Here is a 72089-nt window from a genome sequence, read left to right on the forward strand (position 1 = left end):
AAGGAAGGGAACGTACGGGCACCAGGAATAAGAAGGAGGAAAACAAAGGAATCAAAAAAGAGCACGGAGCGGATTCCGACAACACACATCTAACTACTCCAAGCAGTAGCGTTGAGATGCACGGGATTGCGGGGCGTGGCTGTTTTCTAGGAAGTCGAACGTAACGCGCAAGGGCTGGTGTGCAGTGTTTCGAAACTGTCGGCTATGTTGGAAGGATCACGGAGTTCATACCGTGGTGCATCATGGACCATGAAGTCCAGAATGGACGAATTTGGCGGTTCATAACACATAAGCCTTCAAACGGTTGGTGTGAAAGACTCTGGGAGCCTCCTTAAGATTGCCTAAGTCCACCAGATAGTTCACCTCTCCAAGTTTACCCACAACCTTGAAGGGTCCTATACATTTGTCCTGCAAGTCCCTCTGCCTTGTGGGGACCATAACAAGAACAAGCTGGTCTTGAGTAAACTCAACCGGTTAGCCTTCTGGTCATGCCAATGTTTGACCAGAACTTGACCAGTCTTCAAGTTATCACTTGTCTCTGCCATTTGTGTCTGACATTCTCCTCCGGAGATCTATCACATAGTCAGTCACTCTGACTGGCCTGGGAAAAGGAGCACTCTCCAACCCCTCCTTAATCAGGGCCAATGGACCTCTGACTGGATGGCCATGGGGAAGTTCGAAGGGACTGTAACCTACTCCCTCCTGAGGGACTTCTCTATATGCAAAGAGAAGGCATGGCAGTAGAAGGTCCCACTTTCTTTTAAGGGGTTTTTCTAAAGCACCTATCATGCTCTTCATAGTTCTGTTGATCCTCTCTACCAACCCATTGGTTTGGAGATGGCAGGCAGTTGAGAACTTGTAAGTGACTCCACAGGTTTTCCACATGGCTTGCATGTAATGGGACATAAAATGTGATCCCCTGTCAGATATCACCTCCTTAGGAAAACCTACTCTGGTAAAAATTCCAAGTAGGGCCTTAGCCACAGCCTGAGTCGTAACAGTCCTCATAGGTATTGCTTCAGGATACCTAGTGGCATGATCCACTACAACCAGGATAGGATAAACCTGTTGCCTGAAGATGTGGAAGGGTTAAGAGGACCAACAATGTCAATCCCAACCCTCTCAAAAGGAACTTCCACCACTGGGAGAGCCACCTGGGGTGCCACATGCTTGACTCCACTCTTGTCAGAGGTTTGGCAAGTGTGGCAGCTCCTGCAGAATGTGTCCACTTCTGAACCCATCTTAGGCCAGTAGAAGTAAAGAGAGAGCCTTTCCTTGGTCTTCTTAAAACTTAAGTGACCATCCAAAGGTATTTCATGGGCTAACTGCAGAAACTGGAGTCGGTTCACTGGAGGTACTACAAGACATTTGCAGTCTCCAGGGGTTGACTCCCACTGAGCTGAGAAGCTGCCTGTAGGTGAAGACCTTCAAGAGTAGGACACTCTCTTTGTCCTCTGGTGGAATCTTCCCTGTTGAGTCCACCTTCTGCCAGTAAAGACTGCAGCTCAGGATGGTCAACAGGGTCAAGATCTCCTACCAAGGTAGGCTCCTCTTCTAGATCTGATTCCTCAGTATCTCGTTTGACCACACAGGGTTGAACCTCACACTCAGCCTCAGCTGGTGTGGGATTCAAAGGGTGTGACTTTGGACAATTTCGGAGATGTCCTTCTGGGCACAGGAGTGCTTGCTGGTTTCTTGCTGGCAGACTTAGGTTTCCCTTTTGTCTTTTCTTGCCCTGCAATGGCAGTAAGTAAGTCCTGTGGACTTGGGGTGATAGCTTCCTCTATCATGTCCCCAGGAGAACCTCTTAAGGTTCTCTCCCTTGCAGACCTTGTGAGCTCCTGCTTCCTTCTGCTAGGGGGCCTGGGGATACTAGACACAACTCCAAGGGTTTTAAGGTCATTACCCAACAGGACCCTCCCAGGTATGTTATTCTGCACACTTACAGGTATCCTGCCAGTCATGTCATTACACTAGATGAGAGCTGGTAACTGGGGAACCATTTGCACAGGGCCTCTAGCTAGCTTGGTTAGGTGTTTGGGTGCCTTAGCAACATCCTCTACCTTGAAAAAACATTTGTCAACCACAGTTATGCTGGCTCCAGTGTCTCTGATGGCAGGGGTCTCCTGACCATTCACAAGAACACTATCTTGGTAATACTCTTTTGAATTATCTGGGATTGAGTTATAGACATCTAAGTTCTGTTGTTCACAAAGACCCAAGGACACTAAAGAAACACTAGCTGAGACTCTCATGGGCTCATCAGCTAGTAGCTGAAAGTTTCCACTTGTCATAGGTACTTCATCCACCTGGGAGAAGGCTAAGGAGACAGTGTTGATCCCTGAAGGTTTACCCTTACACTTGGGATCTCCTTTCACATGGCCAGGCAATCCACAAACAAAGCATTTACCAAATGCTCTCTGGAATGGGGGCTTGCTCTGACCTCCATCTGGTGTGGAACCAGGTGGTACACTAGCCTGATTCGGTTTACCTTGTGGCTTACCTTGGTTATGTTTGTGGCCCTCTTTTGGATTGGAATTATTGGAATTCTCCTTGTTGTCTTTCTTGGACTGCTTTCCCTCTTCCTTCTTCTGAGCTGCCCCAGAATCCTTGCGAGTAGCCCTCTTTGCAACCCACAGGTCAGAAGCCTTGGCTAACTTCTTAGGATCTATCTCCTTTGAATCAGCCAAGTGCTGTCTAAGCTCAGGACAGCAGGCATCAAAAATAGACTCCAACATTAGAAGATTCCTCAAACCTTCATAAGTGTTCACTTTGTAACCCTTAACCCAACCATCTAAGTTTTTCAAACAGTGACACACCCAGATAGGCCAAGGGGTCCCATCATGCTTTTTGAGGGTTCTAAACCTCTTAAGATACTGGGAAGGGGTCTTCCCAAACCTAGCTATTAATGCTATTTTCACACACTCATAATCCTGCTTATCCTCCTCCCCCAACTCCATTACAGCATCACTTGCAACCGGGGGAAGCTTAGAGAAAAGCCAAGGAATCAACTGATTCCCTGAGATACCTTGAATCCCATGATTGTACTCAAACAGTGCTAACCAATCCAAAACATCAAGTTTAGTCTCATACATACCAATCATTTCCTTTGGCATACGGGGTCTCTTAGGGCTGGAAGACCTAGAAGACTCTGGGAGAGAAGCATTTTCTAGAGACAGTTTCTTCATTTCTAGTTCATGATTCAGCTCCATTTCTCTGAGCCTTAACTATTGATGTTTCATGGCAGTTTGTGCATCAATACGTTTCACTTCTAATTCAAGTCTCATTTTCTCAAGTGCAATAAATTCAGGAGTAAGTGTAGGACCTGTGGGGGTCCCTGTGGACAGAGGTTGTGCATTCTGAGCAGGCAAAGGAGTTGTAGGGTTTCCTAGCAAGGACTCATCTACTTCTTCTAAATTATCACTCTCAGAATCAGAAACATCAAAGTCCACATTGGCTGGAGTGGTAGGCCCTTCTGACCCCCTCTCCAGACTCTTTCCCATTAACTTTGCAACCAGTTCACACTTTTTTTCTTTACCAGAGATATTCCTATCTCTACACATGGTTCTAAGAACCTAAGCAGTATAGAGTAAAAGACTCTCTTCAGTGTAGTTTTCCATACTTGACATGATTTCTCAGTTAAATAGATGTAGTGGTGTTAGCCTTGTGGTTAGTTGAACCCAGTACACACAATTAAGACTACAGGTGGCAATACAGGTTTTACCTTTGGTACAAGCCTGCACTACTAAGTTATAGTGGTAGCAGTAGCAGAGCAGCCAGGCTTATCTCAAGAGTATATGAGCAGTAGCAGAGATTACATAAAGGGACCACAATTACTGTGACTCAAGCAAACACTGACTCAAGGTTTCAGGTAAAAAATATAAGTACAATTATTCTTAAACCATCAGTTATAAACACAACACCTCTATTAAACTTTAAACAAAACCACACGTTAAATATACTACCACTAACCAATTCACTTTGTACAGTAAGTCTCAAGGTAAGTACCCTGTGTTTGAATGAACCGGTGTTATGAACAAAACACGATACCGCGGATACGGTTGCGATCACTTTTTGACAGTTCGTTGTTAGGGAGAATTCTCTGTTTAGGCTGAATTTCCTAACCTAGTGAGTGTCCCCCAGCAGCTTTGCTGGATTTCTGGAGTCTGTTTTTTTCTCCTGCCAAGAGTGAGTCTCTTTTCTTCCCACTCTTGGACATGATTTGAGGGGTTCCTTTGACTGTTAATGTGTTTTTGTCAGCGGACTTCCGTGGTGATGCGTTGATATCCCCACTTCCCTCCTCTACCTTCTCACCTGTTGGGCTCGGATCCTCCTCCACTGGGGAGAGAGATCGGTGGGCTCGGTAATCCTTTTCTTTTTTTCTTTGATGCTTGAGTCTCGTGCAAGAGGAAGCCACAGTTAGGAGCTGATTAAATTGCCCTGGCCGTGACCCCCTCCCCAGAGGGACAGAGAGGGGAAGAAAAGCCAGTAAAGGCAAAAAAAACCCCACTGATGATAAAGGCCCGGCAGGTCTCCTGATGGTAAGTGAGCCCATAGAATGTCTTGGTGACAGACCCAAACTGGAAGAGGCAATCCAGTGGACTGTAGGAGAAACTCCAAAAACAGAGCAGAGGAAAAGAACTGCAGGGACAGTCAGAGGAAGAGAGGGAATCCTGAGAGCTTCAGAGAAAACTAGCTGGGAAACAAAAAGGCAGAAATAGGAAGGAGGAAAAAGGACCAAAACAAAAAGAAAAATATGGAGGAGAGAAACAAGAGATTGCTCAGCGGAGCAAACACACAGCGTATCGCAAGACCGCGGCAGCAACGGAGCACAGCTGACCCGAGAGCGGTTGCAACGCGTAGAGCCGGAAGAGGGGCGTGGCTAAATAACGCTACGTGCACTCGGATGGAGAAGACTAGACCGCCGAGTGCACGTAGTAGTTGAACGTGACAGGAATCAAGAAGTGCACAAATGCACTCGGGGCCACAGACGCCAGCCAGAAACGTGTCACGTGACAGTATGCCCCCCTCCAAGGTGCAACCCCCCTGGCTTACCCGGATGTAACCGATGAAACTTCCTAAGGAGGACTGGGGCATGGATGTGCGAGATGGGTTCCCAGGAATCCTCCGCATGGGAGAATCCTTTCCAATGCACCAGGTATTCCAGGCGCCCTTTGCGGTACCTAGAATCCAGTAACTGGGAAACCTCATATTCTGGAATGTCAGGGGAGTGAGAGAGAATTGGTAAAGGTTGAGCCCTGCGAGATGGTTCGGCGCTTTTTAGAAGCGAGGCATGAAACACTGGGTGAATTTGTCTTAGAATGTGAGGTAACTTCAACCGAAAAGTCACCGAATTGATTTTAGCAGTGATAGAATAGGGTCCAATGTACCTAGGTGAGAACTTAGAAGGGTGAGACCATCTCGGAAGGTATTTAGTGGAGAGCCATACCTTCGAGCCCACCTGCCAATCAGGGACTGCCTGCCGATGTCGGTCGCCCTGCCTTTTATAGGCCTTAAGACTGTCCATTAGGTTCAACCTTGCCTTCTCTTGTGCGTACTTTATTCGAGACAGTATATCTTCCACTGCTGGGAGTGCAGGTTGAAAACAAGTGAGAGGAATAATGGCTCTGGGATGAAACCCATAGGAAGAGAAAAAAGGTGACATCCCTGTCGCTGAATGACTCGCGTTGTTATAGGTGAATTCTGCTTTTGGCAACAGGTCCACCCAGTTATCCTGCTCCAGATTAGTGTAGCTGCGTAGGTACTGTTCCAGGGTGGCGCTTAAACGCTCTGTTTGCCCATTGGTGTGGGGGTGATACCCAGATGACAATGCCCGTTGAATGTTAAGAGCTGCGCAAAGCGATTTCAAAAATTTGGACACATACTGACTTCCTCTATCAGACACAATTTTGTCCGGGAGACCATGAAGCCTGAAAATATCCTTAATGAACACCAATGCCATGCCATCGGCAGTCGGAAGACCTGGGAGCGGAGAGAAATGAGCCATCTTGGTGAGTGAATCCATAGTCACCATTATACAGGTGCATCCTTGTGAGGGTGGCAAGTCCACAATGAAATCTGTAGATATAGTACTCCATGGACGAACCGGGATGGTATCCTGTTGCAACAATCCAATAGGGCTTTTTGTGCTGTATTTGCTTTGATTACAGACTCCACAAGTCTTGACGTAACGCTTGACGTCTTTGGGCAAATCGGCCAATAGAATGCTCTTCTTACCAAATCCAGGGTACTGGCTTGTCCTCTATGGCCTGCCGTCTTGTGGTCATGGCACCAAGACAGGATATCTTCTTGAAGAGCCCTGGAGGGGACCCATATCTACCGATTCCTAAGAAACAGACCGTTCTTCATAGTCACGCCTCGTGGTGTCGGGTGAGCGACAGCTGCTTCTTTGATCCGCTGAAAAAAGGAGGAGATAGTGGCTATAATTCGATTTCTTGGAAACAGTCGTTCAGGGGAAGAAGAGGTCTCATGAGAGATAAGCGTCTTTCTAGACAGAGCATCTGCCAAGGCGTTCTGGCTTCCAGGGATGTAAGTGATATGAAAATCATATTGAGAAAAAAATGTGCCCACCGTGCTTGCCTGGAATTGATACACTCCACAGACTGCAGAACTTGAAGATTTTTGTGGTCCGTCCGAATAACAAAAGGATGACGGCTCCCCTGCAGAAGATGTATCCAGACCTCACAAGCCTTCTTTGTGGCTAAGAGTTCTTTTTCAATAACAGAATAGTTTTGTTGACTTCAAGTAAGAGTCTTTGTCAAATAGGCCACTGGGTGTTCTTTATGCTCATGTTCTTGCAGTAGTACGGCTCCAATAGCTGCTGCTGAGGCGTCTGTTTCTAGGATAAAAGGCTTGTTTGTATCTGGCTGGCGTAGGATAGGAGCACTACAAAAACATTCCTTTAAGAAGAAAAAGCTTTCTGCAGCCTGCGTGCTCCAAAAGAAGGGTATTGATGATTTCTTTAACAAACTGGTGATGGGCAAAACAATGTTAGAGAAGCCCGGTATAAATCGCCTATAGAAATTTGCCAGTCCCAAAAATCATTGCACTTCTTTGATAGAGGTAGGAACTGGCCGTTGAAGAATGGCATCTACCTTCCTTTGATCCATTTGAATGCCTTGAGAAGACAAAACGAACCCTAAGTAGGGAACTGAAGAAACACCAAAAATGCACTTTTCCCGTTTGGCTAGTAATTTATGCTCTCTAAGGCGCTTTAGTACTTCAGTAAGATGAAGCAGATGTTCTGACATGGTCCGAGAAAAAAACAGTATATCGTCAAGATACACGACCACTGACAAGAATAACAGATCAGAAAATATTTGGTCGATGAATCGTTGGAAGATGGCAGGAGCGTTCACCAGGCCGAATGGCATCACATGATACTCATATAGTCCAAAAGGTGTCCTAAATGCGGTCTTCCATTCGTATCCAGAACGTATTCTGAGAAAATGATAAGCATTACGGAGATCCAGTTTGGAAAAAACTGATGCGCCCTGGACGGTTTCCAAAATGTCGGGGATAAGTGGCATAGGATACCTATCCTTTAGAGTGACCTTGTTTAATCCTCGGTAGTCGATGCAAGGCCTGAGGTCTTTGGAATCTTGTTTGGGGATAAAAAACAATGGGGCCCCTGCAGGAGACTTTGAAGGCCTAATGAGACCATTGCATAAGTTGCCATCCAAATATTTACGTAGTGCTTCTTTTTCCGTCTTGGACAAGGCAAACATCCTGCCAAATGGTACTAGGGCATTGGGAACCAATTCTATGGCACAGTCCTCGGGTCTGTGAGGTGGCAATGCCATCGGAACAGCCTCTGCAAATACTGTAGAGTACTCGTCCAATACTTTGTCAAGAGAATGAACTCCAATGGCCGTTTTGAGAGAGGTGGATATGATCTTAACCTCCTGGTAATGTGTTTCTTGGAAACAATGGGCTTGGCAGTAGTTAGAGTTGAAATGCAGACAATTAGACTTCCAATCCACACTGGGATTGTGTTGACGCAACCAGGTGATTCCTAATATCAGCGGGAAGTGAGCCGCTCGAATTATGTCAAAAGTTATGACTTCTGAATGTTGGAGAATAGTGAGCGGCAAAGGTTCAGTGGTCTGGAGAATGGGTCCTGAACACAGGGGCTTACCGTCCACTCCCTCAACCTTTTGGCCGTGTGTTCGGTTGATACGTTTTGCTCCGACTTTGTCAACCCAGAGAGTATCAGCAAAGTTTCCTGCGGACCCACAGTCCAGGAGTGCCAAGGTCTCTACCTGGTTGCCCTGAATGGTACATTTTACTGAAAGGACCATAAAACGAGAGTCTTCGGAAGGATCCGAGAAGTCGATTGACATGGTAACATAGGCACTAGAAAACTGCCCTCAATAGCCCGTCCCTTCTAGGATCGAGGGTTCATGTTTTCCGCCGGCTTTTGGGGTAGTTCAGTGCAATTCCGAATTGTGTGTCGATCTGAGGCACAATAAGCGCATAAATCTTGTTCCCTTCTTCTTCTTCTTTCTTCAGGGGTCAATGATCGCAGAGTGGTGCCGATCTGCATGGGTTCATCGTGTTGTTTGAATGTAGGTGAAGGAGGAGAGGAGGTTCTTGCAAGCGGGGTATGTGTCTTACGTCTCTCCTGACGCCTTTCTAGCATCCTAAATTCCATGTGAAGAGCGGCGGTCATTAGTTCCTGCAAGGAAGCAGGGCGATGGAAATGAGCCAATTCATCTTTTAGTTCCTCTCGGAGACCGCGACGGAACAGAAGGGAATAGTTTCTTACCTGTAACTCCATTTCTCCAGCATTGGTATCTTTCATGGATTCACATGCTTAGAATATTCCCCGTCGACAGACTGGGAACCCTCGGTAAGCTTATAAAGCCTTTTCCTATAAGAAAACTTTCGACACTTTAGTGGCCTATCTCCGTCGTTTTGGGCCGCACACGCACGCACGCCCTACCAAGACGTAGCGGTATAAATGCCCCGCCCCCACGGCGCCTTCCAGATTTCGACCCCTCCAAGTGAAACGGGGTGAAACCAGAAAAAATGCGAAGATTGCATTTCGGGGAGGCCAGAGGGCGCATGTGAATCCATGAAAGATACCAATGCTGGAGAAATGGGAGTTACAGGTAAGAAACTATTCCCTTCTCCAGCATTGGATCTTTCATGGATTCACATGCTTAGAATAGAATGCACAGCAGTGAACGTGAAACAATGAAGGAGGTGTAACTGCAATCGAGCAATCATCCCATTCTGCCAAAGAAAACGAACCATGATTACATAAGATTCAAAATTAACCACCTGTCACCGTACTGTATACCACAATATACATAAGTCAAAACAGGATACATAAAGCATGCATTGGAACCACATACGCATGTTCGTGCATATAATTAAGAGCATATACGTATCTCTCTCTCTCTCTCTCTCTCTCTCTATATATATATATATATATATATATATATATATATATATATATATATATATATATATATATATATCTGCATGTATAAACACATATCCAACCACCATAGAACCCTCTCGAAGAGAAAGGGCTTACCTTATTGAAAGAGATACCGCAAGACTGCTCGACCCATTTGAACTTCGTCCGCATGCTGTTGTTCTAAGCAGTAGTGGCGGGTGAATGTATGGGGCACCGACCATGCTACTGCTCTGCAAATGTCTGCCAGCGGGATCCCCGCCCATAATGCCGTTGACGACGAGGTCGCTCTGGTCGAATGGGCTCTCGGACGCCCTTGTAGCGGCTATCCCGCTTTCGAGTGACAGAAAGCAATCTTCAACGAGACCCATCGAGCCAGACCTTGTTTCGAAATTGCTTTCCCCTTTGCTGAAGGGCCATACGCAACGAAGAGCTGCTGTGTCGATCGAAGTTGCTGGGTACGATGCAGGTAGAATTTTAGAGCCCTCTTGACATCGAGGGTATCCAGAACCTTTTCCGCTGCCGACGATGGCGTTGCAAAGAAGGTGGGTAGGACCATGGTAGAGTGTTTATGAAAAATCGTAGGAGCTTTCGGGATGAAACAAGGACTCATCGACAAGATCACCTTGTCCTTGAAGAATCTGAGATATGGAGGGTCTATGACCAATGCCTGTAACTCTGAGATTCGTCTAGCCAACGTTATGGCTATCAGAAAAGCCACTTTCCAAGATAGAAACTTCATGGACGCCGTGGCCATTGGCTCAAAAGGTGATTTCATCAAACCTGCAAGTACCAAGTTAAGGCTCCACGTTGGTGGAAAACGCTTAACCGGGGGAAACGTCCGAAACAAACCTCTCATGAAATGTTTAACTAATCTGTCACTAAACAAAGGCGTAGAGTTCCTCCTTCTTGTGAACCTAGAGATGGCCGCCAGGTGAACCTTTAGAGATGAAAAAGACAAGCCACTCCTCGCCAAATGCAACAGATACGGGAGGATCTGTTCCGGAGTAACTCTCAGAGGTTCCACTTCCGCCTGCCCTTGGCACCACACACAGAATCTTTTCCACTTACACCTGTAAGACTTGTTGGTGGACGGGGCCCGCGCAGCCTGTAATATTTTTCGACAGTCCGATGGAATGGTCAAGGCCCCAAACTCCGAAAAGTCAGGAGCCAAGCCGTGAGGTTGAGACTGTTCAGGTCGTGATGCCACACCGTTCCTTCGTTCCGGGACAAGAGGTTGGGCTCTTTTGGGAACGTTATCGGGTGGTCCGCTGACAGATGAAGGAGGTCGGAAAACCATGGTTGCCTCAGCTAACATGGCACTATCAGGATGACTCGGCACCTGTACCTGCGTATGCACTGCAGAGTCCTCCGTATCAGGGGAAACGGAGGGAAGGCATAGAGGAACTTGTCGGTCCACGGGAAGGAATAAGCTTCTCCCACTGAATTTTCCTGTGGCCATCTGCTGGCGTACATTTTGCACTTTTTGTTTGCCTTCATGGCAAAGAGGTCCAGCGTCGGTTGTCCCCATTTCTGGAAGACCTTCGCCAAATAATCGTTGTTTATTTCCCACTCGTGAATCTGGTCCATCTGTCTGCTGAGCAAGTCCGCTTGCTCGTTTTTCACTCCTGGCAGATGATGGGCTATGATGGATACATCATGCTTCAGCGCCCAGTGCCACACCTTCTGCGCCTCGATGGAGAGGGTCCTGGACTGCGTACCGCCCTTTTTTCATAAATAAAACTTTGTCGTGGTATTGTCCGTCAGAACTCTCACTGTGGATCCCCTGATGTGAGGCAGGAACGCTCTCAGGGCCCAGTGGACTGCTCTCAATTCCAGAATGTTGATGTGTAGGAGAGATTCTTTCTGAGACCAGCGGCCTTGTGTCTGCAGAGTGCCCATATACGCTCCCCAGCCGGTTAGAGACGCGCCCGTCACCACTGTGAACTGGAATTCCGGTTCCTGTAGAGGCACTCCCTTGGAAATATTCTGACGATTCCTCCACCACCGTAGGGTCGACATGAGGTTGACGTCGTCGACGGTCAACTTGTCTGACCAAAGGCCCTGAGACTGCGTCCAACGATCTGCCAAAAACTGTTGAACTGGCCTCATGAAAAGGCGACAGTTGGGCACTAGATGAATGCAGGACGCCATAGCTCCCAGGATTGACGTATATTTTCTCACCGACAACCTGGAATGATCTTCAGCTGGCCTGCCAAACGACTGAGCCTGGTGATCCTGTCGATGGGATGGTTTGACTAATCCCAGCTGGGTGTCGAACTGGGCACCCAGAAACAGCAAGCTTCTGGACGGCGTTAATGAGGATTTGTCGAAGTTTATCGCAAACCCCAATCGTTCCAATAGGTTCAATGTGTCCTGTAGACTGTCGTGCGTCGACGACGGGGAAGATCCCCTCACCAACCAGTCGTCGAGATACGGGTATACATGGTGGCCCTGCCTCCTCAGCCAGGCTGCCACCGGAGCCAGGCATTTGGTGAACGTTCTGGGGGAAGATTTTAGTCCAAAAGGGAGAACTGTGAACTGGTAGTGATTGTGTTCTACCACAAACCTGAGGTGTTTCTTGTGTCGCGGACACATCGGTATGTGAAAGTACGCGTCCTGCAGGTCCAGAGACGCCAGAAAATCCCCTTTTTGAACTGACCTGATTACCTCTTGGAGCGTGAGCATCTTGAACTTTATGTTCTTCAACGACTTGTTCAGTTCTCGCAGATCTAGGATGGGACACCATTTTCCATTCAGCTTTTTCACCACAAAGTACCGGGAGTAAACCCCTTGGCCCCTTTGCGACGACGGGACCTGTTCTATAGCCCCTTTTTGTAGCATAAGTGCTACTTCCTGCAGCAACACGCTCAGATGGAATGAGCTACACGCACCGGTGGAATATGCAGAGGGTTACTTTTGAACTGCAGGGAATGTCCGTATTCTACGGTGTCCAACACCCATTGATCTGTGGTTAGCAGCTCCCATTCCTTGATGTAACATGATACTCTGCCCCCCAGAACGTTCCGATGCCTGTCATTGCTGACTCTTAGTTTGCTTATCCCTCGTCGACGACGAGAAACCTGCCCTTTTCTTAGGGGCTTGGTAGTCCCGGCGCTGTCTAGCTGCTTGTGAAGCTCGTCTGTATCCTTGAGAGGAATATGTTGATCTACCGAAGGAACGGTCCCTGGAAGAGAACCTGGAGTTCCCCGAAGCACCTCTGAAGGGACGAAAAGACCGGGAACCCCGACCACTCTGGAGAGCTCCCAAAGAAGGCGCAGAGTCCGAGCCCTCCTTCATGCCCTTCAGGGCTTCGTCGACCTTGGAGGTCCCCTTCGAAAGGCATATCCAGTACCTTGTACTGCACCTCGGGTCGGAAGTTGGTGCATTTCAACCACGCCTGTCGTCGAAGGACCACACCGTTTTTGGTATGTGTGTTACACAGCATCCTCAGTGCAGTAACACAGGGGTGTCATAGTGACCCCCCAGTATAGACTCCATACCCTGGGAGGGGCTACTGTCTCCCAGGGGATGTAAAGTCACCATTGGCTTTACTAGTCCCAAATTATGAACAGAAACCAGTACAAACCATCATATTGTGGACGTACTGGTCGGGGCAATTCGATTGCCCCGGGGTCTGTTAGTCGAGGGGGCACGTCTCTGTCCCCCCTGATCGAGTTTTGGCTGGTGGCAGTGGATACTACTTTTTATAATTGACAGCGAATATATCTCTATGCGATTTTGCCATTGTTCGAGGCTACCAATTTTAATTATTTAATTCTCATAGCCTCGAACATACCGCCGGTTTATTTATTTAATATTAATTTGCCGGTTGGTATTTTTTGCCAGGACTCGATTCTAAAATGGCGTTTGTGTTCTCTTCTGTGACTCCAACCCAAGTCGAGCCCTTTGTTCCACGTTTTGGCAGGCTTCTCCACAGAAGCCTCCAAAAGTGGTGCCACTCTGTCTGGGTACCACAGGGAGTGTGGGAGGGGGTTTAGGCATCCTGGACTGAGTTACCTTGGTAACTCAAGTCGCTCTCTTGTGTGATTGGCCCAAGTGGTGAGCCAGCCGGCTCACCACTTAGCATGTTTGATTGACAGCTAGGCTGAGTGAATGTGGGTGTGCTGCATAAAAGCAGGGCTTTTGGGACTGGAACTTCAGAAGTCGCCACAGTACCTGAGAATCCGATGAGGGAGAAGCTGAGCCGACCTGCTACGATGACACCACCTGTGGAGCCCTGCGGAACCGACTCACCACTTCCCGATGACAGAGAAGATCTCCCGGCTGGAGAGTCTTCTTCCCCTGACTGGTAGGCACAACCACTCCCTCCTTCCCTGCAGCTCTCTGGCCGGCCTCCCTTGGCCCCCTTCCTGCCCCTACATGCACCTCTCCTTCCCTCATCTCTGACTGTCTGTCTGCTATCCAGGAATGGTGTGCCGCCAATGACCTCTGCCTTAACGCCAGTAAGACTGAGATTCTACTCATCGGCGCACCCACTCCCTCCTTCCCTGCAGCTCTCTGGCCGGCCTCCCTTGGCCCCCTTCCTGCCCCTACATGCAAGGCTAAAAACCTCGGGGTCATCTTCGACTCCACACTCTCCTTCTCTCCTCATATATCTGATGTCTCTAAGAAATCACACTACCAGCTGCACCTCCTCAGAGGTATTCTTCCCTTCCTCTCCTTCCCCCAGAAGCTCACTGTCTCCCGAGCCCTGGTTCTCTCTAGGCTGGACTACTGTAACAGCCTCTATCTTAATCTCCCTGCCTCCACTCTCCGCCCTCTGCAACTTATCCAGAACAGAACTGCGAGACTTGTCCTTGGCCTCAAGCCCAGGGACCGTATCTCTCCAGGACTGAAATCTCTTCACTGGCTCCCAGTGGCTGCGAGGATTAAGTTCAAAACCCTCTGCATTGTCCACAAGGCCTTCTGGGGCTTGGGGCCTCAATACCTTCAACTCTCTCTTCCTAAATATCTTCCTTCACGAGCCCTTCGCTCATCCATCTCTAACTCCCTCATGGTCAGCCGCTTCTCGAAGCAACGCGCTGGGGGTAGATCTCTCTCCGCAGCAGGGGCCTCCCTCTGGAACAGCCTGCCTGCCTCCCTGAAACTTGAGGAGAACCATCTCCGGTTCCGGAAGCACCTCAAAACCTTCCTCTTCGCTTCTGCCTTCTCTCTCCCTCTCCCCTGCTAAACCTGCTTAACTCCCCACTGAATTCTGTACTTAACCTGCATCTGGGCCACTCTCAGCGACCTCGGTCCAGGGCCCAGCCACTCTCCACTTGCACTGCCCCCCTGGCTCCCCCTGCACTGTGGGACTGTCACTGTATCCCTACAGCCCCCTGCTCAGCACTTGCTCTGCACTTACCTCGCACTTGCCACTAGTTGGCCCTTTTTATTTATTATTATCGTTATTATTTCACTACGCCACTTACCTTGTACTGCACTTTTCCCCCCACCTCCTCCCCCTGCACTTTCTCCTTTTCCCCTTACCTCTGCACTTGCGCGATCTGAATGACACCTGGCCTAGTAGGATCGCTTGTCCGTCTTCCCCTTGTTTCCCTCCCTCCCTGCCTCGTCGCGCCTTGAAACACTTGTGTATAGGCGCGTTACAAATACCATATCATATCATATCATAACCAGTTTACCTTCTTTTTCTCGCATCCCAGGACGTTTTGTGGTCGAATTGCCCGTGCCAAGCACCCCGGCAACGGATAGCCACTTACCACTGTACCGCAAATAAAAGGACTGCTCCTTTTAACTGAGAACTCCGCGGCTGGTTTCTTCTGCATCCGCTGCCAGGAACAACTGCCCCCGCTGGAGTATTCTCACCACTTCAAGGTACCGTGTCCGCCAGGCCTCCCTTTCTAAAGATTGCTACAAGGTAATAATAATCCCTTAACCTTCTGGACTGTGCTGGCCGCCTTGACCATCTAACTGGTCCCTTTCTTTTGGTCCAACTCTTTCTGAACCTTTTCGAGACTTTTGTGCACTTTTCAACCGTGTGACCTTGGACACATTTCGTTCTGATCCTCTTAAAGTGGATCCGGATTTCTGACTCTTACTTCATGGTTTTATTCTGCCTTCCTCTCTTGATGTGTTCTTGTGAAAGTGTTGGGATCTGTTTCAATTTATACTCTGCCTTTCTCTCCCTTTTTAACCGAATTATTAGAGCGCCATCTGCGTTAAGCGCTCACCGCTGTCTGAAAATAAGTGGTGCTTTACATAAGACTTGTCTAATATTCTTTGAAGGGAGTGTATATCTTTTAGTGACCGTGTTTTTGAACTGCTTAATATTAGTGATTGTGTGTTTTATTAGATGTGGTTTTAAATAAATAATTATATCTCTTTTACACCAAGCTCTGGTCAGTGTTTGCTTGTTCTACTGTGTTCTTTTTTACCTATTGTGAATACTCTGTATACTGCCTAACTCTTCTTGAGGGAAGTCTGACTGCTCAGCCACAGCAACCAAGTGAATCTGTGTGGTACAGACTGCTACCAAGTGGGTTTACTGCCACACACCTATAGTCTTAAATGTCTTAAATATTTTGCAGTGGTCCCAGAGGAAACTGCACAGGTTTCTGCCTAACATTTGGTCTACTAGATAAACGCGTATCCGTGACATGAAATGCTACCAAAGTAAAAACACACTTAGCACCTGAGATACCCAGAGGGTGTTGGAGGCAAAAATCACAGACAATATTTAGGTTAGGCAGACAGTCTCGAGAAACACTCAGAAACAGGAGTTTAAAAGTCAAAGGGTCGGAGCCAGGTTTAGATGACATCAGAGGCCTGTGCCGAAGATCACACCGTTAGACAGTTCACGATTCCGTATAGCCCAAGAGTACTTGAATATTGTCAATGTTCGGAAGCAAAAGTTATAATAAGGAGGGAAGACACAAGGACGAGCCTTGGAGATGAAGAAAAGGGGTTCACCCAGTTTCCTTGAGTAGAACACAGTACCTTATTTCCACGATGCAGCTGGAGCCCTGGCAGTTGTTCCTGTTGGTTTCCTGCAGACCCACGATTTCTGGAGCTTCGATGTGAAGAAGGACGTCTAAAGGGGGTCTGCACCACACAGGGAGGAAGCCGGCCACAGCGACAACGAAAAGGTGTGCTCCTTAAAAACAGGAGAGGCTCAGCAGGGGGCTATCCGGATCACTATAGCAGTGTGCAGCAATTTCGACCACGGCAGAGATCTCTGGCTAAGAAGATGAGCTTGTTATCCCCACCAGGCTCAAGGGAAGAAGACTCCGGACTGGATCTTCTCTTAGTCGTCGAAGGGTAGATAGCTCAGGACTGCAGCAGGGCTTCACCGGCACGGGGTAGTTGCAGCAGCCGTCGTTCTCTCCGCTTCTCTTCGGTTCCTTGTAGTTCCAGAGGTGACTCTGACTTCTAGCCCAAGAGACCTGCCTTTTATGCCCAAAAACCCCCATTCACACAGCCTGGCTGTCAATCACGCAGCAGGGTGGTTGTCAAGGCAGGACAACCACCTCAGCCAATCATGGCAAAGTGCGACTTGGGTTTCTAGGATAGCCTGTGCAGGGGGTGACTACACCCATGTAGCCCAAGGTGTACCATCATGCTTTTTGAGGGTCCTAAACCTCTTAAACTATTGCGAAGGTGTTTTCCCAAATCTAGCTATCAAAGCTGGCTTCACATTTTTATACTCCTATCTTTCAAGTTCCCCCACCTCCATTACAGCATCAGTTGCAACTTAAGGTAGCCTAGTCAAAAGCCAAGGAATCAACTGATTCCCTGTGAATGTTACGAATATATTAGTAACTTATCTTAAATGAATACTAATTAATGTAAATAAACTATGAATTTCACTAGCCTGGACAGACAGCAGTGACCTGGATGGCATTTTGTTTTATGGATGAATATGAGAATTCCCCCACAAGCTCTGCCGCCCTCTGCCTGGGTATAATAACCAGGAGAAGAGGGGACAGCACTCCCAGGGAAACCCTCTAAGGGGAAAAACCCTGTGCAGCAGTGAGGAAAGTCAGATGTCTCTGTCTTCGGGAGCGGGAGTTCTGCTGGAGTTTGTCTTCAGTAGCAGAGTGACGACTTCCGCTGGGAACGCGCTCTGCGAATGAGAAAGGACAGGTAAGAAGAGTTTTGAGAAAGCGAGCAGGACGGTACCCCAGAAAGAAATGCCACCCACCTATGATCAGCTCCTGAGGGTTTAATGTAGATCTATAAGACTTTCTACCTCCTGTGGCTCTGATGGCTACGAGAAGAGGAAATTGTTCCTAAACAAGGGGTGAGATGGTTAGTCTAATAGTGTCAGGTAATAGAAGAGTCACATAAGGAAGAATGCTCAGTACCGTAAGGGTGGAATCGTGTTGAAGAATGATCTTTGTGAGAAGATCATAAGCAGAATAATAGTACGAGCCGGAAACAAATGTTCCGAAGAGAAACGTGGAAGAATCTCACAGGGCGGAGGCAGAGAACTTCCGGAGCCTGGAACAGTCGAATCTGAAGCCCATAAAAGAAGAGAGGTTAGAAGGAAGGTAAGAGGCAGGAACAATATATATCCCTATATGGCGATAACTTACGAAGCGTCTGGACTAGGAGTAGCGGCGCACTGAACCAGAACTCTCGAGCCCATATATGCGGTCACATGACCTGCCGGCAATGTCGGGAATGAACGTGTAGAAACTGAACCGTTGCTCAAGGAATAACAAGAAAGTCCGACGGCCATCTTGGAAGGTCTAATGAATACAGAATGGCACAACCGGCCGCAATGCCAAAAAGACCAACGTTTGTAACACAATGTAACAGTATGCCCCCTCCATAAAGGCGGGGAACCCGGTTTCCCGGGATGAAGCTGGTAAAGCCTACGCCCCAAACGAGGCGCATGAACCCCCGAAGCCGGCTCCCAGGACCTGTCTGCCAGAGCGAAACCCTTCCAATCAATCAGGAATTGAAGCCGGCCCCTGTGGTAGCGGGAGTCACAGATGCCGACTACTTCAAATTCTGGCCCTGTTGCCGTGGAGACAGGAGGAGGGTGAACCACAGTGGATTGTTGAAAACGATTGGGCACTCCCATCTTGATCTGGGAGAGATGAAACACTGGATGAATCAGAGACCATGACAGAGGCAGCAAGAGTCTGACAGCTGCAGCACCTACAAGAGATAACACCCTGAAGGGCCCAAAAAACGGGGAGACAACTTAGAGGGAACCAAGTGGCGAGGAAGAAATCGAGAAGACCACCATACACAGTCCCCAACAGCAATCGTCTGTGCAGACCTTCGATGACGGTCAGCAGCGATCTTGGGCCGATCTTGAGCAGACTGAAGAGCCAGTCGGGCGACACAATGACCTAATTGGATGTCCGCAAGGAGACGGTCAACCCCAGGGAAACGGGAGGAAGGTGCTGCTATAGTAGGAACAAAGGCTGGGTGGTATCCATAGGTGCAGTAGAAAGGGCTAGTCTTTAAGGCAGAATGAATGGCATTATTATAAGCGAATTCTGCCAATGGCAGGAGTTCAACCCAGTTATCTTGTGCAGCAGATATGAAACAGCGCAAATAGCATTCTAATGTCTGATTTAAGCACTCAGTTTGTCCATTAGTCTGTGGATGGTACCCAGAGCTCAGTGCTCTTCCGATTCCCAAAAAGGCGCACATCTTCTGCCAAAAGAGAGAGGTGTACTGGGGGCCCCTGTCAGACACGATTGAGAAGATGTCCGAAATGAAGACTCGAGCCATCTGATCTGCATTGGGGAGTTTGGGCAAAGGCGTAAAATGGGCCATTTTCGTGAAATAGTCTATTGTTACCATTATAGTAGTTTGATGAGTGGAAGGAGGGAGATCAACTATAAAATCCGTGAAAATCAACTGCTAGGGTCTTTCAGGAATAGGCATACGGGTGAGTAGTCCCAAAGGAGGTTGGCAAGGTGTTTTGGATTGTAGACATGTAACACAGGCCGAAACATAGTCTTGCACGTCAGTGTGAAAACCCAGCCACCAGAAATGACGCTTGACATGTTCTAAAGTAGAATGATATCCCCGATGACCTGCAGCTCTGGAATCATGACACATATAAAGCACCTCATTCTGGAGGGCAGCAGAAGGCACGAGCACTTGTTCATCATGAAAGAAAAATCTGCGGTCTCTCGTGAGATGGTAAGTACGTCCAAGGTCTTTGCAAAACTGTTGAGCGGTGGCTTGCTTAATTGTCTGAAGAAAATCAGTTAGAACCGATATGAATTGAGCATTGGGAAACAAACTTTCAGGTCTGAATTTAGCTGAAGGGTGATCCTTCCAGGAGAGAGCATCTACTCTGAGAGTCTGGCTTCCAGGTAGAAAGGTGAACAGAATTCGATACGGGAGAAAGAAATGCGCCCAACGCACCTGGAAGCTGTTGGTGGTTTGCGCATGTTGAAGAACTTTCAAGTTCTGATGATCAGTACGGACTTCAACAGGGTAAGGAGACCCCAACAACAAACATCTCCATTCTTCAAAAGATTTTTTAATGGCAAGCAATTCTTTTTCGAGGACCGAATAGTTTACCTCAGAGGGATTAAAGGTCTTGGATAAATAGGCAACAGATGATTCCACACCTTGATTGGATTTTTGCAGGAGAACAGCCCCCAAGGCATAGCGTGAAGCGTTGGTTTCTAATATAAATTGCTTGGACTGGTTATGGGTGGACAGAATTGGGGCTGACGTAAACAAACTTTTCTAAGTATTAAAGGCCTCTTCAGCTTTCGAATCCCAATAAAAAGGAATCTCCTTTTTTAATAATCTGGTGATGGGGAGAATGATGTCTAAAAAACATGGTATGAATTTGCGGTAAAAGTTGGCAAAGCCAAGGAATCGTTGTATCTCCTTAACATTCGATGGAGATGGCCATTCCAAAACCGCTGAGACTTTCATTGGGTCCATAGACACACCTTGAGCTGATAGAACGAAACCTAGATAATTAACTTGAGTTTTATGGGGTTCGCATGTTTCAGCCTTGCAATACAGATGATTGGATTGAAGGCGGTCCAGGACTAGGGCTACATGACGGATTGTGATGCTGGAAATGCATCGGAGGAACAGGGTCTCTGTATCCTTATCCTTTACTGCCTTTTATCGTGTGTTCTGGCGTGTTTTCCGCACAGGAGTTCATGTGGGACTCCTGGTGGTGCAGCTCTCTCTTTTGGATTGGTGAGCAGATCCATGGGATACCCTTAATGCACCCATGGGTAGGGATACAAGCCTGTGCCCCTAGTGCATGTTTTTGGGCACATGTGTGTGGCCCACAGAGCAGGGTATGGGCTGGTGGCAGCTCCATGCTGAATTTGAAAGGTTCTCTGAGTATCCCCCATTTTGGGATACCCAGACCCTGCCATTGGAATAAGTTGATTCCTGATAGGAAACAAGATGGCCCCCATGGCCTCTTGCTTTCTATTGCCTGTTACCTTGTGTTCCCAAAGTCCTGGGAAGCCCTGACTCTGTCCCTTCCCCCTGACCGGCTGTTGGGTGGAAGTTCCATATATGGTGTTGTTGTGAAGTACCGGCCAGACTGGCTGGAGCCTTCCCAGTTGTGGGTACACCCTGTGGGCGGGACCTGGGTGAATGGAGTGTGTGACGAATACGCATTCTGTGTTGTGGGTGTCTAGTATCTGGTGTTTTGACACAATGACTGAGACAGCCCTGCCTGAAACTGGTACGAATGCAGTGTGGAGTGTTGAATGGCTGGGTACTTGTCTCAATACACATAACTTGTTGTGAGTGTCTGGAGAGAAGTGAATGGCCTGAATGCACTATGCACCTGATTGGCTGCCTGCCTGCATAAATGCCCTTCTGACGGATTGGTTGCCTGAGTGTGACCCAGCAGAATGAATGGGAGACCAACTAGTATATCTGGGGGCCCTCTCACTACTAGAATTCGTGTTCAGAAGCTGAAGAGTAAGTGGAGTGAAACTGAAGCTTAACCTTGAAGCCCTGCTGGGAGAGAAGAATTGCTGTTGCTCTCCTTCACAATCTGAAAGCTGCTGTGTCTCCAAGAACTGATCCAGAGAGGACCTGTTAAGGCGCCCTCTTCCCGAGCTACGAGGGACCATCGTGCACCAGCTGATCTTTGCCAAAGCTCCCTGGTAGAAAGGCCTACGACAGGCTGACGACCGGAGACGGGGACTGCCGCGGAATCCCAAAGAGAAGCACCTGGACTGCTGTCCGACACTGTCGACGACCGCCGTCGTCGACTGGAGCCGCTGTGCTCCCGTTTGCCTAAGAACTCAAAGCATTTGATTCCATCTACTGGGAGTAGCTCTTAGCAGTACTCAGGGAATTTGGCTTTGGAGAAAAATTCATCAGATGGGTCAAGGTCTTGTATACTAAACCTAAGGCAATAGTGAAATCCGGACGGCTTATCTCTGCAGCATGGGACATCCAAAGGGGCACTCGGCAGGGTTGCCCACTCTCCCCCATGCTTTACATTCTTGGGCTGGAGCCCATTGCCACCTATTTCAGGAAGCAATTATTTGATGCTGGCATTCGACTAGACGGAACTGACCACATAATATCTTTATATGCGGACGATGTCCTCCTCTACATTAGAGACCCCACCTGAAAGTCCCGACCATGATGGACGTCCTCAACAATTTTGCCAAAGTATCAGGCATACAATTTAGCAGAAGTAAATCCTGCCTCTTCCCCTAGGTGGCCTCAGGAACGTACACTTCGATGACCTACCATCACTGAATGTGACCTGGCACCCCACCATATTTCGCTACTTAGGAGTCATCAAAATGATTGTGCTCCCCAGATTTCTCTATGGGTTTCAAAATGTGTTTTACTATATGAAGGCTTCCTTTTTTCCGACTACTGGAGAAACTGCTCAAGGATTTCTTATGGGGGAAAGGCAGACATAAACTAGCATTATCCACGTTAGTCCTCCCATACTGCCGGGGCGGCATCCAGCTCCCCGACCTCGAGAGGTACTATTTGGCAGCCCAGCTTAGCTTCGTACCAAGGTGGTTAGCCGACGAAGTTACCCCTGAAACGGACCTGCTGCAACACTCAATTACCCCAATCCGACTGAACGAATTCATTTGGACTCACCGGCATCTTATAGGTAAGACCCCCTTTTTGGCTACCTTGGGCAGGCAGATATGGCACAGAGCAAAGTCGCTCCTCCACCTGCAGAATGCATATACCCCAGATATCCCACTCCTCTCCGACTTTGTGCCAAGACACGGTTGATCTAGCAACCATTAGATATTGGGAACGGCTAAGAGTATACACCTGGGGGCACTTGTATAGCGAGGGCTCCATTCGTGACTTTTCCTCCTTGCAAGTGGAAGATGGTGTCCCCGCTGGCCAATTCCTTTGGTATCTGAAAATCCGGAAACTAGCGCCAAGTGGGACGTGTGGCCTGAGGAGCCCGATGTTAGGGAGAATTCTCTGTAAAGGCTAATTTCCCAAACCTAGTGAGTCCCCCAGCAGCTTTGCTGGATTTTTGGGGTTTATTTTTTTTCTCCTGCTAAGAGTGAGACTCTTTTTCTCCAACTCTTAGACATGATTTGAGGTGTTCCCATGACTTTGCATGTGTTCTATGGGCTATGGGGTCCTTTACCCCATAGGCTTTCATGTGTTTTTGATATATGAGTTACACAGCACCCTCCGTGCAGTAACCCAGGGGTGTCGTAGCGACCCCCAAACATAGACTCCATACCCTGGGACTGACTACTGTCTCCCAGGGCATGTAAAGTCACCATTGGCTTTACTAGTCTTAAATTGGAACAGAACCAGTACAAACCATCATATTGTGGATGTACTGGTCGGGGCAATTCGATTGCCCCGCGGTCTGTTGTTCGAGGGGACACTGTCCAGTCCCCCCCCGACCGAGTTTTGGCTGGTGCCAATGGATACTACTTTTTATATCGACCCCGAATATATTCCTATGGGATTTTCTCATTGTTCGAGGCTACCACTTTTTAATAAAGCCTCGAACATACCACCGGTTTATTAAATTAATATAAATTCACCGGTTGGTATTTTTTGCCGAAACTTGGTTCCAAAATGGCGTTTGTGTTCGCTTCTGTGACTCCAACCCACGTCGAGCCCTTTGTTCCACTTTTTGGCGGGCTTCTCCACAGAAGCCTCCAAAAGTGGTGCCACTCTGTCTGGGTACCACAGGGGGTGTGGGAGGGGGTTTAGGCACCCTGGACTGAGTTCCCTCGGCAACTCAAGTCGAACTCTTGTGTGATTGGCCCATGTGGTGAGCCGCCCGGCTCACCACTTAGCATGTTTGAGTGACAGCTAGGCTGAATGAATGGGGGTTTTCTGCATAAAAGCAGGGCTTTGGGGACTGGAACTTCAGAAGTCGCCACAGGACCTAAAGAATCCGAGGAGGGAGAAGCCGAGCCGACCTGCAACGACAACACCACCGGTGGAGCCCTGCTGAATCGTCTCACCACTTTTCCCGACGACAGAGGAGATCTCCAGTCCGGAGAGTCTTCTTCCTTTGACTGGTGGGGATAACCAGTTTGCCCGTCTTTTCGCCTTCCTGGCCATCTCGTGGCCGCCTTGCCTGTGCCAAGCACCCTGGCAACTGGAACACCACGGTTTACCACTACCGCGAAGAAAAGGGTAGTACCTTGTAACCGGAGAACTCCGCGGCTGGTTTCTTCCCTGGCAGTGCAACAACCTTCATCTTTCCTCCACGTCGAGACCTCCCCTTCCTCTGGACGAAAACACCGACTTGCAACCGCTGCCAGGAACAACTGCCCCCACTGGAGTGTTCTTCCCATTACAGGTACTGTGTCCCGCCTGGCTTCCCTTGCGACAGATCGTTCGGGGTGACAGTAAATCCTCGACTTTCTAATCTGGGTTAGCCTGGGGCCTGTTAATAACTTTTCCTGACTTGATCTCAATCTTTTATGAACTATCTTCAAATACTCTTTGGGCATAACCCCACTGTGTGATCCTGGACACATTTCGCTTGCTCTCTCTAAGAGTGGGCCTGACATTTGAACTTTCTTGCTCTCCAGTAGACTCTGCCTAGCCTGCCTCACTGTGGTTCTTTGAAAAGTATTGAAATTGTGTGCTTTCATAACTTTGCCTTTTCCCTCCCTTTTTCTATAACTTATTAGAGTGCCATCTTATGTTAAGTGCTCACCTCTGTCTGAAAATAAGTGGTGTTTCTCATTAAGACTTGTCTAATAAGTAATCAGGGTTGTGTATATATATATATATATATATAATAGTGACTGCGTGCTGAATTTACTCTTACACCAAAGCTCTGGTCAGTGTTTGCTTGTGCTACTGTATCTCTGTACCTATTGTGTATACTCTGTATACTGCCTAACTCATCTTGAGAGAAGTCAGACTGCTCAGCCACAGCTACCAGGTAAATCTGGATGGTACAGACTGCTACCAATTGGGTTTACTGCCAACCACCTGTAGACCTAAATCTTTTGCAGTGGTCCCTAAGGGAACTCCACAGGTTTCTGCCTAACACCCAAAGCTAACCCCTTTGTGACACTTCTATATAACTTGGGCGGGGAGCAGCGACTAGTGTCTCAAATACATCGACACCTTGCAGATAAACCTAACCCCCGCAGTCCTGACCTAAGACTCAAATGGGACAGTGATCTGGGCTACGTGTTGTCAGATGGAGAATGGGAAAGGGCACTGGCGTTCCCCAAGGAGGTTTACAGGAACTCCAGATTCAGATTGATTCAGCTCAATGTACTGTACCGCTCGTACCTAACTCTGCATAGAATATCACAGATTTATGAGCAACCCCAACATAACTGCCCTTGGTGCAACAGAGATAATGCTGACCTCATGCATATGTTTTGGGAGTGCACTAAGGCCTGACAACTCTGGGCCACGGTCGAGCAGACCTGCAGGAGGGCAGGCATGACTAGATATGACTGGACTCCCGGAGAGTGCCTTTTGGGTACTTATCCCAGATTGGCTAAATTGAACCATACAGTGAAGCTTATGGATTTGGCCTGCATCCTCACCAAAAGAACTATTGCCATGGCTTGGAAGCGACCTGATGGACCACGTTTCCTTGTATGGCGCAACGAGCTAGAACGCTGGGTCGGGGCAGAGACTTCGGCCTGGGAAGAAGGCATTGCCAATTCCCCTGAGGATGCGAGCTTGGCCCTTGAAGTTTGGAAGGCACTCACGTGGGAACTACTCCACCCTCCTAATGACGACAAACCCCCTTGAACAAATCTCCCCTCGGGTTCGCCAACCTATCCATTGCTGAACTTTATATACACTATAGCCTTGGGGCGCTTGGGCCCCCCCTCTTCCTCTTCAAGGCCTCCCTCCTTTCTTTCCCACCTACCTCCTTACCTCCCCGCCTCTACCCTTTCAGAGAAGTAGATTGCAGGACAATTGGAGACATTTGTTGTTTTTGTTGAAGGTTTATATAATTGTGTTTCTTTCCTTTGTTTATTGAAATACCGGCATACTCAGACAATGTATTTTGTAATGCAGTGGGCGCCTTTTGCCACACTGCTGTTGTACTCATCACAAATGCCAATAAAGAAATTTAAAAATAAAATAAATAGAGAGCAGGAGTACAGACACCCCCCTCCGGTCTTTACACTGGTGGCAGCGGTGGGATGCGTATGGTTTTAAGAATCAGTGTATAACCGTGCCACTTACGAAGGATATCTACACTTTGTTAAATTAAGGTTTAGTTGTGTACAAAATAACTGCATTACAAGCAATGGAATCTATTGCGAATGGTAAATTGACTCGGATGAATTTAGAGGCTCTCCAGAGTGCTTGTGAAGCCAGGGTGTTTGTGGATAAGTCTAGGGCTGAGCAGATAGCTGCCCTCGTGGACTACCAGACTGATTGTGAAGCTTTTGAAGGGGGGGATGCAACCAATGAGGACTCTATCCCAGGGGTTGTCGCGGAATCTGTTTCTGGGAATGCCACCAATCCTGCTGCCTCGGTTCCAAACCCCAGCAATTCCTTGGAGCTTGAGTTATTAAGGATGAATACTGCAAGTTGGAAATACATGCTGAGCTTAAGAAAGAGGAGCTGGCACAGCAAGTGGAACTCAAAAATAGGGATCTTGAACTGAAAGACAAGGACACTGAATGTCAGAGAATCCAGCTAGAGAAAGCTAGAGTGGAGACTTCAGCTAAACCAGTTGAGAGTGTCAGGTCCCCAGCAACCAAGTTTATGAAAGATTTGGTTGGTGTGTATGCGGAGGGTTCTGATATCCTCCAATGGATTGAAGAATTTGAAATGTCTTGTGCAATTCATGATGTTGATAAGAGAGATTGGGCTAAGTGTTTGTTAAGCAGAGCGCCTCAAACAGGATATGGCTGTATTCTGAAACTGAGTGTGGAAGAAAGGGGTCAGTATGAGTGCATGAAGTCTGCTTTATTTGCCAAGTTTGGCAATACGCCTACCCAATACCTTAAAAGGTTCAGGGAATTTAAGAAACGAGAGAATGTGTCTTCGATTGACTCGGTGAGTGCTGCTCACATGAACATAATCGGGTGGATTGATGGTTATAAAGTGAAAATGTTTGTTGAATTGTCCCACCTCTTGTTTTTTTAGCATTTTTCAGAAGCCTGTTCACCAGAGCTGTGTCAGTATGTTGCTCACCAGAACATTTTGGATCCCTTTAAGCTGGCTAGGTTGGCTGACAAGTGGGTCTCTCACCGGGTGTCCCCTAAGGATGCCAGTGAGAAGGACAAGGACAAAGAAAAGGGGGCCTCTCAGAAAGCTGAGGCGTCCCAAAAGCAATCACAGTCGGGTAAACCAAAACCTTCCTCTCCGAAGACCCAAAAACCTAGTGGGGATAAGTCTGTTGTGGGTGGGAGTAAGAGTAGTGGTCTGCCTGCTGCAAAGCAGGGTCCCAGTGGTTCCAGTACCATACCCCGCACTTCCGCCACTTGTTGGTATTGTGGGGCTCTGGATCACCAAAGGGGTGAACCCAAGTGTAAGGGTAATGCACTTGGTTGGAGTCCAGGCTGTCAGCCTGACCTACCCCTACTCCGTACCTGAGGTGGAGGCCACTGCCCTCCCCTCCTCTCCTGGGATCACTTTCGGTGCGCCCGTAGAGAATTCCCTAGTGTCCCTTGTGGCCTGGGACCAGTACGCAGAAGTACTGGCAACTATCCCACAGAACACTCGTAGGTTTTTGAGAAGTGTCCTCTTGAATGGCCAGCCTTCTACTGGTTTGAGAGACACTGGGGCAAGCATGACAGTGGTGTACAGGACCCTGCTCAAGCGAGAGGGCTATGTAAGTGCTCCTCTGAGAACCACCAGGTTAGCTGGTGGGCCTCCCAAATTATCGCCTGTAGCCTTAGTCAACATTAGGATAGGAGACAAGACAGCGAAGCTTCCGGTCATGGTTCAGGACAACGTGCCTGCAAACATTTTGTTGGGAAACAATTTGGTTGAGTTGCTGTGGCGGTCACCCGATCGCAAGTCACACAGGGTCCGGCTGCGAGCCCGGTGCCCTCGCCGACGGGGAAACCCAAGGCACGAAGGAAACGGAAGAGTAAGAAGGCCACCTCTGTGGAAGGAGCCCCTGCACTTCCTGCTGTTCTGACAGCACCCATTGGGATCCATGCTCCGTATGGGCTGGGTCCAGTGGTGAATCCCGTCTCAACTCCTGTGGAAGAAGAGCCAGAAGACTTTCCTGTGGGAGAGGCTCTCAACCCGGAGCATCATCCCCACTTTCAATGCTTGTTAGCTGAAGGGGGACCCTCCCGGGCGGACTTCTGTAAGGGACAGAGGGAGTGCCATTCTCTCGAGGGTCTGAGTGAACAGGCCCTGTCCCAGGCACAAAGAGAAGTGCCTAGGACATTTCGAATTCATTGGGAGGGTATTACGCTCACCTGGTATCCACAGGGATGCCCGTATGCCCTGGTTGCCAGATTCACCCTGGACCCTTCCCGATTCCGGACGATGCCTTCTATGGCGGTCGGGACTGAAAACACAGGAGGACTGGATTTAGGAACAGATTTTGTTTCCTCCCACAGGCCCCCCTGGACTCGACCTGATGGCCCCCTCCTCACCTTGTTGTGATGTCTGGCGTGCTCTCCATACTGCCTTCTGTGCAGGGGCACGTAGTTTTCTGCGGGTTGGAGCAACCGAGTTATCTTCACTGGTGCTAACCCCTTCAAGTGTCTTTAAGGAGGGAAGTCTGGTTATAGCAGTCTTAAAATGCCCTTGCTTTATTTTCTTGCTATTAATGTCTTTCTTTATTTATTCCCCCTTAGGTGCACTGAGGTTCGGTGGGTGCGCTACTTGGATCAGGCTCCTGCCAGGATGATGGACGCAGGAGCGTATGATGGATGGTAGGTTAAGCGCGAAGTGCGGCGCGGTAATGTCTTCTCTTGCTAACCTGTATTCTTTATTCCTTTTCAGGTCACAATGGTCTTTCTGGGCGTATGAAGATTTCCGGAGCGGAACTGGCTGTTAAATGCCCAGCCAGGTGAGGATTTCGTGATTACTGCAGTGAATGCCGTGAGTAACCTGATTAACGTTGTCCTTCTTTCTCTCTCCCTCCAGGTTCTTCGTTCCGGTACGCGCGTGGTGTCGTGATGATGCTACCAACTGAATGGAAAACCGCGAGCAGTAGGAGTCGATGGATGGAGAGTTGCAGGTAAGCAGAGACTGCTAATGATGTTCTTTTGTCTCCTCTGCAGGTCCGCTGTTCAAGGATCGCCGGGTGCTGGTCTCTGAACACGATGAGTGTCACGCTGCTGGCTGCAGGATAACACGAAGCACGTTCTGTAGCTTGGGTGTGGTTTATATAGCCCTCTGTAAAGTAGTCCAGATAAAGTAGTCTGGGCTACCACACCCTAAAACACTGCACCGCACAGTCTGGTTCTTAGGAACTAGACTGTGTGGGTGCTTCCATGTTGGCTGCAGGCCTTCACAGAAAAAGTAGTCCCTTCAAGACAATGTCCCAATCTGAACATGAGCCTGGCGCCAAAGGCGTCAGGACTGAATCCAGGAGAGTCTGTGATGATAATGCAAGGCCCTTGGGGTCCCAAGTGAACCCTGAGTCCTAACCCTACCTGGGATGTGACCATGCCAGTGGGGTTTTGGGTCACGGGTCATGACAGAGGGCGAGCTCCTTGTTAGTGAGCCCACTAAGCCTGAACCTGGTGCCCTCAAGAGATTGGTGGTACCCCAGGTTTACAGGCCCTTCGTACTGCAGTTGGCACATGAGGTGCCCTTAGCTGGTCATCATGGTACCAAAAAGACTAAGCAGAGGCTCTCTGCCCATTTCTACTGGCCTCGGATGGGAGTAGAGGTGGAGTCCCACTGCAGTACCTGCCCACCTTGTCAGTTGTCTGGCAAGACTGGAAGCAGTGTCATTGCCCCACTGCAATCATTGCCAGTGGTTGGCACACCATTTGAGAGGGTGGGCATCGACATTGTCGGTCCCCTTGACCCTCCCACTTCAGGTGGACATCGGTTCATCCTGGTCTTGGTAGATCATGCCACCAGGTACCCTGAGGCTATACCCCTTCGGACTGTAACTGCCAAGGTGGTTGCCAGGGCTCTCCTTGGCATTTTCACTCATGTTGGATTCCCTAAGGAGGTTGTCTCTGACAGAGGATCCAACTTCATGTCTAGTTACATGAAAACCATGTGGAAAGAGTGCGGGGTAACCTATAAGTTCTGCACCTCTTACCACCCCCATACCAATAATCTGGTTGAGAGATTTAATAAAACTCTCAAGGGCATGCTAGGTGCGTTGGAAGAGCCCCTAAGGAGGAAATGGGATCTCCTCCTGCCATGCCTGCTGTTTAATTACAGAGAGGTTCCTCAAGAGGGTGTTGGTTTCAGCCCCTTTGCGTTACTCTTTGGACATCCCGTGAGGGGGCCCCTTGCCTTGATCAGAGAAGGTTTGGAAGCCACCCCTCCAGGTCCCGCCAAGCAGGGACTATGTGTTAGGCCTCAGACGGAGGATGACATAGATGATGGGTCAGGCAACAGTGAATCTCAAGGCCAGCCAGGAATTGAAAAAGTACTGGCATGACCTTAAAGCATCGCAAGTGGACTGGACTCCGGGACAGGAGGTCCTTGTGATGGAACCTACCAAGCCTCGAGCTTTGGCAGATAAATAGACTTGATCCTTCAGGATAATCTCCAAGATGGGCGAAGTCAATCATCTAGTTGACCTGGGAGCCCCTGGGGTAGCCCCTCAGGTATTCCATGTTAACAGGCTCAAGCCTTTCCACAGGCGTGCAAAAGTCTCATGTCTCTTGCTAGCTCCAGAGCAAGAAGAGGATGAGAGTGAGCCTCTTCCTGACTTGCTGCATAGCAACCCTCAGGATGGCTCAGTGGAGGGAGTACATCTCTCTCCAGATCTGACGACAGAGCAGCAGAGGGCCTGCAGGCTTTGCTCCGGCAGTATGCCTCTCTGTTTTCACTGACACCAGGCCTTACACCGTGGTGTAGGCACGAGATTGACACTGGTGACAGTGTGCCTGTCAAAAGCAGGTGCTACCGTATGTCAGACACAGTTAAGAACCACATCCAGGCTGGGGTCACTAAGATGTTGGATCTGGGTGTTATTGAACCCTCAACCAGTCCCTAGTCCAGTCCAGTGGTCCTTGTCCCCAAGGCAAGTTCCCAGGCAGGTACCAAGAATTGGAGGTTCTGTGTGGACTACCGAGGAATCAATGCCGTCACCAAAACTGACGCGCACCCATTGCCCCGGGCTGATGAGCTCGTGGACACCATAGGTGCTGCCAAATTTGTGAGCACCTTTGACCTTACCTCAGGCTATTGGCAAATAGCTCGTACGGACCATGCCAAGGAAAAGACGGCGTTCTCAACACCAGAGGGACTCTACCAGTTTAGGGTCATGCCTTTTGGGTTGAAGAATGCCCCGCCACCTTCCAGAGATTGGTCCATCATGCGCTCAGTGGGCTGGAAGACTTTTGTGTGAATTACTTAGACGACATTGCCGTCAGCAGTTCCACCTGGGAAGAGCATTTGACACATCTGGATAAGGTGTTGCAGGCCTTGGAAAGGGCTAACCTCACTATCAAGACAACCAAGTGCCAGATAGCTCAGGGGAAAGTCACGTATCTTGGTCATGAGGTAGGAGGGGGTCAAATCCAACCTCTCCCCAGTAGAGTACAGGATGTACATGACTGGGAGACTCCCACTACTCACACCCAGGTTAGAGCCTTTTTGGGCCTCACTGGGTATTATCACAATTTCATGGCAGACTATGGAACCATAGCTGTACCCCTGACTTCACCCAAACAACCTAGGAAGGTTAATTGGACTGAAGACTGTCGAAGGGCCTTTGATGGCTTGAAAGGAAGTCTGTTTAGGGCACCTGTGTTGTGTGCGCCTGAATACAGCAAGCCCTTTATCGTTGAAACTGACACCTGCAACACTGGGATTGGAGCTGTCTTGTCCCAGTTAGATGACTAAGGGAGGGAACATCCGATCATATTCATCAACTCAAGGGTAGAGAACCTAGGTGGGCTACTGTTGAAAAGGAATGTTTCAGCATAGTTTGGAGCCTTAGGCGTTTTAGACCCTACCTTACAGGGTTTACCTTCAAGGTCCAAACAGATAATAAGCCCCTGAAGTGACTTATGCAGATGAAAGGTGAGAACCCGAAACTGCCAGGTGGTCCATTAGCCTGCAAGGGTTAGACTTCACCATAGAGCAGAGACTAGGGAAGAGTCACAATAATACAGATGGCCTTTCCAGAAGGTATTTTGACCGTCTGGATGAGGGTGTCTATCTCGTGGAAGATTAGGCACCCTAACCTTACTCTGGGGACGGGGCGAATGTGATGCTTGAAATGCATCTGAGGAACACGGCCTCCGTAGCCTTGTCCTTTCCTGCCTTTTATAGTGTGTTCTGGCGTGTTTTCTGCACAGGAGTTAATGTGGCAGCTCTCTCTTTTGGTTTGGTGAACAGACCCATGGGAAACCCTTATGGCACCCATGTGTAGGGGTACAACCCTGTGCCCCTAGTGTATGTTTTTGGGCACTTGTGTGTGGCCCACAGAGCAGGGTATGGGCTGGTGGCAGCTCCATGCTGAATTTGACAGGTGCTCTGAGTATCCTCCATTTTGGGATACCCAGGCCCTGCCATTGGAATCAGTTGATTCCTGATAGGAAACAAGATGGCCCCGTGGCCTCTTGCTTTCTATTGCCTATTAGCTTGTTTTCCCAAAGTCCTGGGAAGTCCTGACTCTGTCCCTTCGCCCTGACCGACTGTTGGGTGGAGGTTCCATATATGGTGTTGTTGTGAAGTCCAGGCCAGACTGGCTGGAGCATTCTCAGTGACTGTAAGTTGTGGGTACACCCTGTGGGTGGGACCTGGGTGAATGGAGTGTGTGACGAATACGCATTCTGTGTTGTGGGTGTCTAATATCTGGTGTTTTGACACAATGACAGAGACAGCCATGCCCGAAACTGGTATAAATGCAGTGTGGTGTGTTGAATGGCTGGGTACTTGTCCCAATACACATAACTTGTTGTGAGTGTCTGGAGAGAAGTGAATGGCCTGAATGCACTATGCACCTGATTGGCTACCTGCATGCATGAATGCCCTTCTGACTGATTGGCTGCCTGAGTGTGACCCAGCAGAATGAATGGGAGACCAACTAGTATATCTGGGGGCCTCTCACTGCTAGAATTCGTGTTCAGAAGCTGAAGAGTAACTGGAGTGAAACTGAAGCTTAACCTTGAAGCCCTGCTGGAATGGAAGAAATGCTGTTGCTCTCCTTCAGAATCTGAAAGCTGCTGTGTCTCCAAGAACTGACCCAGAGAGGACCTGGTATGGCGCCCACCGAAGACGGGGACAGCCACGGAATCCCAAAGAGAAGCGCCCGGAATGCTGTCCGCCACTGTCGACGACCGCTGTCGCCAACTGGAGCCGCCATGCTCCCGTTTGCCTAAGAACTCTTGATTCAAGGAGGCTCTCGTCCGCATCGTCGCCCGCTTCATCCCGCTGGAGAAGGCCAGACCGTCGACACGCCGAGGAGTATCCGCCGGTGGGTTTCCCGCCACCCAAAGACCACAGAGACGCTGACGACTCGACGCCCTTGCTGGGCCACAGTTCTTCAAACTTTTTGAGGTCCAGAACTATCGACTTCGAGGTGCCCCGCATGCTTCTTCCTTGCAGGACATTTACGCTTCCCCGTGGACGAGCACCGCTAGGAAAGAAGCTGCCACTTCACCGTCGTAGCTCACCCTGTTCTCCGTCGGACGTTCAACGACCCGTGACTCCTGCCTTAAAGGCAGGGCACTCAAGAAGGGCCATCGATTCCCTGCCGAGGAACGCTACAACACCAGGTACTTTGGGGTTGCAGAACTATTGGGAAGTCTAGTGTGAACAATATATGGACTGGGCTTGTATTTTTATCCTAAAGGTTGCCCAAGTGGCGGGATCTCCACACAGAACTGTGTCTAGTGGTACGGGACCAGCATTCCGTCCATTGTTCAACCATCTTACTTTCCTTCCTCTCTCTACTGCTGATTTCCTCTTTATTGATCTGATAATAGTTGTGGTACCGCTTTAGAACTGTATATATTTACCATTGTTGATTTTCTGAGCACAAAGTGAGTTATTGTGATAGTGTACATAACCTTGAATTTTAATTATATAAAGACTGTGTTTTAACCGATACAGTGTGCAGACATTCCTTTGTTGGTGCTTGGGGACTACACTGTACTTAAGAACCAGCCTGCATCACCTCCTGAGAAGCTAGGCCTTGATTGCTCGACTACGCTACCAATAATAGCTGGGGGTTCTCTGTGCCTCTCCTCTGCCATATAGAGAGTAGGAGTACAGACACCCCCCTCCGGTCTTTACACAGATGTGTTCAGCTTCGTTTGAAGAGAAAACCAGAATGTCGTCAAGGTAGATAACAACAAAGTTTAATAGAACATCCGCAAACAGGTGATCCATAAATCTCTGGAATATAGCTGGAGCATTGGAGAGGCCAAAAGGCATTACATGATATTCGTAGTGTCCAAAAGGTGTTCAGAAGGCCGTCTTCCACTCATCTCTGGGAGCGATTCGAATGAGTTGATAAGCTCCTCGGAGATCTAATTTGGAATAAATGGTGGCCCCTCGTACTGCCTCAGGAATATCAGGAATTAGAGGCATTGGGTATTTGTCGGTAACCGTGATCCTATTGAGACCTCTATAGTCAATACAGGGTCTTAGCTCCTCCGTGTCCTTCTTTGGAATGAAAAACAGGGTGGCTCTCGCTGGGGAGGTTGACTAGGTAATAAGGCCATTTTGTAAGTTTGTGTGAAGGTATTCCTTGAGGACGGTCTTCTCTCGCTGGGATAGCATGTACATGCGTCCAAACGGAACAGGCTTGTCAGGGAGTAGCTTAATATGACAGTCATCTCTCCGATGAGGAGGTAAGGTAGGAAACTGAGGTGTGGAAAATACCGAAAGATATTGCCTGTAACACTCTGGGATATTCCCTATCTGTGCAACTGTTGTTATGGGAGTATGACTATGAACTTGTGAGGGAACCTGAATTCCCACCGATTCGTGAGATAAGCAGTGAGCCACACAGTATTCAGATCCTAGAAAAAGGGTGCCTGCAGATCAGTTTATAAACGGGTTGTGTAGCTGTCACCAGGATAAGCCCAAAATAATGGGAAAATGGCCAGCCTTAATCAAGTCAAATGTGAGGGTTTCATTATGTGAGGCAATCCTGCATGTAATGGGTTTGGTTTGTTCACGTATAAGGCCCGAACTTAAAGGACTGCCATCGACCCCTTGAATAGGCGTTATGCATGACTTGGAGATACGGGCAATACCATTGCCTTCAGCCCATTTACTGTCAATGAAATTCCTGGCTGCCCCACAATCAACCAAAGCCGGAACCCCTTGAATCACCCTGTCTTGAAACACCAAAGTAAGAGACAAAACCACCATGGAAAGATCTGTTGGGGGAGAAGCATGTGACACGTCTACTAGATGTGAGGAACCGTGTTTGTTTACCCTAGCCATGGTTCCTCTTACGAGAGAGTTCTGGAGTTTCCCGAAACTTGTGTACCTGATCTTCGAGGAGGAACAATCGGGCAGTCTCGTAAAACATGAGTGGAGGAACTGCAGTACATGCATAACCCTAACGATTTGCGTTGTTCTTTTTCGCTTGCAGGTAGTGGACCTCGGGTCGCCCCAATCTGCATCGGTTCGTCTGCCAGCAGTGGTTTGCTAATCGTTGGGTAAGGTTTGGAGCGGGAACAGAAAACCTTCCCCTTTTTCCGTTTTACCAATCTCTCCTGGAGGTGGTACTCCATCTGCATGGTTATTGTAATCATATCAGCTAAATTGGCTGGACGAGGAACTCTGGACACCTTATCCTTTAGTTCTTCCGTGAGACCTCTTCGGAACTAAGTGGGAAGGGCGTCATCCACCCAATTGGTCTCTGAAGACAGCTGTTTGAACTGGGTAATGTAAGTCAGGAGGTCCTTGTTTCCTAGTCTAAGATCAAGGAGGCGCTCCTGAGAGGCAACAGACATTTCTTGTCTTTTAAACATAGACTTTAGGCTGTTCACAAAGGCTGGATTAGACTCCAGAATTGCATTCCCTGAAGTAACTTACAGGGTAGGCCACGCTAATGCGGGGCCAGAAAGGTATGAGATCAAGAACCCTACCTTGTCCTTATCTGTAGGAAAATATTGTGGTTTGAATGTAAATTGCACTGTACAACTATATAGAAACTCTTTCAATTTATGAGGATCCCGCTCGAATTTGCCGGATGGCAAAGTTGATGGGGGGGGGTTAGGGACTACACGAGCTACCTGTTGTCGTAGCTGCGCGTTTTCTTGTTTGAGGTTTTGCAGTTCAAGGGACATGGACAGCATGGCAGCCATAAATTGCTGCATTTGCTGTTCCATAGTCACTGCCGAATGTCCGGGAGTAAAGAAAAATATTTATTTTATTAGTTTTTTGGGCATCGCTAACTGTTATAAATATATTGGTAACTTATCTTAAATGAACACTAATTCATGTAAATAAACTATGAATTTCACTAACCTGGACAGACAGCAGTGACCTGGATGGCAGTTATTTTATGGATGAATATGAGAATCCCCCCACAAGCTCTGCCGCCCTCTTCCTGGGTATAAAAACCAGGAGAAGAGGGGACAGCACTCCCAGGGAAACCCTCTAGGGGGAAAAACCCTGTGCAGCAGCGAGGAAAGTCAGATGTGTCTTTGTTTTCGGGAGCGGGAGTTCTGCCGGAGTTTGTCTTCAGTAGCAGAGCGACGACTTCCGCTGGGAACGCGCTCTGCGAATGAGAAAGGACAGGTAAGAAGAGTTTTGAGAAAGCGAGCAGGACGGTACCCCAGAAAGAAATGCCACCCACCTGTGATCAGCTCCTGACGGTTTATTGTGGATCTATAAGACTTTCTACCTCCTCTGGCTCTAATGGCTGTGAGAAGAGGAAATTGGGGTGAGATGGTTAGTCTAATAGTGTCGGGTAATAGAACGGTCACATAAGGAAGAATGCTCAGTACTGTAAGGGTGGAATCGTCTAGGTGTTGAAGAATGATTTTTGTGAGAAGATCATAAGCGGAATAATAGTATGAGCCAGAAACAAAGTTCCGAAGAGAAATGTGGGAGAATCTCGGAGGGTGGAGGCAGAGAATTTCCAGAGTCTGGAACAGTCGAATCTGAAGCCCATAAAAGAAGAGAGGTTAGAAGGAAGGTAAGAGGCAGGAAACAATAGATATCCCTAGATGGCGATAACTTACGAAGCGTCTGGACTAGGAGTAGCGACGCACTGAACCAGAACTCTCGAGCCTGTATATGCGGTCACATGACCCGCCGGCAACGTCGGGAATGAACGTGTAGAAACTGAACCATTGCTCAAGGAATAACAAGAAAGTCTGACGGCCATCTTGGAAGGTCTAATAAATACAGAACAGCACAACCGGCCACAATGCCAAAAAGACCAACGTATGTAACACGGTGTAACAGTGAAACCCTGAATCCCATAGTTATACTCAAAAGCAGCCAACCAATCCAAAATATCAACCTTCACCTCATACATACTCACAGCTTCCTTAGGCATGCAAGGTCTCTTAGAGTGGAAGACCTAGAAGACTCTGGAATAGAACCATTTTCAAGAGACAATTTCTTCATTTCAAGAGCATGATGCATTTCCATTTCTCTGAGTTTGATTTGTTGATGTTTACTTTCAGTTTGCATTTGAAGCCTTTTGAACTCTAACTCAAGTCTCATTTTTTCAAGAGAGACACATTCTAGACTCAGTACTGGACATGGTAGGGTCCCTGTGGCTAAAGGTTGAGGTTTAAGAGCTTGTTGAGCAGCAGAGGGGCTCATATCCTGAGAATCCTCCAACTCTTCTTGCTCGTCCATAACATTAGAGTTAAACTCTTGAATCATTATCATCCTCATCAACATTTTCCACATTTGCTGAAGGAGTAGGTGAACAGACCTACTTCTCAGACTTTGAAATTCCAACAATATTTATATCAATTCATTTATCTTTCCTTTTATAGGGAGGTTTCTGTCCTTACACATTTCCTTCAGTCGCTCTACTGTTAAAATGATCAGAGCCACCTGTCAGTAGTTATCCATATTAGGCATAATAAAATTGCTTTTCTTGTGGTGCTTAGCCTTGTGAAGGTTACTATCTGAACAAAAGTAAAGCATAACTCTCAATGTAACAACTATACAACGTATCCTCACTGCCTGCCACCAGTGTTAGGCAAAGTCTGCATGTAGTACTCTCTGGGACCACTACATACAACTCTGACTACAGGTGTAAGCAAATCCAACCTTTGGTAGCAGTCTGTACCACACAGTTTTTGGTAGAGGTGTAAGCAAAACCAAACTTTGGTAGCAGTCTGTACCACACAGTTTTTGGTAGCGAGCTGAGCAGCCAGGCTTATCTCAAGAGGGAATGTGAGCTTGTAAGGGTGTTACACAGAGGTCTATAATTACAAGTATTCAGATAGACACGTATACTTAAGGTTTCTTGGTAAAACACTTATTAATTTATTGCACAGTCAGTTATAAAACATTCACTAAAAGGAGGCAATCAATATCAAATAAAAATATACTACAGTACTTCACACTATCTGGTTCTGTGACATTTAAACTAGTTTGAAGGAGGAGCCAAATGGTATTCAGAGCATTTGAAGTAGGAGTAAAAAGGCATATGATAATAAAACGAATAGTACAGTTACTCTTGAACAAAGCAAATAGTTTGAGTTCAGCAGAGGAGTTGATTCAATGCAATAGGTAGGGCAAAGGCAATGGACTAGAGTCTTGTATAGGTAAAAACCGTTCTGGGAGTTAAACGGAAAAGTCTTTGCCACGGTTCTCAGAAGTGGTTCATAGAAGAAAGATTCAGATGTCGGGTCACAAACTGACTAGGCCTGCAAGTTGCCAAAGTGGTACGCACTTTCGCAGTGAGAGGTAAGTTCTCTCGGTCGGGTTTTCACAGTACCTTATATTGAAGAAAAAGATGCAGCTGAAGACTTCTGTTTCTGGCAGTTCCTGCAGATCTCACTGTTCCTGAGCCTCAGTCGTGGGGACAAGAGGGATGATGTTGGGTTGACTCCTGCACTGCACGGGGACTGGTCACAAAGCTGGAAAACTGGCAAATCTTCTATTCCGGTAGCTGTCTTCAAGCACACAAACTGGTGTCCTTCTCCCTGGCTATTCGGTTTCTTTCAGCACCTTGAGGAAAATACAACCAGCTCTGAGAATGGTGTCCAGGTGGCTTACGAGTTGATTGGTCCCACCAACTCAAAGGGAGAAGTCGTCCTTGAAAGGCTTATCTGTCGACATTAACTTGGCGATTCGGACCTGCACCAGGGCTTCACCAGGCAAACTAACGGTCCAGGAGTTGCAGCAGCCGTCCTCTTCCAGCTCGTCTTCGGTTCTTTCATTCCAGTGGTTGACTTTGCTTTCCAAGCCAAGAGACTTGCCTTTTAAACAGTTTTCTCCCATTCACTCCAGCCTAGCTGCCACTCACCCAGCAGGGTGGCTGTCCTTGCCGGACAGTCATCCAGCCAATCACGCCACAGTGCATTTGGGTCTCCAAGGAGACTAAGCACAGGGAGTTTCTGGCACCTCTCACATTTCCTGCCCACCCCAGACACTCGGGCGCCAGAGGCGGTCTTCAGTCCTGAAGCCCGTCAAAGGCGTAGGAACAAAGGGACCAAACCTGGTGTGGCGCGCAGAGACAAACTCTAGAAGGACATTTGCAAAAACAAAATGGCAAAAAAGGAGACTGGGACCTGTTTAAACAAATGGGGCTCAGACGCCATCTGGAAAAACATGGCTCCTTGATATTTAGCTACCGGTGTTCGCGGTCAGGAAAAATCATGGTAGTTCGTTGTAAAACCACTGCCACCAGCCATTTTGATAGGAAAGGGTAGCATTTGACTGCTACATGAGTTTTTTTTAGACATAGGGGATACTAGGTAACCCCTCCAGCACTCTATTGGAAGATAGTGTGTGCTGGGTCTAGGAATTTAAAAAGACTAGTAAAGTCAATTTAACTTTACATTCTCTGGGAAACAGTAGTTTATCCCAGAGAAGGTGTTTAAACCTTGGGAGAGCCTAAAAGGCTTCCCTGTGTCAGTGCACCGCGGTAGCTGTGTGACACACATGAAAAGATGATGCCTATGGAGTTGTCTAAAACACTATAATTAAAGAACACAAGAGTAAAACACACATCTAAATACATGAGAGAGTGGGAAAAAAGACCCACACTCTCTCCAGGTAAAAAAAATCAAGTACTCAAAATCCAGCAAAGTTGCTGGGGGTCCCTAAGGTGAAGGGAATTAGCACATTTTTGAGAATTCTCCTTAACACCTGATAGAAATCAAAGAATACTTTATTAATATCAGCATTGGTGGATGCTAGCACACCGTCGGAGTACGGATATAAGAAACGTGTGCATTCCCAGTGTCCTGTTTCAGTAGGCGTGCCAGGGTTTGTCCATACCTCCTCGCCATTTGTGGTTTATCCATAAACCACAGCTCCCTGCGTGCGAGATCCCTATATGCCTCCCTATAAGCCTCCAGCGCTAGTTTTATCTCTAGCTTTAAATCCATATTGACGACAACCCGCCCTTCTGAAAGAAAGAGAAATGTAGTTCCCATTGGTAATAGGAACTCCCGTCCCCTGCACACCATTCAAATATGGAAAAATAGTTTTCCAAACAAATCTCAATATTATTTCGTGATTTTTAAATAGTTATTCTGTCATGCAATCTCAAAAACGTTTTTTTTAAATATCCACATTCAACCTCAATGTGTTCCCAAATTACGATTAACAATTCAATCCACAGCTTTTACACTTTTCAAATAATTTGATATTTAATAAATTTTTCAATTTATATTCAAAATATATCTAGCATAAATTTGTTATTTTCTTTTGAATTCACTTCACTCAAATAACTTTGGTTATGCAAGTAACGAAACAAAAATTAGTTGTTTTCACCAATGACACAAAATTAAAAAGATAGCTCAACGCGTTTCGAGAGATTTGACTCTCTTCTTCAGGAGCACTAACACTATTTTCTTCACACTTTAATCTCTCATTTTTTGATTTTTCATAATAATGTCCAAACAATGATATAATAGTTTTAGAAAGTGAACTTCATCCCTCTTTAGTAAATGAACACTCCTTCATCAGTTTCCGTTGCAACTATTCCATTGTGAAATGATGGAAACGTCATCCTTCTAAGTTTCCCAATTCGTTTTTGATTATCTGTAAATGATAGGATATGTTTATGTGTTACTTAATGTCCTTAGTATTGTCAAATACTCTGTAATTATACTTCAAACTGTGTAATATCCAATCGTACCTGTGTGTTCCTATCGGAACGGATGACACCTCTTCCCAGATTTCAAATGCCAGTTATATTTCTTAACACAATTCCAACTTGGTATTCTGTTGAATGTTCAGTCGACTTCACGGTGCTTATACCTCTCTCTTCGTGTATAACCGTTTCCTCCCTGTGTTATAACCATAATTTACGTCAATACATTAGCTAGCTTGCCCGTATTTGCATGTGTTGCAAAAAGATAATTAATTTAAGGAACTTCCTCTGTTTACCTGAACCAGTAGCAGAATGCCGCTGTGAACGTTCCTTTACTCAACACTCCTATTCTCTCCTTTCGCTGTGTCTCCGTGAGTGGCTTTATCTGTTGAGGATGTTCACTGTTAGTATTGTTTACACATCTTGTTAATTTAGCGCTTAACAGGTCCAAATTTCAATACCAAATCGTTTGAATTTTACCTGAACTAACTGTTCGACCGTCCCCGCACTGTTTCTTCTTGTTTCCAAGTTAGCCTGGTTGCCTGGCAACTAGTAACTTTGTACTCATGTGATCATGTCACCTGATTCTTTGGAATTATGGGTATCGTAGTTTACATTTTTTCATTGAACGCGAGTTAAAGCTCAAACGTGGTAAAAGGTGGTAAAAGGTGAGCGTTATGAAAGAAATAAGCATTCTAAGTGCATGTGTTGACTATTTCCAGAACAAAGGAAATTACATACAACAGTGTTCAGGAAACCTACAGATGTGAATAATAGCTTGTTTTTTACAAGTCATCATCCACATCATCTAAAAAAGAATTTACCATTGAGCCAACTTCAAAGAATAAAACGGATTATTTCGAAAGAAGACACATATGAAGACATCGAGAAGGAACAGATAGAGAGATTCAAAGAGAGGGGATTTCCAGAAATGATTTTATCTCAAGCTAAAGAGAAATGTAAACTAAAAAAAAGGACAGAACTCCTAAAACAACAACGGAAGGAAGATAGAAGTAATCCTCCATTGATCTACCTCACAGAATATTCAACAAAGAGTGCACACATCAAAAGGACGTTACAAAAAAACTGGAAAATCACAAGGTTAGACCCACAAATTAGTGGTCTCTTTCCAGAACCACCACTAATGGCATATACCAGAGGAAAGAACCTACGAGACTCACTAGTTAAAGCAGAAAGGGTTAGCAAGATACAACAAAGATTTCTTGGGAAACCAAAAAAGGGTACGTTCCCCTGCTTGAATTGCAGTCAATGTAACAACGTACAAAAGGGTCCGATAATAAGACATCCATACACAGGACAAAAAATAAACCTACAACATTATGCAACATGTGAAAGTAAATGTGTCATATATGGATTAATCTGCCCGTGTGGCAAATATTATGTGGGGCAAACTATCAGACGTGCCAAAGACCGCATTTCAGAACATAAATCTAATATCAGAACTGGCAATATAAAATCACCTGTGGCAAGACATTTTAAAGAGCAAGATCACACAATCTCACAACTAAAATTTGTAATCCTGGAAACAATCATGAGACCACCCAGAGGTGGGAATCTAGAACAAATATTAACACGCAGAGAAATGTTCTGGATTCACAAGTTAGATGCCCTGGAACCGAAAGGAATGAATGAGGAATACAGCTTAAGCTAATTTCTATGAAAAAGATGTGTAAGATTAGGGCATTGAGCAGCCCTATAAATTACAACTAGAAATAGGGGCGGTACTATAAAAAGTCGGAGAAATAGATAAATGTGTTTGAAAAGAGGAGTAACAAAAATGTAAATTACATTGTGATCTGATGGAAAATGATCCGGAACATTGGGGAGAAAAGGTAAAATAATCAACTAATGTCATAATAAATGCACCTGGGGGAAGAGACTTTGTAACACAGGTAGAAAAGTGACCTACTCATAGGGACTTCGAGTTCCATAATGCACTATTACGTACAAACACGACCAATCTTGTCGGGTAATATTCCACAGACATAATTAATGCAAGTACGGTCACCCTGCATATTACGTTCAGTTATTAAAGTCAAAGGATCGAATTCCATAGAAGAAAAAGGAAAAACTACGGTTTCCGCAATTCCTTAGAATCATGTGAGTAGATCACGTAAATACTTATGACAATAAAGAACAGGATCATAGATCTTTACGACCCTAGTATCATGGGTCTTGAGTAAAATTCAACAGAAATAGTCAACACATGCACTTAGAATGCTTATTTCTTTCATAACGCTCACCTTTTACCACCTTTTACCACGTTTGAGCTTTAACTCGCGTTCAATGAAAAAATGTAAACTACGATACCCATAATTCCAAAGAATCAGGTGACATGATCACATGAGTACAAAGTTACTAGTTGCCAGGCAACCAGGCTAACTTGGAAACAAGAAGAAGCAGTGCGGGGACGGTCGAACAGTTAGTTCAGGTAAAATTCAAACGATTTGGTATTGAAATTTGGACCTGTTAAGCGCTAAATTAACAAGATGTGTAAACAATACTAACAGTGAACATCCTCAACAGATAAAGCCACTCACGGAGACACAGCGAAAGGAGAGAATAGGAGTGTTGAGTAAAGGAACGTTCACAGCGGCATTCTGCTACTGGTTCAGGTAAACAGAGGAAGTTCCTTAAATTAATTATCTTTTTGCAACACATGCAAATACGGGCAAGCTAGCTAATGTATTGACGTAAATTATGGTTATAACACAGGGAGGAAACGGTTATACACGAAGAGAGAGGTATAAGCACCGTGAAGTCGACTGAACATTCAACAGAATACCAAGTTGGAATTGTGTTAAGAAATATAACTGGCATTTGAAATCTGGGAAGAGGTGTCATCCGTTCCGATAGGAACACACAGGTACGATTGGATATTACACAGTTTGAAGTATAATTACAGAGTATTTGACAATACTAAGGACATTAAGTAACACATAAACATATCCTATCATTTACAGATAATCAAAAACGAATTGGGAAACTTAGAAGGATGACGTTTCCATCATTTCACAATGGAATAGTTGCAACGGAAACTGATGAAGGAGTGTTCATTTACTAAAGAGGGATGAAGTTCGCTTTCTAAAACTATTATATCATTGTTTGGACATTATTATGAAAAATCAAAAAATGAGAGATTAAAGTGTGAAGAAAATAGTGTTAGTGCTCCTGAAGAAGAGAGTCAAATCTCTCGAAACGCGTTGAGCTATCTTTTTAATTTTGTGTCATTGGTGAAAACAACTAATTTTTGTTTCGTTACTTGCATAACCAAAGTTATTTGAGTGAAGTGAATTCAAAAGAAAATAACAAATTTATGCTAGATATATTTTGAATATAAATTGAAAAATTTATTAAATATCAAATTATTTGAAAAGTGTAAAAGCTGTGGATTGAATTGTTAATCGTAATTTGGGAACACGTTGAGGTTGAATGTGGATATTTAAAAAAAACGTTTTTGAGATTGCATGACAGAATAACTATTTAAAAATCACGAAATAATATTGAGATTTGTTTGGAAAACTATTTTTCCATATTTGAATGGTGTGCAGGGGACGGGAGTTCCTATTACCAATGGGAACTACATTTCTCTTTTATTCTTTCTTGACTTTTAGATACCAGAGTCATATTTTTTCTCCCCGGCACCCAGAAAAAACTGTTTAGTACAAGAGTTAAAAAAACACGAAAACTTTCTACAATAAATCACACAGAAGATAGGGTGTGCTTTCCTCATTCTATTGTTTTTCGGTTTTAACCCGCCCTTCTGATTCAGCAGGGCTCTAAGGTCGGCCTCCCTTTTGGCCAAATCCCTTCTAATACTTTTGAGGACACCAAACTCAGCTGACATTAAGACCCCCCCCCCCAGACAAACACCATTAAAACCTGCCACAGGGCTGCCACTGTTGAAACAGATCCCACATTTCTTTCAAAGTAGAGTGTCACCTGTTCACGCATGTGCATCGAGAAAGCTGTGTCTAATACCACAGCCAGCTTGAATCTCCACGGTGGGAGAGACACCCCTGGGAATGGTTTGAAAGGGTGCGAGGCAGGATTTCACACTGTGAAACCATGTTGAGCAGTGGGGAGGTTACCAGCCACATATCTATGCAGGAGTACATATTATGCACAGAGGAGTAGAATGAGTACTCCCTGTTGTCGCTGTGTAGTGTCCTCCAAACAACTAGTAAGCCCTGTGTTTGCATACCGCACATTATTGGCTGTGCTGCCCTGGATAATGAACGTCATGTGGTGCCGGATTGGTCAAGTGTAACCTCTAATATAGTATTAAAGTCCCCACTTATCAGTATCTCAGCCCATCTCTGCAGTCTTGTGTACAATTACATAGCAATCTGCCACCTGGCCAAATATTTTCAATGTTATGTCAATGATATGCCTTTCATTCCATTATCACTCCTCCCTATTTTATTCATGATTTGGAGTACATGGTCTCTTTATTCTCCATGTAGTCTGCACACTCTCAGATCACTCGTTCTTCTCTAGCAAAGCTATCCCCATACCCGCTTTATCCTTTCCACCAACTGTACCTTGTCAAACATGAAGACCTTGTTGATCCTCCCGTTGTACCTGCGTATCACCTTTGACATGGCATTGCTGGTGTCTTGCATGGCTTGACATTGATGCTCGATGCGGGCGCTCTCCTTGAACTGAAGGTTTAGGAACAGAATGGTGACTGGTCTCATCTCTGATAGGAACTCCAAGGGTTGATAGTCATCAATCTGAACCATGAAGGTGCCACATAGGAGGAACATGCGGAGAGATGACAAAGTTGTATGTTACTGACACTTCCCCTCTAAACATGACACACATAATAACAAAGAAGGAAGAATGTCATACTCCACTTAATATGGGGCCTGACCATGAGCTAGAAATAATTACTGGTTAAATGAGCCTGTCACTAATTCGAAACATTATAAAAGAAGAATATGATAAAGTGCAATCCTACAGCAGCATAGAACACATATATTTGGAGTAATTTTTCCTGACAGCACTCAGGTGAACCGGCCCACACGTGGCTGAAAAGGTACTCTGAGTCTAGGCCACTTTTGCGGGTAGCATAGATGCCTTTCCTAATTTGGTGTCAACTATGTTGTCCTGCTGGCGGAAAAACTGCGGAAAATCCAAGAAGGCCTAGACACGACGGTCCCTCGATGTCTGAAAAAGTAGGGAAACTTTACTTGAGCAAAATCAACCAGAGCATCGTGGAAATCTGGTGATAGCAGTACATGAGAGAGAAGTGTGATTCACATGGGCTTAGAGAAGCTGCCAAATGGAGTTCTGGCGCGTGGACCCCGAAAGAAAAGTGCAGTGAGAGACACAGAGCAAGGTATGGTCTGAACAATATGAGAGGAAAAATCCACAGGTGTGTGCAGACACTGGCAAGTGAGGATTATGTGCAGCAGTGGGAAACCAAAAGAAAGCAGTAGAGATCCCAACCTAGGAGTCCACACAAGAAAAACATTAATACAAGGAGTAACACTAACCCTGGTGGATTGGTTGGTAGTGTCTAGCACATCTTGGAAGGGCAAAGTGACTTTACTCTACCAAGCACACAAGCGACATTGCAAGCTCAGAGTGTGAGTTCCTAGAACAAATTGAGAAAGCCATACTAAGAACAATGTATGCTTGGACTTAGGAAATGAGTTCCGAACATACCATATGAATGCCCTCGTGACATGAAACAATTCATCCAGAAAGTCAGAGTATTATATTAGTTACTGGAGCAAACTAAGAAAAGGAATGCTAAGAACCGTGTATGTTGGTGCAGCCTACACAGATTTCGGAAGCATCTGCGAAAGAGACATTCATTGCATGAAAGATATGTGAGTGAGGACTCCACAACACATCTGAGAAAGAGACACAGAAGATATTTATTGCACACTGGATAAAGGAGTTAGAACACCTCAATTATCTGAGAAAAGGATACTCAAGATATTTGTTTCATATTCGATACAGGACACACTTAAAATATTCGTTTGGTAATGGATCCTGCAATCAGTACTCTTCAAATACCTGGGATGGTGTAAAAAGGTGGATTTAATTTTACATTATTTGTAGCAAATCAAATGCAAATGCAATTCACCAGACTCGTCTCAGAAGTCTTATCCACCAAACAATTGTACTGACAATATCTTCCAACCAATCAGAAGAACAAGTTACTTAACTCCGGTAACGTTCTTTCGACTGGATGTTACTCCCACGTTACTCCCACGTATTCCTCATCTTTAACATCCAGCGTATTCCTTATCTTTAACATCCACCTGGATGCTTCCTGGCCTTCCTCTGGACTCTTTCGCGACCTTTGTGACTCTCACTCACTCTCTATTCTCCCCTCTGGCCCGACTCACTGTCCAGAGCACACCCTGGATGTTCTGATCTCCTTAAACCTTCCCCTTTCTATCCCAATCACCACTCCTCTCTCCTGGAGTGATCACTTTGTCCTTTCCTCCTAGCTCACCCTCTCTACCTCTCAGGCAAAGCCAACTCCATCACTGCCACCCACCTTCTCGGTCATCCGAAACATGAAGCGTGTGTCAGTTGAGGCTTTCGCTGCCACTTTCCCATCCCTCCCTACCCCTTTGGCTGGCTCACACCCTGACACAGCCCTTTCCATGCTCCACTCCGCTATATCTGATACTCTCAATGTACTTGCCCATGTCATGAGGATCCGCTTGAAGCCCAAAGCCAAGAGCAACTCCTGGTACGACTCAGACATTGTCTTGTCACCCTCAAACACAATTGCAGGGAGGCTGAGAGGAAATGGCGTGCTTCATGTTCATCCTCTGACAAACTGGCCTGCCGCATGCTCCAAAGGCAATACCGGCTCTCTGTCCTCAATGAGAAGAGAGCTCACATCCAAGCCCGTGCCTCTGCGGCATCTAACAACTCAGCTGAACTCTTTAAAATCTGCAAGGAACTGGCCAATCCTGCCATAGTCTCTACCTCTCCTGTCCCTCTGCACGGCGCTGGCTTCTCATTTCATCTCTAAAGCTCAGGGCATCCTGTCCTCTCTCTCTTCCATTCCCCCAACCCTTCCCTCTACTCCCAGCTCTTCCTCTGCCCCTTCTTCGGCCACCTGTCCTCCCTCCTTCTATGCCTCTCCTCTATTTTCCCCAGACAATGTTTCTAGACAAGTCCAGTCTATGAAAGTCTTGTCAAAACAGGTTCATTCCTGTTCCTCCAAAACTATCAAGGACCACATTAACTCCCTGGCTCCTGCTCTGGCTGACTCCACTGGAGTCTTCCCTTCCCCCCAGAAGCACTGCCTTGTGCACACTCCTCTTAAGAAAACCCTCTGCCGACGCGTCCTGCCCGGCTAACTATCGCCCAATCTCCATCACTCCCTTCCTGGGAAAACTGTTGGAAAAGCTGGCCATCTCCGAGCTCAATCTTCAAACTGAATCTGTTGGCTGTCTCCATGATCATCAGTCGGCTTACGAGCTGCCAGAAGCGCGGAAACTGCTCTCCTGAACATCAGTGAAGACCTGCTCTCCAACCTTGGTTCCAATACCCCTTGTGTCCTCATCCTACTTGATCTCTCTTCTGCCTTTGACATGGTCAACCATGCCATCCTGCTCAACCGTCTCAGTGATTACCTGGGTATCACTGGTCAGGCACTGGCATGGCTGACTTCTTTACTCTGTGATCGACCCTCCCAGGTTCAACTCGGGTCCTTCCTTTCCTCCATCTTTACCTCTACCTCGGTGTTCCCCAGGGGTCAAACCTCTCTCCCTGGCTGACACTCAGCTCATTTTCAGGCTACCTTCAGCCACCTCTTCTCCCTCTCTCATCTCTGACTGCCTGTCTGCCATCCAGGAGTGGTGTGCTGCCAATGATCTCTGCCAGTAAGACCGAGTTCTCCTCATTGGAACTTCCTGTTACTCTCTGGCTGGCCTCCCTTGGCCCTCTTCCTGCTCCCACCTGTGAGGCTAAAAACCTCGGGGTCATTTTCGACTCCAGACATCTCTGGCGTCTATAAGAAGTCACACTATCAGCTGCACCTCCTCAGAGGTATTCTTCCTTTCCTCTCCTTCCCCCAGAAGCTCACTGTCTCCAGAGCTTTGGTTCTCTCTAGGCTGAACTATTGCAACAGCCTCTTTCTAAATCTACCTGCTTCCTGTCTCCGCCCTCTGCAACTCATCCAGAACAGGACTGTGAGACTTGTTCTTGGCCTCAAGCCCAGGGATTGTATCTCTCCAGGACTGAAATCTCTGCACTGGTCCCCAGTGGCTCCGAGCATTAAGTTCAAAACCCTCTGCATTGTCCACAAGAACTTCTGGGGCCTGGGGCCTCAATACCTTCAGCTCTCTCTTCCTGAATATCTTCCTTCTCAAGCTCTTCGCTCATCCGCCTCCAACTCCCTCAGGGTCAGTCGCTTCTCCAAGCAACGAGTTTGTGGTAGATCTCTTTACTCGGTTGGGCAATCCCTCTGGAACAGCCTCCCTGAAACCTGAGGAGAATCATCTACGGTTCCGGAAGCACCTCAAAACCTTTCTCTTTGCTTCTGCTTTCTCTCCTCCTCTCCCCTGCTGACTTCCTGGCTGACATTGAAACGGCACTGGTTACCTGGATACCCTCTGATCTCGGGCCCAGGTCCCCTCCCTCACTAGTCGCACGCCTGCACTGCCTTCCTGGCAACCCGTGCAGTTAGGGACTGTTTTCTGTACCCCTACAGTTCCACTACCAGCACTTGACACCTGATGTCTGCACTTACACTTTCACTGGCCACCAACTGGCCGTACTTACTTATTGTTTATTACTCTTTGTCCCATGTACTGCACTTTCCCCCATAACCCTTCCAATGCACTTGCGCGATCTGAATGACACCTGGCCTAGTAGGATCGTTGTCTGTCTTCTCTGTGTTCCTCCTCCCTTGCCTCGCCGCGCCTTGAAACACTTGTTATAAATGCCATATCATATCATATCTTTAGATAGATATCCTTCCAGCTTTCGCTGCTTCGGAAAATAAATTTGGCAGCGGGCGATGTGCGTCAATATGGTCGACTCAATGTCCCTCCAAGGTTTCCATCCCAGGGTCGACGTCATCATCAGTATGCTTCAGTGCTGTTTTTATACAAGCATCAGTGAGTCCCAGACAGTCCCAGACTCTGAAAGAGCGTAAAGTGTAATGCCTGGAAATTCTACAGCAGGGTAGGTCGGGAGGGGCGATGCGGAATACGTGGGAGGAACATGCAGTCGAAAAAACATTACCAGGGGTAATTAACTTGTTCTTCGAATGGATTGTGTCCTACCAGGTATTCCTCCCAAAGCAGTGCTAGGGTTTTGGAGGAGGGAGTAAGAATTTTCAGATTTAAGATTTGTCATGGATTGAATATAGGACAGCTTTCCCAAATCCTCCTTCTTGACTAGAGAGTGAATCCAGACTGTAATGCTTAGTAAATGTGTGAATGGTAGACCAAGTGGCTGCCGCACAAATGTCTTTTATAGGTACCCCTCTTTGCAGTGAAGAAGGTGTTGCCATGCCCCTTGTGGAATAAGCTCTCAGGCCTTCAGTGGAATCTTTTCCAGCCTCTCTGCAGCATTCTGTAACATCTGGACAAAGTTTGTTTTGTAACTGGAAGTCCTAGTTTTTGTCCAGTGAACCCGATTAAAAGCTGGTCATGCTGACCTATTTTCACCATCTGTGAGATACAAAAGCTTAAGCCCCTTCTGGGATCGAGCCTATGCAGCCTTTTCTCTTCCTTGCTAGGATGAGGAGAAAGATAAAATGTTGGTAGTACAATTTTCTGGGATGAATGAAAATCTGACACAATTTTTGGCAAAAAGGAAGGTTTAACCTAAGGACAACCTTGTCTTTATAAAAAGTACTAAACCGAGGCTCACTAGATAAGGCCTGCAGGTGTAAGGAAGGCGTGGTATCAAAGTAAGAAAGACACAAGCGACCACAGTTCAAGGGTGTTTATTGAACCTTATCAAGGGTGTGATGATGCCTATCTAAACCTAAATCTAAGATGGGAGCAAGTTACAATCATCAAATAATAATAACGCAGCCCTAGTGGAGTCTTGTCAAAATAAAAGGGCCTATACTTAAAAGACCTATTGCCAATCCTTACAGCTAATTTACAAATAGTGTGGGGGAAATGTTCATGAAAAAGAAAGAAGTGTTCACAAAATGACAAGTCAGGATGTTCAGATCGTTGGCCTCCCTCCCCACGTTTTCAGCACGGGACAAGGCGATTCACTTGAGCATAGCAAACTCTTGGGCTTTTTGGCCTCATTACGACCCAGGCGGTAATCTGCCGACATTATCGCCATGGCGTAATGAGCGTTTACGTCGTAGGCCGATGGCGTAAAGAGCGCCACATTACGACCCATCGCGCACGAGCATTACGCCATGGCGGTAATGTAATTAACGCCATGGCGGAAAAGGCCCCTACCGGCATCGTAGGGCGAGCAAGGTGCACTTCCGCCACCGTAAGTAGCGGCCACCGTAATTAGCGGCCACCGTAATTAGCGGTGGCCGCAATTAGCGGTCACCGTAAAAAGCAGAACCGGAAATAGCGTCATCGCGGCGGAACGGGAAACAGCACGTCGGCCATCTTTAAAAACACAATCCATTGCCATCCTTCCGAACAACACCAGATCCAACCCCGACACCTGTCCCAACCAATCACCCACCCATCCAACCACCCAAAAATGCCTAAAGTTGTTAAGAAGGCATGTGACCGCCAGCGCCAGGAAAGATTTAGCCGGGAGGAACTCTGCATGCTTGCGGAGACCCTGCAAGACAATGCAGCTGTCGTTTTCTCGCCGGAAATGACCAGGCCAGCGATAGCAAAAAAGAAGGCCATATGGGCCCTGGTGGCCGAGCGCGTCAGCGCGGTGGGGACCGTACCCCGCACCCCACAGCAGTGCAGGAAGCACTGGGATGACCTTCGCATACGGGTCAGAGCCGTCATCTCTGCGAACCGCAACCTTGCCCTGGGTACCGGTGGAGGTTCGGAATCCCCACTGAGACTCCAACCGTGGGAGGAGATTTGTGCAACCACGATTGGCATGGAAGGCATTGAAGGCGTCGGAGGGATGGAAAGGGGAGTTCCGACATCAGGCGATGAAGGTAGGTGCCTCAAACAAGACATGCCATAGTCACTGCAGTCCATTCATGTGTAGCACAAGGTTGCCCTAGAGTGTAAATGCAACACATTAGCTCCACACTGCCCATAGCCACATGCGAGCACCACCCTGTATACACTGCTGGCACCCACATACCTGCATCCACATTCCACACAAAAAGGAGACAACCTGCATGGCCCTGCCTGAAATCTGCCTCATCTACTGACCAGAATCATGTCAATCAGTCATTACAAAGTCCGCAGACCCATCAATAACGCCCTCCCTCCTTTGCTCCACCACAGGCACAGATTCACACCCCGAGGACCAGGACACCACTGCGACGAAGAGAGCCAAGAAGGCCAATAATACCATCCCCGCACCCTCAACCTCAGCTGCAGTGAGGCAGACCCCACAACAAGCAGAATCCACTGCAAGCAAACCGGACGGCCCACCGGCAAGCACCCCTGTAGGCAGCAGGCCAGCAGCAGCAGCTCCACCTGTACCAACATTGCCTGCCACAGAAGGCACCGGGTCTGCGGCCAGCAGCAACATGGGTGAAACAGCTGCAATTGCTGCATGTTCAGACTCTGACATTGAGGAGCACGAAGTCAGCCGCCCCACTGACCTTCTACATTCCCCCTGTTTGTCAAATGCCAGCCCCCATGAGGATCACACACAGGGGCACACAGAGGAAGAGGAGTGGCCTTCTACCCCATGCCCAGTCCTCAGTCCACAGGAGGGGAGCAGCCCCTCCATCACACCACCAGCACTGGGCATGGCCCAGCAGGGGCAGCAGTCCCTCGAGGACATCATAGAACGGCAGCAACATCTGTCCACGATGCTGACTGAGCATGCCGCGGAATGTGTGGGGGCTAGGGCAACCATTGAACAGGCCACGGAGACCCTAAGGGCCGAAGTAGCGCAGAGCACTGCCACCCTGAGGGATGCCATGCAGGCCATGTCTAGGGACATTTGTGGTGAACTTGCCGGGTTGCGTCGTGCGCTCACAGAGCACACCCACACCCTACAGGACGTGCATGCACGGGGGCAGGCAGGGACATCCTCCGCTGCCAGTTCTGCACAGAGCAGCCCCGTCCGACGTTCCGGACGTAACCTGCGCTCCACAGCCAGGGGTGCCCCAGGGGCCGGGAGAGGGGGCTTGTAACAGCCTGTGGCCACTGTCACAGGCATCTGTTGACACTTACATGGGGTGTGTTGGGGTGTGCAGGGGGGAGGGGGGAGGAGGGAGGGGGTGTGTCACGACGTTTTATGATTGAAATACACTTTTTGCTTTTCCGAAATGAAATGTGTGGACATTTTCATTGCATATGTGTGCTTTATTGGTGTACAGTCCACAGTGTGCATGTCCCAGAGACACACAGTGCCCCAAGTGCAGTCTCCATGTGATACACACCAGCCGTGTGTGCTAGAAGCAGTGGTCGATGATAGTTTGGCGCAATGCACGCCCCTCCTGTGCATCGCCTCCTCCATGGGGTGCCGCCCCATCTGCACCCTCCTCATCCTCATCATCAGGTGGTTGCAGTTCTGCGTCAGGGGGCAGGGCCACATTCCGTCTGACGCACATATTGTGTAGCATGACACATGCCATGACGATCTTTGCCACCTTCTCATGGCGGTACAGGAGTGCCCCACCAGACCTGCTGAGGCATCGGAACCATGCCTTCAATAGGCCGAATGTCTGCTCTATGACCACACGGGTACGTGTATGTGCACGGTTGAAGTCCTCCTCGTGCTGGTTCTGCGGGTTCCGGACTGGTGTAAGGAGCCACCTCTTCAGGGGATAGCCTGCATCACCTGTATGTAGGCGAGAATGTATGTGTCAGTCATGACGTCTGATCAAGAACATGATGTGCCACCATGGCTTGCATCCAACTGTTACTTTGGCTCACTTCTACATGCACTAATTGATTCACACAATGCAACCAGTATATGCTCATGGCTCCCATGGCCTGTTTTGCATGCCATCACCCAATGTATGGGGTTGGAGTGCATTGTGAGTGCCCATCCACTGTGTACGTTCATGCCGTTTGGTTAGTTGGCCTGGCACATGTCGTGTGATGGCAATGCGCACATCATTGCAACATTGCTGTGGGCCTCATCATGACCCCAGTGAGCAATGCTGATGTAGACAGGGACATTTTGGGGGCCCTGCTGTCTGTGTAATGGTGTGTTGATGTTTCTGTCCGTCATGTGCCTCCTTCGTGGGCAGTTATGGGGGACAGGCCTATCGGTTGATGGTGTTTGGTGACGTGCATGTAGGTGCTTTTCATTGTTGGCAATGTGGTCTGAATTGGTAGAATGCACTTGCAGATGGTTGTGTCATGGTTGGAACACAACCTCATTCACATGGTAGGGCTGCATACATTGGGTATTGGCTTTACTGGTGTTGGGTGGAGTATGGGTTGCTTTAGGGTATCCTCTGTCTCCGTTCTCTCTGCTACTCACAGCCAGGTGGAGTATGCATCATTCCCCCCCTCTTTCAGCCAGGTGGAGTATGCATCATTCCCCCCCCTTTCAGCCAGGTGGAGTATGCATCATTCCCCCCCCTTTCAGCCAGGTGGAGTATGCATCATTCCACCCCCCCTTTCAGCCAGGTGGAGTATGCATCATTCCCCCCCCCCCCTTTCAGCCAGGTGGAGTATGCATCATTCCCCCCCCCCTTTCAGCCAGGTGGAGTATGCATCATTCCCCCCCCCTTTCAGCCAGGTGGAGTATGCATGATTCCCCCCCCTTTCAGCCAGGTGGAGTATGCATCATTCCCCCCCCCCTTTCAGCCAGGTGGAGTATGCATCGGTACGTCATTCACCTACCCACTTCACATTTCCATGGTCATGACATTGGACTCACCGAGTACCCAGGATCTTGGGCCTGCATGTTTCTCCATGTAGCGTGGTATTGTGGAGTTCCTCAGGACCATAGAATCATGGGTTGATCCGGGGAATCGGGCACAACAAAGTGTGATGATCTTGTTGGAGTCACAGACCATTTGCACGTTGATTGAGTGGAACTGTTTCCGGTTGCGGTACGGTACCTCCATGGCACGTGGAACCACCAATTCCACATGGGTGCAGTCGATGGCACCAATGCAACCAGGTATGCCGGCTAGTGCATGGAAACCCACTTTGGTGTTTGCAATCTCCTGGGCAGTCCGTGGTAATGAGATGTGGTCGTCTGTGTGCTTGAGGAGGGCATCGAGCACTTGGATGAGTGTTCGTGAGAATAATGGTTGTGAAATGCCATGCAAGTGCCCCACTGTGTGCTGGTAGGTGCCTGTGGCCAGGAAGTGGAGTACAGACACTACCTTCAGTCGGGGTTGGGATGGCGGTTGGAGTTTCTATTATGCTGATGATGTCGTTGTGTGTCATGTCTACGATGGCGGTGATGGTGTCCCGGTCCAAACGGTACAAGGTGTGGATCTGCTCAGCAGTGAGGTTGAATGGATTGGCTCTGATGCGTGGGATTGGGGGCTGCCTGCGTGGTGGCACTGGCTGTGCTGGTGGGGCTTGCTGGGCCTGCCTTGCCCTCCTTCTCCTCCTGCGTCTCCTCTGTGCTGCCTGTTGTTGTTGTTGCTGTTGTAGCACTTGCATTGCTATCAGGTCCTCCAGCCCCAACAACGCTAGTCGTATTGGTATCATTGTGGAGTGTGACTGGGTGTGGGAAGGGGTGGGGTGTGCTCTTTTTGTACTTCCTGAGTCTGTATTGCCTTCACCTGTGCTGTTTCTGTGCACCAGTGGCAGCTGCATTCACTTTACATGGCCCTTTACGGTTGGTTCGCGATGGCGTAATTAGCACCATGGCGGTAAGGTACTTAACGGGCTGGGTGATAGCGTTAGGTGCATGTCCGCTTGGGTCGGCATTCGCGTACCTTTCCGCCATGGCGCTAAGTACGGTGTGGGAGGTCGCGTGCGCGCGCCCTTGGCGCAGTTAGCGGCAGCGTTAACTACGATGCCGCTAATGGCATTGTAGTTAACGGTCATGGGTCATGATCGGACCTGGCAGAAAACGATGGCGGTAACCATTTACCGCCATCGTTTTTCACTTAGCGCCAGGGTCGTAATGAGGCCCAAGGACACAGTTCTATTTCAAGCATCAGGGCCTTCTTATGTTATCAAAGTCTCTTGACACAGAGGGCCTGATGTACCAAAACAAACGGAAAGTTCATTTACCGGTATTCAAGTAGGGCGATTCAATCCTCACCCTGCATCCCCCTCAGCCGAGCTCAGATCCGTTTTCCGCAATTAGTCTCCCTCAACCAGGCTCAAAACTTGCAAATCAATAGCACAGTCTCTATCATAATGGCATCCCTCAGTTGGGCTCATTCTGTCCTTCTCAATAACACAGTTTCCTTGCATATAGGGTGTTCAGCATGGATCTACTTTTTCCGGGCTCGGATCCCTTTTCAGATAAAAACCTTTTCTCTGGAGATTCATGGTTCACCCCGGAGCCCCCTCAGCTGTGCTCAGATCCCCTTTCGTACTATAATCTTCTCTCAGGTGACTCACGGTTCACCCCGGATCCCCGTCATTTGGGCTCAGATCCCCTTTTCACAATTAGTCTCCCTCAGTCGGGCTCAGACCAATTACAGTTCACATATCTTTACTCGGGTGACTCGCGGTTTACCCCGGATCCCACTCCGTTGCGCTCAGATCCCTTTTCCACAATTAGTCTCCCTCGGACTAGCTACAGTTTGTATCAAACTATCGAAGACTTTCGAATGAGCACAGGGTTTGGCTTGACCCGTTGCAGGACCACTTCCATTTTACAGTTCACAATTTCACGCTCTCAGTTGGATACCTAACAGACTCTCGAATGGGCACCCACGTGGCGCCGGACCACTCTATACACAGTACCTTACTTGGCCTTTCAAAGTTCATTTGCTCCATTGATTTTCAATTATATTCGCGTCGCTCAACACATGCGCCTTATGCGCTATTCTTTGCAGATATCTTCATACAATGTTGCCTTTTGCAAACTTGGTTCTAACAAAGACTGGTCTGCTATCAGTCTCCCCGACTCACCTGCTGGACGGACTTTGTTGTAGGAGCCAAGGACACTACCACAGCAGCAATCGCCCTTCTCCACCTCAGCTATCGATGCAGGAGAGCCGCAGGTACCTTCAACACACACTGCACCTTTCTTTAGCTTTAATTCCTGGTCTTATGTTTCTGATTTTCGAGGGGTTGTGAAAGTAGCAGTTTCCTTCCTCTGAAAAGGCCAATGGCCTTTCCCTCCTTGTAACCCCTTCTGGTCTTACCATCTTTCTCCTCATATCAAACTGCCATCTCGGAACTGCTGCTTCCTTGTGTGTTTTGCTCAGAGTGTGCTTTCGTGCTCTGCCTTTTATCTGTATGGGGAAGTGTGATGGAAGTCAGGTGTGTGTAATTATCAGTAATTGCCTGACTCTGCCGGACCCTGGTGTTGGGACATGTCATGTATACGGCTCGGGTGTTAGTCCGTTTTCTCTCACAGTGAGCTGTTCCTGAAAGCGTGTTTGTGTCGGGAAAGGGGTGGGCGTTGAGTTCTATTGGGATGGAAATTAGCCAATCCCGCATCAGACCCAGTGCAGTGCCCATTCATCTCCACTAAACTGCCATGAAGCCTCTAACACCCACCCAGCCAGGCCGCTGCCGGTCGCACATCACCAACCCGACCCCCATACCCTCCATAAAATGCCCACTGCAGATCTAAAACCCACACAACCGTATTTCTTCGTAGCAGCAACATACGTCTCCTGTAACAAGCGGTACCGGGGAGGGTAAATCAAAGATTAATCCCGAGGGGGCGAGACATTGAGTGCAGGAACTGCGATATCAATGAAGCCCATAATGCATGGGTCAGCGCGACTCTCCCTGGCATCCTTTTCCAGTGACACCCAGGTGCATGCCATAATTAATGAATTGTCCGTCAAAGTTGTTTAGTTTAGTCAGATACAGTGTATTTAATGTATGCCCTGACCTTCACTGCGAGAATGAGCCCAGCTGACCCACGTGCCTCAAGATCAACGGGGAAGGACCAGCCAATTAGCGCCTGGCCTCCCCTATGGAGCAGGCCCATGTGTAGGATGCCTCCAATCAGGAGCACCGAAACATCCTGTATGTGAATGACGATTTTTGTGTTTATAACCCAATGTTTGATGATGTAAGACCAGAGGGCTCTCGAGCAGCAGAGTTCTTTTCTGGCATTTGTATTTTGTACATGTAAACCTTGTTATCGTTGCAAAGCTATCTCTTGGCTTATTTCCAGAGTGGGTAGTATTTACTCTGGAGTGTGGGTAGAAAGGGACTTGCCTTCATTTGGTGACCCCGATGCGATTCCATAACTCACGTACAAGCAGCGATATCCAGGTGGCCTCTCTGGAAGTGCCGTGCCCACCTACAGTGACCAGTCCCCCAAAATGCGTACGCAGCAGAAGTGGTCCTTCTGGGTGCCATCTTTGCAGAAATCCCGCCTGCTCAGAGTAGGGTGCGGCCCCAGGGAAAGGTCCAGACCTGCTGTGGATTCCCGCCGATGGAAGCTGTCAGAAAAACGTGGACGTGTGAGTATAGATTGCAAGGAACAACAATGTTCGGGTTGGGGTATGGAGCAGTGTGACAGAGACGAACATGCGATGAATGAAGAAGAATGTGGAGACTGGATTTTTTATTGTTGAGGGTTTTTTTGTGGCCATTTTCTCTTAGTTCATTTTTAAGTTATATGGAGAATAAAACAAGAGGCAGGATAGGGAGCCTCCCCCGAGTGAGGTGGAGAAGGTGGCGCCACGGTGCACTGTCCCGACCAGTGCAGAAAAAGAAATATAAGGAGAAAATTAGGAGCCCCATATAATTAGAGGGCTCGGGGAAAAGTAGTGGTTGTTGTTTTAGCTTGTTATTTTAGTTTGCTATTTTATTGGTTTTTACAACAAACAAAAAACAACCAACACACCCGACATTTACTGTTACTTACTTTATAGCATACATTTACATGTTATTTATTGCTGTCTTCCCCCCTCCCTCCCCTTTAACTCGAGCTTCCACCTCAGTTCCGCGGGTTTCCATTTTCTGGGGGCTAATCCCCTTCACCATTCTCGGACGTGCCGAATTCACGGGATTCGGCTAGGAAGGATCCCTACAGTGTGGCTACCATTTGTCTCCATGCTATTAGAGGTCCCACTTTGTCTCCCCCCCCCGCTAGCTGCCTCATACCATGCTATTGTCTCGGCATCTGCCCATTTCAGGAGATCGTTCCACCATACCTCTAATCTGGGTCTATGAGACACTTTCCATCCCATGGCTATTCTCCTTTTCCAGAATGTAGGCCAGGTTCTTGAGTTTACAAACATGCTTTAAGTTACGTGGTCTGGTAAATCCCCACATCATGCACGCCCATACAGATTCTACATCTAGCTTGATTCCTTTCTTAGATAGTCGTAGCCTGACTTCCCCCAAAATGTTCACCCATGCCCAGAACATATGGATCATCCTGGCATCCACCTCCCACACTTGGGGCATTTTTGTACTTCTATACTCCCGAACCTGGCGATCCTAAGAGGGTTCATGTATGCCCTGTGAGTGACATATAGCTGAATCTGCTGCAGCCTGGCATTCCTGGACACCTTTTTATGATATCTCTGGGCTCTTTCCCATGGTCCATCTTGCATGGGTACTCCCCCTTCCTCCTCCCATGCTCGTCTCAATTGGAGAAACTCCTTACCCACTCTAGACATCACTAGTTCATAGATCCGGGATATTTCGTGCCCTCCCTCTGAGATACCATATATCGTTTCTATGGCAGTGTCAGGTTGTTCTGCTAGTATCGCCTCGGACCACGTCTCCTTTACCCGTTTGATTATTCTGGTATATGTAATATGTGGCCCCCTATGTACCCCTGTTTCATCCACTAACGTTTGAAAGTCCAGTGCTTTCCCCTCTTGCCATATTTGTCACAGGGTCGCCAGGCTTACCAGTTCCCAGTATTCCCTTTCCTCAGCTGCTTACCCACCCCGCATAGCGCCACGAGTGGCGCCTGCGGGGAGCTTGGAGCCGGGTTCCCCACTGCTCGGTCTTAGGCAGAATCCTGTGCAGTTCCCTTAGAGAGCACTACACAAGATTAGGACTACAGGTGAGAGCAATAAATGCCCTTTGGTATCAGCCTGTACCACACAGATTTAGTTGGTAGCTGTGGCTGAGCAGTCAGACTTATCTCAAGAGGGAGATGAGCAGTATTCATGGTTTACACAATAGGCCCACTAGACTATGGAACAAGGAAACACTGACCAAAGCTTTATATTTAAAAAGTAGATATATATATTTATTTTATACACTTCTAATAAAACACATGTATCACAGTCATCAAGCAAGTTAAATTAAGTCAAAGGAAAAATATACACACTCCCAAGTTAAATTGTAGACCAAGTGAACCAGAGTGAAAACTGAGTAAAATGGCACAGTGACGACGACACACAAGGGGTCCTCTAACAATTCCTCACAAGGGGGGGGCACAAGTTATATAGAAATAGGTTCTTACACACCCTAGCAACACTTCCCATCAGTTTGTGAACCAGTTTAAGCAAGGCAGTGCATCAGTATAAGCAATACTTAAATGAAAACTGAGCAAAATGGCATTTCACAAGGTTTAAAAATGGGAAGGAAACGGTAGTTAAAAGGAATAGGTGCACCATACAGTTCTAGCTGAGAATCAATCTAAAGAAGGCAGATCTAACAAATGTGACCAGAGTCAGTAGGCCTGTGCCAAAGTCAGTTGGTACAGGGCAAGGGCCCAGGAGCAAAAATGTTCTTGTAGCTGCAGTCAAGTCTTTGGTTAACGAAGTGGAAAAGGTGGATGCAGACGTTGAAAAGACAATGTTACGAGAGTGGCGCGGCCAACCCAACAGGTAGGTAAAGGATTTAAAACACCTTTAGTGCTACCGCGAAGAAAGGGCAGCCTGGCGTATCAATGTACCTTAAAGTGAAGAAATGGCTCCTGCGGTGGCGGTTGTTCCTGCAGTTCGGGAGATCCAGCAGAGGAAGAAAGGCTCTCGTCGTGGAGGAAGGTTCGAGTTACTGCACTACCCAGGGATGAAACCAGCCGGGGAGCTGCCCGACAAATAAAAGGTACGCTCCTTTAAATCGCGGTCCGGGTGGACTGGTGCCTGGCTATCTGGCCTGCAAGTACAGGGTATGGGAGCTTCGACCAAGGCAGGTCCGGGAAGACGATTGGCAAACTGGTTGGCACCACCAGTTCAAAGGAAGAAGGCTCTTGCAGGTGAAGATCTTCTCTCGTCGTGTGGAGAAAAGTGGTGAGACGCTGCAGCAGGGCTTCACCAGTGGTTCAGTCGTTGCAGATGTCTTTGGCTTCTCGCCACTTTGGCTTCTTAGTTCCGGTGGGGACGTCTTGCTCTTCCAGTCCTCAGCACCCTGCTTTTATGCAAAAAGATCCCCACTCATACAGCCTATCTGTCACTCACACAGTGGAGTGGTCATCTTGGCGGGAGACCCTCCAGCCTAACAGGATAGAGTACGACATGGGTTGCTTAGGCAACCCTGTCCAGGGGTCCTACTCCCCCTCCCAGACAATGGACCCACCCCAGACTCAGTGGCGCCGAAAGGAGGGCTTCTCGGCAGAAGCCCGCCAAAAGGACGAACAAAGGATCCCCGACCTGGTTTAGGAGTTTAGAGAAAGACACGAGAAAGAAGTTATATAAAAGTTCTGGCAATAAAAACCTACCGTAGTAAAGTTAATTTTAAAATGCACCAGCGGTATGTTAGAGGCTGTCAGAAAAAGTGGTAGCCTTGAACAATGGGAAAATCCCATAGGAAAATATCCGTGGTTGAATATTTATGGTAGTAACCACTGCCACCAGCCAGAAACCTTTGAGAGAGGGACTGTACGGTACCTTCTCGAAAATGAACATGGGGGAAAAACTATTAACCCCTTCCAGTACCTCCATAGTAAGATGGGTTGTACTGGTTTAGTTCATATGATTTGACTATTAAAGTCAATGGGGACTTTACATGCACTGGGAGACAGTAGTCAGTCCCGGGGTATCGAGTCTATGTTTGGGGGTCGCTACGACACCCCTGTGTCACTGCACTGAGGGTGCTGTGTAACACATGTGAATAAAGATGGTTCCTATGGGGTTGAGAAAGATCCCATAGGCATTAAACACAAAAATAGCCTAGAACACACATAGCAAAAATGCCTAAGCGTGGGAAAAAGAGTCTCACTCTTAGCAGGTAAAAAGAAACAAACCCTTCAAATCCAGCAAAGCTGCTGGGGGACTCTATAGGTAAGGGAAATTAGCCATAGAATGAGAATTCTCCCTAAAACTCGCCCCTCACCCCCAGACTAAGGGACAGGATGATCTAATCCACTCCTGGATGAGTCTCTTACCTCTAGTCGGTTATACACATCCTAGAGAGACCATCAGTATTTTGGTGGTGACATCCTGACCTGTGCTCAATGGTAAAATCAAACCCTTGGAGGCAGATTGACCATCTTAGCAGTTTTGGGTTTTCCCCTTTCATTTGCATCAACCATCTCGAGGGTTGGTGGTCTGTTTGAATGATGAAAGTAGATCCATACAAGTATGGGCTAAACTTTTTCAAAGCCCACCCAATGGCAAAACATTCTCTCTCAATAGCTGCCCACCTTGTTTCCGGTTCCTTCAGTTTCCGTCTGATGAAGCAAATGGGGTGCTCCCTACCTTTCTCATCCAGTTGACTGAGTACTGCACCTATACCTATATTGGAAGCATCTGTTTGTACAATAAAGGGTTGGTGGTAGTCAGGAGCTCTGAGAACTGGGGCTTGACAAAGGGCTTCATTAGGCTTTCAAAGGCCTGATTGCACTCCTCATTCCATATGATCTTTTTAGGGAACTTAGGAGAAGAGATTACATTCAGTGGAGAAGCTATGGATCCATAGTTCTCAATGAAATTCCAGTAGTACCCAGTGAGGCCTAGGAAGGCACTCACCGGGGTTTGAGTAGAAGGGGTTGTCCAATTTTGCACAGCTTCAATCTTGCTGGGCAAAGGCCTTATTTCACCACCTCCTACCTCATGCCCAAGGTAGACCACTTTACTCTGACCGATTTGGCATTTACTTGCCTTTATGGTCAGATGTGCCTGTTCAAGAGCCTGCAAAACATATCCTAGGTGGTCAACATGTTCTTTCCAAGTAGGGCTGAACACTGCAATGTCATCCAAGTATGTCATGCAGAAGTCCTCCATCCCATTCAGAACCTGATTAACCATCCTTTGGAATGTAGCAGGTGCATTCTTTAATCCAAAAGGCATAACCTTAAACTGGTATAAGCCAACTGGGGTGTGGAAAATGCAGTTTTCTCCTTCGCATGGTCAGTCAGGGCTATTTGCCAATAGCCTGACATGAGATCAAATGTGCTGAGGAACTTGGCTGAATCAAGTCTATCCACCAGCTCATCTGTCCTTGGTAAAGGATGGGCATTAGTCTTAGTGAATGCATTTAGAGCTCTATAGTCCACACAGAATCTCAACTCCTTGGATCCTGCTTTTGGTACTAACACAACTGGGCTAGACCATGGACTAGCAGAGGGCTCTATTACCCCGAGATCAAGCATCTTGTTGACCTCTCCTTTGATGTGGGTTCTTACATTCTCTGACATCCTGTAGCCCCTGCTTTTGACAGGTAAACAGTCACCAGTTTGGATATCATGTTGGCCCGAAGGGGTCAAGCCTGGTGCCAGAGAGAACAGGGATACAAATTGATTCAACAAAACTTTGCACTTCTCCTGTTTCTCAGGTGTCAGATTAGAAGAGAGATTAACTCCTTCTATTTTCTCATCCAAAGGTTTGCCTCTGAGGAGGTCAGGTAAAGGTTCACTCTCCTCCTCCTCTTGAGCTGAAGCTAGAAGCAAAGCTCCCAGTTCTGGTTTCGAGACATAAGCTTTTAGACGGTTGATGTGAAAGACTTTAGGAGCCTCCTTAGGATTCCCTAAATCCACCACATAGTTTACCTCTCGAAGTTTTCCCACAACCTTGAAGGGTCCCATCCATTTGTCCTGCAAGGCCCTCTGCCTTGTTGGGACCATAACAAGAACTAGCTGGTCTTCAGCGAATTCAACCATGTTGGCCTTCTGGTCATGCCAATGCTTGACCAGAGCCTGACTGTCATGAACCGCCACTTGCGCCCCTTCTGGACTTCCTGGTCCATGATGCATTGTACCACCGGGCGGTGTTCCTCTCAACATGGCCGCCGCATCAGTCACTCTGCGCTCCAGGGTTTACACGAGTGCGATGGACTCCTACAAAAAGGACACGCTCCTGCGGCGTGGTCCCAGGAAGCAAGCTTTACCATGTTTAGCAGGGGATTAAACGACAAAATCAAAGACGAACTTGCTAGAGTGGCCCGTCCAAGTTCCTTCCAGGCCCTGATTGACCTATCTCTGCAAATTGACTTTCGAATCCAGGAAAGAAGAGCAGAAAAGAAAAAAACCAAAACAGCTTCTCCTAAGGTTCCCATGGAATATCCCAGCCCTAAGGAAGTGACCACATCTCACTCTCCATATCCTGAACCTATGCAACTGGGTTTCATACGGGGTCCAATATCCGCACAAGGAAGGATGTTTAGGATTAGCACAGGGCTCGGCATGTATTGTGCCTTGGATAAACATCTAGTACGCAATTGCCCTATTGCTCCAGCCCGGCGTTCGGGAAACGCCAGCTTCCGATCTTGAGCGGAGCCCAGCTTCGGGAGAATGGTGTTTGCTCCGCCTCAGCTCCTTCCTTACATTACCCTCAATTGAACACCTTGGTGGTCCTACAAACATCCTTATCTACCATCAATAAGGAGACTCATTCCGTTATGGCCCTAGTAGACTGTGGCACAATGGGAATCTTCTTGGACATGAATGGGCCTTGAAACACAGCATTCCCCGGGAAGCTAAGGGAATAATTCAGGCTGTTGAGGAAATTGATGGAAAACCCCTTTCGTCAGGACCCATAACCCAACAAACCACAGAACTGTTACTCTCGATCAACAATCATCAGGAGATGCTTTGTTTTGACATCATCAAGGCCGCACATTACCCTTTGGTTCAGGGAATGCTCTGGCTACAAAAACACAACCCATATATCAATTGGGCGGCAGGGTCCTTATTCCTAGGATCTGAATACTGCCTGTCCCATTGTTTACCCCAGAACATGATTCAGAATGTGGATATGGAACCCCAGGTTTCCCAACGACCGTCCATCTGCGTCTCCAGTATTTCCCAGGTTCCGGAAATTTATCATGACTTCTCTGACGCGTTTTCCACAGCTATAGTTCAATCACTACCACCACATCGACCAGAAGATTGCGCTATCGACACAGAAGACTCTGCGGTGATACCATTTGAAGAATGTTTATCCTTTCCGATCTGGAAAAAAGGGCATTGCGGGAGTATCTGGATACCAATCTTGCCAATGGAACCATTCGACCTTCCAAATCTCCAGCCAATGCATCCTTGTCTTTTGTGCCCTAGAAAGACACCAAGGAACTTTGACCCTGCCTGGACTATCGGGGACTCAACCAATGCACCCTCAAGGATCGCTATCCCCTACCGCTCATATCCGACATATTGGAAGCAGTCAGGGGAGCTGTAATCTTTACTAAACTTGACCTAAGAGACGCCTACCATCTCATCGGGATAAGGGAAGCCGATGAATGGAAGACAACCTTCCGGACGCCCTTTGGGCATTTTGAATACCTGGTATGCCATTTGGCCTTGCAAATGCACCTGCGGTGTTTCAACGATTCATCGATAGAGTCTTTTCGGATATTTTGTTCCTCTTTGTCATAGTATATTTGGATGACATCTTGATTTATTCCAAGAATCCTCAGCTACGTCAGAAACATGTGACATCGGTATTACAACGTTTACGTGAGAACAAATTGCTGGTCAAACCTGAGAAATGTATATTCCACACCCAAACAGTCCATTACCTCGGGTTCATCCTGAGTGCAAAGGGAATCGAATTGGATCCCTCCAAGGTGCAGTCTATCCTATCTTGGCCAGCCCCTACCACAGGTAAAACAGATTCAATCCTTCCTGGGACTTGCCAACTTTTACCGGAAATTCATTCCCACTTTCTCTGATGTTGTACAGCCAATAGTTGCATTGTTGAAGAAAGACATTCCCTTCCTTTGGTCCGAAGCTCAAGAAGCGGCCTTCCAGGAGTTAAAACGAAGATTTACTCAGGGTCCTATCCTGGCCCAACTGGATATCGACAGACCCTTCCTGGTATAAACTGATGCCTCAGATCACGCAATTGGAGCCATCCTGAAACAGGAATTCGAGGACAACTTGGAACACCCCATCGCCTATTTATCTCGAACTTGAACTCCCAGAGAGACCCTCTATTTAGTGCTGGAGAAAGAGTTGCTCGCCATCCGGCAAGCCTTTATTGATTGGCGCCATTTACTCCTGGGTGCCAAATTTCCTGTCCAGGTGCGAACTGACCATAGAAATTTACAGGTTCTACAATCCCTGGAATGCAGGAACAGTCGTCAAGCTCGTTGGGCTTATTTCTTTGCACAGTATCGGATTCACATTCATCACGTTCCTGGAACTCATAACGTAATTGCTGCCGCCTTATCTAGGCGCCCGGATTACAAGCCAATGGAGGCCCGTGCCTTTCCAAAAATGTTCCCTGACACAGTGTGTGTCGCCCAAGCCAACTCCCTGCTGGAAAGGTTTCGAGCTGAAACCCCGTCCTCTGAATTGTGGAAGGACTACGTCGGAAAGAACCAATGGTCTTTAATTACAAAAGATGGTTACCTCTTCAAAGATAATAGGTTGGCAGTACCCACGAACAAGTTGAGAACCAAGATCATAGACCTGTGGCATGACACCTTCCATTCCAGGCATCGAGGCATTACTTCTACCCTTCGTCATATTCAGAGACAATTCTGGTGGCCTAACATGAGGGATGACGTAAAGGCGTATGTCCAAGCCTGCCCAGTCTGCAGTCAGAATAAGTCAGATAATAGGAAACCTGCTGGTCTTCTCCATCAACCTACGTTGCCAGATCTTCATTGGGAAATAATCGCTACCGATTTTATCGTAGAGCTGCCCCCTTCCAAAGGATTTACCACCATAATGGTTACCATCGACCTGTTCACCCACATGGCTCATTTCACCCCATTGCATAAATTACCTTCAGCCCAGGAAATGGCAGGTATATTTTTGAAACACATCTTCAGATTACATGGACTACCCTCCAAGATCATTTCAGACCATGGTCCTCAATGCATCTCACAGTTCTGGAAACACCTATGCCACATGCTGGGCATCCAACTGCCTTGTCTTCAGGTTACCAACCTCAAACCAATGGGATTACAGAGCGAGTTAATCAGACGGTAGAACAATATTTGCGCTGCTTTTCAGCCAAAGTCCAGGATGATTGGTCAATCTTGATTCCAGTGGCAGAATTCGCTTATAACAATTCTGATCACTCAGCCATTAAGACAAGCCCCTTCTTTTATAGTCAAGGGTTTCATCCATCGGTGCTACCATCCATTTTACCTCATGCCACCCCGGTTCCATCGGTTGATTCCTGGATTGAAAGGTTGGTCACCTCGCACTGGCATGCTATAGAACATTTGAAAAATACCAGGATGGATGTCAAAGGACATGCTGATGCCAGTCGGAGACCTGCCTCTGTTTATGGGATCGGTGACAAGGTCTGGCTGTCATCAAAACTACTATATTGACATCTACATCCTAATAAATTGGCCCCCAAATTCTATGGGCCATTTCCTATAAAGGAGGTCATCAATCAAGTGGCGTATCGACTCCAGTTACCAGACTCCTGGAGAAAGATTCATCCTGTCTTTCACACTTCCCTGCTCAAACTTATCTTTCATCCACTAGGTCAACTTGCCGACCCAATCCAGTGTTAGTCAATGAGCAGAGTGAATTCGAGGTCTCCGGGATCTGCGACTCTAGATATAGAAGAGGTTGACTTCATTACCTAGTGGAATGGAAAGGATATCCTCCAGCAAACAAACTTGGGAATCTGTCTCCAACATGAATGCCCCTCGGCTAGTGCGGAAATTCCATTTGACTCACCCAGCGTTTATGCTGGTGCGATGGACTCCTACAAAAAGGACAAGCCGCCGCGGCGCTCCGCGTCTCAACGCTCCTGTACTAGTTAGCGGCTAGTGTGCCTTTCGTTCCTTCCTCGTATTGCTTTTCCGATACTTTAATCCTTTTCCCCTTCATTCCCGGACCCAGGAGCGGTTACTCCTCTTCCAGGCCGGTTGCTCCTTCCTTCCTTGCTCCAAGCATACACCCGGCTTGTTTAGCTTATGAGCAGCTTCTTCCTTCCTGGTTCCGTGCTTATTCCTGAACGTAGTCTACCCTTGCTTCCCGGAATCCTGAATGCTTCCTCTGTCTCCATCCACGTTCCACGCTGGATATAGAGGACCACCGGCCGTACCTGTTCAAGTCCAGGACTTCTCGGAAATCAGAGAAACCCACAAAGAAGAGAGCGGCGAAGGACAAACATGTAGGATCGGGGGTTGAGTGCGACACTGACCTGCTTTCAAGTTATCACTTACCTCAGCCATCATGTGTGATATTCTTCTCCAGAGTCCTATCACATAGTCAGTGACTCTGACTGGCATGGGGGAATGAGCACTCTCCAACCCCTCCTTGATCAGGGCCAATTGACCTCTGACCGGATGGCCATAGAGAAGTTCAAAGGGACTGTAACCCACTCCCTCCTGAGGGACTTCTCCATATGCAAAGAGAAGGCATGGCAGTAGAAGATCCCACTTTTTCTTAAGACAGTCCTCTAAAGCTCCTATCATGCTATTCATTGTTTTGTTAAACCTTTCTACCAACCCATTTGTCTGAGGGTGGTATGCGGTTGAGAACTTGTAGGTAACTCCACAGGTTTTCCACATGGCCTTCATGTAATGGGACATAAAATTTGACCCCCTGTCGGATATTACCTCCTTAGGAAACCCAACCCTGGTAAAAAATACCAAGGAGGGCCTTAGCCACAGCCGGAGCTGTAACAGTCCTCATAGGAATTGCTTCAGGGAACCTAGTAGCATGGTCTACTACAACAAGTATAAACCTGTTGCCTGAAGAAGTTGGAGGATCAAGAGGACCAACAATGTCAATTCCTACCCTCTCAAATGGTACTCCCACCACAGGGAGAGGCACTAGAGGTAGCACGTTCTTGGAGCCACTTTTACCAGAGGTTTGGCAAGTGTGGCAACTCTTGCAATACTTATCTACCTCAGCCCCCATTTTAGGCCAATAAAAGTAGAGAGAGCACCTTTCCTTGCTCTTCTTGAATCTCAAGTGACCAGCCAAAGGTATCTCATGGGCTAGTTGCAAGAATTGGAGTCGGTGTGCTTGAGGCACTACAAGTCTTTTGTAGTCCCCAGGGAGTGACTCTGTTGGTTCACTATAGGAGAGGCCATCTTCCCAGTGTAACCTATACTTCCCAGGCTATTGCCCTTCAAGCTGAGAAGCTGCCTGGTGGCGAAGACCTTCCAGAGTTGGACATTCTCTTTGTCCCCTATTGAAGTCTGCCCTTTGGGGTCCACCTTCTGCCAGTAAAGACTGCAACTCAGGATGGTCCGCAGGGTCAAGATCTCCAATGAGTTCCTGGCCTCCTACCAGATCTGAGTCCCCAGGCTCTAGTTCAACCACACAGGGTTGTACCCAGTGTCTCTAATGGCAGGGGTCTCCTGAACATTGACTAGGACACTGTCTTTATAATACTCTTGTATTAGGAGGGATAGAATTATACAAATCTAAATTCTGTTGTTCCCACAACCCTAAAGATACACTAGCTGAGACTCCAATGGGATCTTCAGCTAGCAGTTGAATGTTTCCACTGGCCATATGTACTTCCTCCTCTGGAGCGAAGGCTAAGGAGACAGTGTGGACCCCTGACGGTGTACCCTTACATCTGGGATCCCTTTCACATGATCAGTAGAGCCACAAGCATAACATTTCCCAAATGTCTTTATGAATTGTGGCTTGTTCTTACCCCCGTCTGGTCTGGGACCAGAAGGTACACTAGCCTGATTAGGTTTCCCTTGTGGCTTACCCTTAGAATTTTGTTTGGGGCCCTCTTTGGAGTTTGAATTATTTGAATTCTCCTTGTTATCTTTCTTTGGCTGCTTTCCCTCATCCTTTTTCTGAGTTACCCCTGAATCCTTGTGAGTAGCCCTGTTTGTAACCCACAAGTCAGCAGCCTTAGCTAGTTTCTTAGAATCTGGTTCTTCAGAATCAGCCACATGCTGTCTGAGCTCAGGAGAGCAGACATCATAGATAGACTCCATCATAACAAGATTTCTCATTCCTTCATAAGTGTTAACTCTATAACCCTTAATCCATCCCTCTAAGTTCTTCAAACACTCATTCACCCAAGTAGCCCAAGAGTTACTATCATGCTTTTTGAGGGTCCTAACCCTCTTAAGGTACTGGGATGGAGTCTTCCCAAATCTAGCTATTAAAGCTAGCTTTACACATTCATAATCCATCCTATCCACCTCCTCCAACTCCATTACCACATCAGATGCAACGGGGGGAGCCTAGAGAATAACCAGGGGATCAACTGATTCCCTGTGATATCCTGGAGCCCATGAATATATTCAAACATAGCAAGCCAATCTAATACATCCAACTTAGGTTCATGCATACCCACAATCTCGTTAGGCATCCGGGGTCTTTTTGGACTGGAAGATCTAGAGGATTCGGGGAGAGAAGCATTTTCCAAAGACAATTTCTTCATTTCAAGCCCATGGTTGAGCTCCATTTCTTTGAGCCTTAGTTCTTGATGTCTCTGTTCAGATTGGGCACCAATTCTTTTGAATTCAAGTTCAACTCTAATTTTTTCTAGTGAGATAAATTCAGGACTTAATGTGGGACCTGGTAAGGGTCCAGTAGCCATAGGTTGAGGCCTTTGAGCAGGTAGAGGACCAGAGGGGGTGACATTGTTATCCTCCTCTTCCTCGTCTGTTTCAACAATAGCATCTTCAACATTATTTTCCTCAATATTTGCTACATTTGCTGGAGTAGGGGCCACTACAGCACCACTATCCAGACTTTGTTTCTCTAACAGTCTATCAATCATTTCTAATTTCTTGCCTTTGACAGGAAGACCTTTCTGTCTACACAGATCCCTTAAATAATCAAAAGTATTAGTAAGGAGGGTCTCCTGGCTGTAACTTTCGCTAATTTGACTTTTGTTTAAAATAAACTTGTTGTGATAGTTAGCCTTGTGGTTATTTGAACCAAAGCACTAGCAGAACTTTAAAATGTAAATCCAATACTTTTATCCCTCACCGCTGTACACCAGTGTTAGGCAGAATTCTGTGCAGTTTCCTTAGGGAGCACTACACAAGATTAGGACTACAGGTGAGAGCAATAAATCCCCTTTGGTATCAGTCTGTACCACAAAAACTTAGTTGGTAGCTGTGGCTGAGCAGTCAGACTTATCTCAAGAGGGAGATGAGCAGTGTTCAAGGTTTACACAATGGGCCCACTAGACTATGGAACAAGGAAACACTGACCAAAGCTTTGTATTTAAAAAGTATATATATATATATTTATTTTATACACTTTTAAACACACGTATCACAGTCATCAAGCAAGTTAAATTAAGTCAAAGGAAAAATATACACACTCCCAAGTTAAATTGTAGACCAAGTGAACCAGAGTGAAAACTGAGCAAAATGGCACAGTGACTACACACAAGGGGTCCACTAACAATTCCTCACAAGG

The sequence above is a fragment of the Ambystoma mexicanum genome, chromosome 9, assembly GCF_040938575.1.
Source record: "Ambystoma mexicanum isolate Mex_15411 chromosome 9, UKY_AmexF1_1, whole genome shotgun sequence".
Taxonomy (NCBI): domain Eukaryota; kingdom Metazoa; phylum Chordata; class Amphibia; order Caudata; family Ambystomatidae; genus Ambystoma; species Ambystoma mexicanum.